General features: G+C 36.4%; 1 pseudogene; it reads right to left on the reverse strand.

The window, feature by feature from the left end:
• Positions 1–22,594: 22,594 nt before the first annotated feature.
• Positions 22,595–60,714, reverse strand: LOC103084243 (claudin domain-containing protein 1 pseudogene; annotated as a pseudogene).
• Positions 60,715–62,598: the final 1,884 nt, after the last annotated feature.

Genomic DNA, 62,598 nt, shown 5'->3' on the forward strand with positions numbered 1-62,598 from the left:
CACTCTCATTTTCTCTAGAATAGAAACAATTACTGTTCTCAATCTTATTCATCCACATCTTCCATATATGATCTGTCTCAATTTTTAAGAAAACAGTTATTTTATCTATTATTCACAATATGGTTTTCAACATCTACTATTCTCACTAACCATGGACAAATAGTTTTCTGTATTTCCAGATTTTAATAGGTAAATATTTTCTTCATGGAAAAAGTATCTATCTTTTAATCTGCTCTATAATTTATGGGCATACACTATTTTTTAAAAATATAAAACAAAACCAAACAAACCAAAACAGACATTCAGCAGGCTGGATGCTCAAAAGTTATCTAATTTATTCAAAGGCAACCTGTTGCATATTTCTTTAAAAACAAATATTAGCATTATTAAAGAAGTAATTATTTATAAGAAGTAATTAGATTGTAATAAGTCAAGGATGCTTGTTGTAATATTTAGGGAACCCAGAAAAAGAATGCATACCTAACAACTTAATAGAAAGTTTAAAAAATGGCATTTTTGATAATAGTAATATGTGATCAATCTAAAAGATGAACAAGAAGAGAGAAAAGAGAACATAAAATATAATAGGTCAAATAGAAAATATTATATCATTTAGATGATGGAGAGAAAAATGGCCAACTATTTGGGAAACTGTAAATATATATACAGTTTATACACACAAATATATAATTGAAATAAAAGTGAATTCTATAAAACCTATAATTTTCAATGAAGAAAGTAACTCATGAAATATGAAGAAATTATGAGTGGATATTTATATAACCTAAGAGGTAGGGATAACTTTTTTCATTTGTAAGATTAATGACTGAATCTCTAATGAGAAAGTGTTAGAATTGACCATGTGTTTAAAACATCTTCACACCAAATTGAAGTATATAAACAAACAAACATAAAATAGACAAATAGGAAAATGATGCAATATATACCAAAAGATTATATTTCTTGATACAAGAATGTTCTTAGACAATAATAAAAAACATTTATATAATGTTTCTTTGCAGTAACTGTAGCTTTGTACCATCAGATTTAGAAAATCATAGAGCTGAGAGAAATTAAATATAAATCTTCATTTTATAAAAACAAAACAAAACATGTGAGCACTCCAGTAGAAAAATGGGAAAGGTCATCAACAGGCAATTCAAATGAATACCATTAGATAAATTATAAAATATGTTACCTCAAGAGAAATCAAAGAAATATTACTTTAAAACTCATTTTAAATTATTATACTGGAAAATGTTAATGCAATAATGTATCGGAGAATGGACATTTTCATATGCAACTATCACACTGTAAGTTTGTATAACTCTAGAGGATATGATGGAGCCAAAAGTTTAATGCATTTCTTTATACTTCAAAATTCCATTTTTAGGAATATTCCCTCCTAGGCAAGTCACTCAATAAGTGTAAAAATTATAAGTATATAACAGCATGACTTTAACAATTTTGTAAGTAATAAGAAAAAAGATACTTTAAAAAAATTTTATTGCAGTATAGTTGATTTACGATGTTGTGTTACTTTCTGCTGTATAGCAAAGTGAATGAGTTACACATACACATATATCAACTCTTTTTTAGATTCTTTTCGCATATAGGTCATTACAGAGTATTGAGTAGAGTTCCCTGTGCTATACAGTAGGTCCTTATTAGTTATCTATTTTATCTATAGTAGTGTGTATATGTCAATCCAAATCTCCCAATTTATCCCCCCCTCCTTTCCCCCCCAGTAACCATAGATTGTTTTCTACACCTGTGACTCTATTTCTATTTTGCAGGTAAGTTCATTTGTACCGTAGAAAAAAGATACTTACAATAAAAAATTATTCTTAACTTTATTTCACCTCACGCAGTCATAGGTCTTCAAGAACATGTGAAAAGGTAGTCTTTGTACATGTACTTTCGATAATGGAAATTTCTTAGGGTCAAAAAATATCCTCAGATAATATTTTATTAATTTTTATTGGAGTATGGTTGCTTTACAATGTTGTGTTAGCCTCCACTGCACAACAAAATGAACCAGCCATACACATACAGATATCCCCTCCCTTTTGGACTGCCCTCCCATTTAGGTTACCACAGTGCATTAGGTACAGTTCCCTGTGGTATTCAGTATGTTCCCATCAGTTGTCCATTTTATACATAGTATCAATAATGTATATGTGTCAATCCCAGTCTCCCAATTCCTCCCACCCCACCCCTTTCTTCCTTGGTATCCATAAGTTTGTTCTCTATGTCTGTGTCTCTATTTTTGCTTTGCATATAAGATCATCTATACCATTTTTCTAGATGCCACATATATGCGTTATTATACGATATTTGCTTTTCTCTTTCTGACTTATTTCACTATGTATGACACTCTCTAGGTTCATCCACATTTCTACATATGACCCCATTTCATTCCTTTTTATGGCTGAGTAATATTCCATTGTATATATATACCACATCTTTTTTATCCATTCCTCTGTCAGTTGACATTTAGGTTGCTTCCATGTCCTGGCTATTGTAAATAGTGCTGCTATGAACATTGGGGTGTGTGTGTTCTTTTGAATTATAGTTTTCCCTGGGTATGTGCCTAGTAATGGGATTGTTGGATCATATGGTAGTTCTATTTTTAGTTTCTTAAGGAACCTTCATACTGTTTTCCATAGTGGCTGTATCAATTTATATCACCAAAAGTGTATGAGGGTTCTCTTTTCTCCACACTCTCTCCAGCATTTATTGTTTGTAGATTTTTTGATGATGGCCATTCTGACCAGTGTGAGGTGATACCTCATAGTAGTTTTGATTTACTTTTCTCTAATAATTAGTGATGTTGAGAATCTTTTCATGTGTTTGTTGGCCACTTGTTTGTCTTCACTGGAGAAATGTCTGTTTAGGTCTTCCGCCCATTTTTTGATTGAGTTGTTTGTTTTTTTGATATTGAGCTGCATGAGCTGCTTGTAAATTTTGGAGATTAATCTTTTGTCAGTTGCTTCGCTTGCAAATATTTTCTCCCATTCTGAGGGTTGTCTTTTTGTCTTGCTTATGGTTTCCTTTGCTGTGCACAAACTTTTAAGTTTCATTAGGTCCCATTTGTTTATTTTTGTTTCAATTTTCATTACTCTAGGAAGTGAGTCAAAAAAGATGGTGCTGTGATTTGTGTCAAAGAGTGCTCTGCCTATGTTTTCGTCTAAGTTTTATAGTGCCTATTCTTACATTTAGGTCTTTAATCTATTTTGAGTTTATTTTTGTGTATGGTATTAGGAAGTATTCTAATTTCATTCTTTTACATGTAGCTGTCCAGTTTTACAAGCACCACTTATTGAAGAGGCTTTCTTTTCTCCATTGTGTACTCTTGCCTCCTTTATCAAAGATAAGGTGACCATAGGTGCGTGGGTTTATCTCTGGGCTTTCTATCCTGTTCCATTGATCTATATTTCTGTTTTTGGACCAGTACCATATTGTCTTAATTACTGTGGCTTTGCAGTATATTCTGAAGTCAGGGAGCCTGGTTCCTCCAGCTCCATTTTCAGATAATTTTTTATCCGAATTTTTATGTACTCCTCTAGCCGCCAACATTCCCATATGGACTTGCTGTCAATAAACACTAAAAGGTACGAACAGTGCAATGTGAAAAGCCCCTGATGTAATTTCAAATATATGAACTTCATTAAATTGTTCTGGTTCTTTATTGAATTTTTCTTTCAGCCTAAGTGTCTGAGATTGATTTCAAGCAAATGCAGCAACAAATCAAATGTTCTTCCTTGGGAATAGATGAAAGTTTTGCTGCTTGTCAATCTCTGAGTTCCATTACCATTTCTTTCTCTTTGTGTGGAGTTTTGATTGTCTTCTTGTTTGTTTTAGACATTTTATGTCTATCATTTACAGTTCTGGTACCCTGAGTATTCCAAAATAATTTAATACTGAAGATGGACTCCGAATTTGGGGATGCCAGTTTCCCCACAATCAATAAGGCAGCATACCTGATTAGAAGCACCATCATATATCACAATCCTACCAGATAGTCTGATCTGCTACAAAGGTTGTCTGAGGTTGCTGGTGGTAGAACTTGGGATAAGTCACTTGAAGATTCTCCCTGTCTTATTGTAAGATGATGAATTTGATTGCAGTAGATGGCTTTTGTAAATAATCTCTTTCATTTCAAAATTAGTGCAGTGCTCTTAGTCCCATACCTCTATCTTGCCCCTTCCCCCTCCCTATCCCCACTGATAAACCACTAGTTTGTTTTCTATATCTGTAAGTCTGCTTCTGTTTTGCTATATACATTTGTTTTATATTTTAGATTCCACATATAATTGATATCATAACAGTATTTTGTTTGTCTATATTTGAGAAATGTCCTATTTTGTTATTCTTAGAATACTTCCCACCACAGAAGCTAGCTACTGGTTTTCCTCATCTCCCTTGCAGCTATGAATAGGCATGTGTACTGGATGTTGCTAATCACATCACGGAAGCTAGAGGCTTATAAAATAAAGGTCTATGTCGAATTTATTAGGTAAGGGTTATGGTAAAGGTAGAAGCTACATTTAATTTCCAGTGGTAATTAAGGAAGCTTCACTGTGACTTTCTGCAGCATTCCTGAATGTTTTATCTTCAAGAATTTTTTGATCCTTCCATGGATTATTTTATTTTTATTAAATAATCTTTTCCACTTAAATTAGCCAGCTTTTTCTACTGCTTACAACCAAGAACTTTCACTGAAACATTAGCACATAGTAGTAGTCTTCAAATGGTGGTGGTAGTAGTTAATAATAGTTATAGTAGAAACTGTCATATTATATTAAAATATGAATGGCTAAATGTTGATAATTGTTGGAGCTGGACGATGAGTATACAGAAGTTTATTACATTATTCTCTCTTCTTTTATGTATATTTGAAATTTTCTGTGATAACTTAAAAAACACTTAAAATATATGCATGACAGACACATGTGATGACAGTTGGAAATTGATTCTTAACAGATGCTTTACAGTTTATTTTTAAAGCAATATGAAAGATATCTGCAAGAATTGACAATTCCAAATATGAGGCTATATTCAGCTTTATTTTTTGTTTAATATTGTGAATATCTACTTGGCCCACCTGGAGGATGCAATCACAAATGATATGAGGGGTTGATGAGAGACTTGAATTCATTATCCCATCTTAATATATTAACCAGCGATAAGTATTGTGTTTCAAATTTTGATCATGCAGTTTCTTCAAAGAATTATATTTTATATTAAAATGTGGTGAAGCAGGGTGCAAAATAAAATTATAAGTAATTTTTTTAAAATTGTCTTAGTAATAGATACTGCTAATAAAATTATGTTCTTGTCAAATGATCTGCTTTGAAGTATAATACTATGTCAATCAATGTCTTTTTTAACTTTTAAAGGTTGCATTTAATTATTGTAAAATATTAAAATAACCAATGTCAGGGATATGCTTGGTAATTGACATTAGACATATATGCATATCTGGAGATATTATTAATACAAATAAGATGTTTTCTTTAACCCACTAAAATGCATAGCCAGAAAAAATAATATTTTTTCATGGTTAATTCTTTATTTTCTTTAAAAATTTTTATGCCATTGTACCTTATTATAATTACATTTCAATGTTACATTCTAAATTCTATCTCTTAGCACACTAACACGAGTATTTACTCAGAGTTATCAAAATCTTTGCAGTGACTGCCTCATAACTCTTGTGTCATCATAACCTAGTTCGATTAAGGATTCTTTCATGAGAAAAAATAATATTTTTTAATATTTCATGGTACAATTTGTCTATATAATCATGAAGTGGAAGAGAATAAATCTAAATCAATAACTGAATAGAAAAACAATTTTGTATTGCACTGTAAAGTGTTATTATATTTCATGAGTGTATTGTTCTAAAACAAGACTCCTTAAGCTCTTTGTAGATAGTAGCATAGCCAGAAGCTGAGGCCCAATATCAACATCTAATTAACAAATGGAAATCAACTGGGTGAGAGTTACTCTTTTTGCATACCCTAATAATACCTTAATCTTGGCAACAGATTCACCTGAATATATACATCTACAAATTTGTTGAGAACTGTGAAATCATAAAAATTTCTTCAAATTTATGATTATGAGCTTCAGTCTTTATATACATAGAGATTTGTAAATTTGTGTTATTCGGTATAAAATAACCTTTAATAGCCTCTAGAACCTTTAATATAAATTCTATCAAGAGAGTATCTTTGTTTAGGATTTTATTATTTTAACTATCCATACTAGTTTTGCTTCCTAAATGCAACTCGAATTCTGTCTCATATATATCTAGTGTTAATGTTTTAGTATAGGTTCTTATCTTTTTCCTTGACCAACACAGATTCCATGTAGCCAGTTTTCCTAATTATTATCTATCCTCTTTCAATTCCTCTTCAGTCACCATAGTTTATTGATTCTAAGTACACAATTTTTCATATTTAAATTTCTTTGAAATTAGAATACTTCTTACAATCACTGTCAGCCAGATGGCAGTCATGATGAGGTTATTAGTGTCTTCACCCAAACATCAAGTGTCCCAGTATCATAACCTGCATGAATGTCAGTGACTTAAAAACAAACAAACCTAGAATAATGGTAGAATAACATTCCTAAAGAGAAAGTCAAAAGTAGTCTAGCTTTATATGACTGCACACCTAACTTTCAAGCACTAATGGCTTTCAGTTCTTCATCCGTTCTTTAAGAAATGTTGTATTACCAACATTCTTGATGGAACAGAGGAAGATTTAGAATGTAAAATCACAGATATTGACCACTCTGAGTTGAAAATGACTCAGTATTTCATATGAATACATTCTTGTTATGAAGAAGTTTTGAAAATACCTTAACCATTTTATTTCCATTGTAATATCCTTTCTAAACATATGCACGAAAGTTATAACTAATAAAAATCAATGTTTAATTCTAAAAATAGCTCTTTCAGCAACTATAAAATAATAAAGTGATCAGTAAGCATTGTTTCATAGTTTAATTAGTGGGTTTTTGTTTTCAGTGTACCTTAAAACCTTTGGCATCTTTGTTCAGTAATTCAGTAATTACCTTGTGTCACCTTTCTAATTAAAAAAATAGCCTTGTTGATCAACATCTCCTTGTTGCCTATGAAATACAGTCACAACTCATTAGCATGATGGGGCCTGCTTTAGGTTGGGTTATCTAGAAGTAGAGACCAAATCAGAGTTCTTGCACAATTGATTTGCTGAAGCGATGCTTCCAGGTGAAACCTGTGATTGCCTGGGAAACAGAATGGGCAGAAGAAACATCAAGGTAAGAATGTGTGCTCAGCTGAAGTCTATGTGAGGTCTCTGTAAAAATATGTGTTCAGCTGACCCTATGAGGAGCGTGTGGTGGTGGTTCTGTGCTGTATCAACGTAGTTAAGTTGGAACTATATTCCTAGAATCTCTTTCTCATTATGGTTTTGGGTTTATGGTTGGCCACAAGAGAAATATGCATGAGATCTGTAGGGCAGAAGTGAAGCGATAGCCATTCTACTCTGAAGGTCGGTGAAGGGCACCGGGTGCTGGTGCAGATTGCTCCATGATGAGCTGGCTCTCCTGCTTGGCCGGAGGCAGTAGCTGGGGGTTCACAGCCGCTCCAGCTCCCATTTGATCTCCTATAGTTTCTCTAAGTCCTGGGCCAGTTGAATATGCAGCTCCATGGTGTGGGTCTCCAGCTTCACCTACAGGTCAGCTATACCATCATGGCTGGAGGCTGTGGGAAACAGACATGCATTTCAGTTTGTGCCTGTTGGTTCTAGTCTGCCTTCATGAGTTCTACTTTGCTCTTTTTCTGTTCCACTGTATGTCCATCTTTTCTTCCTAACTGCCCTTCTGACTTTTGGCAACTTCACCTATACCATGAGATGCAGAGGCCACAGTCTTCAACAGACTCTTTCACCATTGCTCATATTTGCATAGGTTTACACTGTCCTATAATTTATCATATATGTAATTTGTCTCCTCATTTCATACGGGCCCTGATTCTGACCATAGTTAGTCTTTTGTCTATTTTCCTAACAACCATCCCTTTCTTTTCAGGTTCTAAGTTTTGTTTGTTTCTTTGTTTTAATTTTATTGGAGGATAGGTGCTTTACAATGTTATGTTAAGTTCTTGCTGTATAGCAAAGTGAATCAGTCATATGTATACATATATCCCCTCTTTTTAAAATTTCCTTCTCATTTAGATCACTGCAGAACACTGAGTAGAGTTCCCTGTGCTAGGCAGTAGGTTCGCATTAGTTATCTATTTTACACATAGTAGTGTATATATGTCAGTCCCAATATCCCAATTCTTCCCACCTCCCCTTCCCCCCCTTGGTAATCATAAGTTTTGTGCTGTACATCAGTGATTCTATTTCTGCTTTGCAAATAGGTCCATCTGTACCATTTTTCTAGATTCCACATATAAGTGATATTTTACGATAGTTGTTTTTCTCTTTCTGACTTACTTCACTCTGTGACAGACTCTAGGTCCATCCACCTCACTACAAATAACTCAATTTCATTTCTTTTTATGGCTGAGTAATATTGCATTGCATGTATGTGCCACATCTTCTTTATCCATTCATCTGCTGATGGACACTTAGGTTGCTTCCATGCCCTGGCTATTGTATTATAAATAGTGCTGCAATGAACATTGGGGTGCATGCATCCTTTTGAATTATGGTTTTCTCCAGATATATGCCTAGGAGTGGGATTGCTGGGTTATATGCACAGCAAAGGAAACCATAAACAACATGAAAAGACAACCCTCAGAATGGGAGAAAATATTTGCAAACGAAGCAACTGACAAAGGATTAATTTCCAAAATTTACAAACAGCTCATGCAGTTCAATATCAAAAAAACAAACAACCCAATCAAAAAATGGGCAGAAGACCTAAATACACATTTCTCCACAGAAGACATACAGATGGCCAACAAAACACATGAAATCACTAGTTATTAGTGCAAATCAGAACTACAATGAGGTATCACCTCACACCAGTCAGAATGGCCATCATCAAAACTTCTACAAACAATAAATGCTGGAAAGAGTATGGAGAAAAGGGAATCCTCCTACAGTGTTGGTGGGAATATAAATTGATACAGCCACTATGGAGAACAGTATGGAGGTTCCTTAAAAACTAAAAATAGAACTACCATATGACCCAGCAATCCCACTCCTAGGCATATATCCAGAGAAAACCATTCCTTTTTATACTCCAGACCTAGACAGATATTCTTCTCTTTCTGTCTGGGAAGCTACTGTGCAACCCAATAGATTTTCCTCCAATGTGCCTTCCTCTGAGCTATCACATCACTCTGGACATGTCTTCAGTATAGCAACTATCAATATTTTATTTGCATTACAGCTACATCTTTGGTTTTTAGGTTATTTGGTAACTCGAGGTTTGCTGTTATTCAAAGCAGATGGAGTTTGGGACTTCCCTGGTGGTCCAGTGGGTAAGACTGTGTGCTCCCAATGCAGGGGGCTGGGGTTCTAACCCTGGTCAGGGAACGAGAACCCACATGCATGCCGCAACTAAAGATCACACATGCTGCAACTAAGCATTCCGCAACAACGATCCCGAGTGCTGCAACTAAGACCTGGCGCAGCCAAAATAAATAAATATATTTTTAAGAGTAGATGGAGTTATCACTGAAAGCTTAAATTGCTTTGTACTGTACCTTGGGTAATTGAAATTAGAATGCTAGCAGTATTACATTTTTAAATCTTAATATTTATAATGTATGTGTACATTAAGAGGATTCTAATTCAGCTTTGCATGAGTTACCATATTCTTAGGGACAAAGACAGGGCAAATGAGAATTAGGGACATGTGGACCAAAGTTCCTGTAAGATTTCTTTTTTGCTTTGTTTCTCAGTTTTTGTTTTTGTTTAATTTTTATCACCCCTCCAAATGAATAGCTCAACAGAAAAACCGCTTGAATTTATGTGTGCTCACAAAAGAAATCCATGTGAGGTTCATTTTCTCTCCTATATTCTTCTGACAAGCAGTTCTACTTTCACTACTATTTTCACATAGTGTATTATTAAAGCTACTAAAAGAAAGATAAGTAGAAAAAAAGTAAAAACATATTTTAAAACTAAAATTCTTCTGATAATTAGGAAGAGTTTGCAAATTTCAAGAAATTGTGAGAGTTTTAAGACCAGACTGGAATTACATGTACTATAATTTATAAAACCCGAATTTGGAACTGGGGAGATGCTTGGGATATGGAAGGCCTATGTAATTCAAACAGGACAGTGGTTAATGAACAAAACAGATTGAAGCACACATGTGTAGAACCTGAAGATTTTTCCCCAGAGAATATTGTTAGGAGAAAAAAAAAACAAACAATGAAAGATATGAACAAGGAAAGAACTGAAAAAATAACCCAAAGGAAGAAAAACCTCAGAAAGCTACACATAACATGCTGAAGATTAAAGAACTCAAATTTTAAGTTGTTCTCATTTGATAGAGATAGTGAATATTTTAAAGTAATTAATGCTAGCCGTTGTAACAAAAAATTCAAAATTACCATTGTTTAACACAGTACAGTTTTATTTCTTGCTCTCCTCACAGGCTAATCAGATGTTTGGCATGTGGTCCTCTTCATAATTCCTAGAACTCAGTCGAATAACTGAATTGCAAGGGAGGTTGGACTTGTAGGCTAGATGTGTGTCTGGAAAAGTAAGAACATTGGTTTAGGTAAGCAGCTAGCATTCTCTGCCACACCTACTTTAAAGTGTATCTCAGAGGACACCCCTTTTATAAAACCTTTCCTGATTCCCCTTAGTTCTACTGAATTTCCTTAAACAGATCTGTCACCTGTCTCATTTGACTTCAAGTCTGGGCTTCTGTTTATTTTGTACTGGGTTTGTCCTTCCCATTAGAATGGCTGTTAGCTCTTCTGAGGGCAAAAACTGAGTGTTAATCATCTTTGTGTCTCCTGTAGTGCCTTTTGCATTTAGAGACAATTGTATTTGAATTTGAATTTTATTTGGTTTAGTGGAAAGAAATAAATTCTCAAAAAAAATTAAACTCACTAAAATTACAAGTGGCAGCTTTATATAGTTATCTGTTTAGCTTTATTTGGGAGATTATTTTAAAGCTTAGCATATATTCTAATAAAGTCATACTTTAGAAAATGCATTTCAGGCAGGAAAGAGTGATGGCATGTGTGTTGCAGATGGAAAAGAACAAAAGATGCCACTTACACTTCCAACATACTGAAAATAATATAATGAAGGCTCTCATAAATGACTGCTTCTCTCATAATGAATTAAACAATTCACAAGAACAAAAGGACAATTTTAGAATAGAGTGGTAAATGTAATAGAGCTACTTAGTGAGGAAGGGAGTCATTATTGAGAGATGAAAGAGAAAGAAACAAATTGAAACAATGAGACTGTATTCCATGATTGTTTTCCCATTTTTACTTTAGGAAGGTAGATGAGTTACAGAACTCATCTTGATTCTGTTAAGTGTTTAAAGTAAAACCAGGAATAAAATTTTGTAAGTGTTCTTTAAAAAATGTGAATGCCAGTATTGACCGCAGCTGCACGCTAATTAAGGAATCTCTTAATAATGATAAGAAAGCTGGCTCATTCCCAATTCCAATTGATTATCACCAGGACAGACAGTGTAAGTGATGGCCACACAATACCATTAAGATATATATCAAAGGTTTTGAGAGGGAAACTTTAAGATCTACAGTAAGATTGTCAATCCATGGCAAAATATAGTCAGATCAGATCAATTTTCAATTTTTTTCTTTCGTAAATACAAGTGTAGAATGAATGATCAATTGATGGTATACCACAAATGAAAGAGTGGTTCAGTGACATTGTATACTCTGTTAAAAAATTAAGAGCCACCTAGCCAGAGCATTGGTCATGCTGATCCCATGTTCACATCTTAAAATGTGGATGTAATTCAGATGCATGAGATAAAACCTATACTCTTAAAGTACTGACTTTTATTTCAAATCCAACCATTGTACTGAGGGACTTAATTCAGTTGTATTGGGTTGGCCAAAGAGTTCTTTTGGGTTTTAAGTAAAAATATAAAAGACACATTTTTCAGTTTCACCAAGAACTTTATTGAACAACATATTCACCGTTTTGTTCCACTACATTCTGCCATTTTTCAGGCAACTTCATAATTCCATCTTACCAAAAATTTTTATGTTTTTGATCAAAGAATTGTTCCAGGTGCCTTTTACAGTCTTCCAGGGAATTGAAATTTTTTTCCATTAAGAGAATTTTGTAAAGACCAGGATAAATGGAAATCCAAAGGTGCAATGTCTGGAGAATATGGCGAATGAATCAGAACTTCCCTGCCAAGCTGTAACAGTTTTTGTCTGGTCATCAAAGAAACATGAGGTCTTGCGTTATCCTGATGAAAGATTATACATTTTCTGTTGACTAATTCCGGACGCTTTTCACTGACTGCTGCTTTCAGTTGGTCTAATCGGGAGCAGTACTTGTTGGAATTAATCGTTGAGTTTTCCAGAAGGAGCTCATAATAGAGGACTCCCTTCCAATCCCACCATATACACAACATCACCTTCTTTGGATGAAGACCAGCTTTTGGTATGGTTGGTGGTGGTTCATTTCACTTGCCCCATGATCTCTTGTATTCCACATTATTGTACAATATCCACTTTTCATTGCCCATCACAACTTGTTTTAAGAATTGAACATTTTCGTTACATTTAAGTAGAGAATCGCATGCAGAAATACGGTCAAGAAGGTTTTTTTCGCTTAACTTACGTGGAACCCAAACATCAAAGCGATTCACATAACCAAGCTGGTGCAAATAATTTTCAACACTTAATTTGGATATTCTGAGTATGTCAGCTATCTCCTGCATGGTATAACATTGATTGTACTCAGTTAGTGTCTATTTGATCACCATCAACTTCAACTGGTCTACCTAACTGTGGAGCATCATCCAGCAAGAAATCTCCAGTATGAAACTTCTCAAACCACTTTTGACATGTTTGATCAGTCACAGCACCTTCTCCATACACTGCAAAAAAAAATCTTTTTTTGCGTTTCAGTTGTGTTTTTACCTTTCTTGAAATAGTAAAGCATAATATGCCGATAATGTTGCTTTTTTTCTTCCATCTTCAATATTAAAATGGCCACGCAAAAATTCACCAATTTTGATGGTTTTTTTTTTTTTTTAGTGCACGCTGATATGACAGCTGTCACAATAGAATATAACAAAATTGTTTCAAATGAAGTTAAAGACAACTAAGCACTGCTAGAGTGAGCGTATGGAAAAATACGAACGAACTTTTTGGCCAACCATATTTAATAAGTACTTTTTTTTTTTTTTCGGTACGCGGGCATCTCACTGTTGCGGCCTCTCCCGTTGCGGAGCACAGGCTCCGGACGCGCAGGCTCAGCGGCCATGGCTCACTTTTGAAAGTTTCATGTGATAGCATTTGGCTGTAATGGAATTTGTTGTTCTGTTTTAAGAATAGAACATAATTTAAGTTTTAAGGATAGAATACTCACGTACATTGTCAAGCATATTATTACCTAGATTTGGATAAATTACAGATCAGAATATGTCTCTGCCTTACCCACTAACTCAGTTGTCTTATACCTGGTTTTGTCAGATCCCACAACAGTAGCATTCTAAATATTCTATCTTATTTGGTGTGAACACAAGGTCCGAGGACTGTTTGGGATTAAAGGTTAGTATTATTTCTGACAAAAGATCAGGTTTATTGTTTCTGGCAATAATTGATATAGTTGGGCGGACTCTGTCTCCACCCAGAAAATATGTATTTTACTTGCCAAGAGAATATTAAATTTTCAAATGAATCTAAGATTTAATTTAATAATATTTTGAGATGATAACAGAGTTTTAAATTTTCTTACAGAGATCAAAAATTTTCTCATTGTCCTGAGGCCATTTGCCCAGTGACTCAGTGGCATTTATTTATTCTGGGAAAGCGTTGACACAGAATAAAACAAAGGAGTCTATTGAATTTCTGAACACATTTTTAAAATATAGAAGTGTCTTGGGATAGAATTGAGTCTCTATTGCAAATACTAGAATTTTTGTAGACAAAAGGATTTGGGTTCTATTATGTTAAAAAACTAGTGAGCTCAGAACAGAAAGATTATACCTATACCACATCACAAATGAAATCTATGAATTATATAAGAGCGCATTTTCCTGCTATAGTAAATGGAGAAAACAGTAGAACTAATCAGATGGAGAGAGAGGGAGAGATTTAGAAAAGATATGGCTAGAGCTTTAGATGCTTTTTGAGTCCTTTGGAAAGGATCTAACATCTTCTGTAGGGCAGATTGCAAAAGGTGGGTGTGAGAGAAAGTTTAGTGGGGTCTAAGACAGACATGTCTCCCTTCCTAGGTGATAGTGTGAGATATTAGATTCTCTTAGAGTGATCCCATGTCCAGACTGAATCCTGAGTGGTTATCGTAGCAATGGACATGGGTGGAGCCAAAGGGAATGGGCTTAAAGTCAGATTTGTAGGGTCCTTGCATTCCATCACTATCTGGGAGTGTCTATGAAAGTTCCCTAGGTCCAGTTAGAGAGTATGGTTCTGGCTGAGAACAAGTGAGCCTAACCAAAGATATACATGGAAGCACAATGAGGCCTAGACCTGGATACCAGAGGTCGTGGGCCGATCATGGACATTATCGGTAGACGCCAGCATACAATGCCGCAGACCAAGAAGAATGAGTTACTCTCAGTGTAGGCAAAGCAGATGAAAAATAATGGTAGAAAAAATTCCCCATGATGCCAGGGCAATAAATAAGCCACCCTAACCCTGCTCATCAAACTTAGATCACTTCAAAGAGAAGGAAAAAAGAAAAGAGAAGACTACTGAGGAAGATCCATAATTGACTGACTAGTTATGTAAGTACCTAACATAAAAACTGAACTGATTACCTAAAAATAAGATGAGAGGTATTGAGCAAAATGAGAAGTTCTAAAATAAGCTGAGTTCAATTATACAGATAAAAGTCACCTAACCATAAGCCTACTGTGTAGCTAAATTCTTGTGCTTACTATCTAGCTATTATTATTTTACAAGTCATAATTTTAACATATTTAATTATATTTACCTAACAAAATGAAACACAAAATTAGAACTTTAACAAAAGCCATATTTTACTCAAAGTACTAGCTCTAAACTTTGGAAGATCAAACTCCAACTGACTAGTAGTTAAAGAAGAAATAGGAGGAGGTATAATTGGGAAAAACACACATATCTCCCTGGAACTCAAAACTGGAACTTTTCTTACCTTGGCAAATCTTCTCCAAAATTTAGTTGCATTTTGAAACCCCCCATTTCAAAGCCCCATCCAGTAAAAAGTACTTCTGATATGCTCAGTAAAAGAAACCTAATCCCATATTTGTCCTATGGTAGGGGATTTAAGCTCCATTTCACTTACAAAACACCCCCTTGTACTTATTCAGGTCTGCCCTGAGTTACTAAATATATCCTTTTAATATCTTTGCTTTGCTCCAGTATAAATAATAGGATAGATATAAATCACACTTTAAAGATGTTGTAAGAAATATTTAATAAGGCATGAAAATCAAACATTTCTGATTATTAGTACTTTAAGAGCTAATTAGAAAATAAGCTAATCTGTTTTCTCTTCCATAATTAATTTTAGGTACAAATAATGCTAAGGCATTTGTAATAAATAGCTGGGTATAAAATAGTCAGTAATTAGACCAGTAATTTTTATTGGTCATCCATTTTATCACAGTCGGAAACTAGAGAGGAGCAGTAGAAAGACCCCTGGATTATGGTACCAGATTACTGGGTCACATTGGGCACATCACTTATCTGAATCTTTGTTTACTTATAAAATGAGAGTGTAGACATTATTGCTAAAACTTCTTTTTGTTTTTTCATCATGTAGATCTTTTTATATTCTGAAAGAGGTAATGCCTGAGATGAATCTTTGAAAGATAAGTTAGGAAGAACAGCAAGGATTTTGGAGAAGGGCATGTGAGATTGAAAAAACAAAATGGCAGGCACAAAGATATAGGAAGAGAGTTCATGGAGTATACTGGGTACTGCGAACAGCTCAGTATGCCTAGGATATTAAGGGATAAGTTTGGAAAGGAAGAAAAGCCACATCATACAGGCTGGTGGGTGGCATTCTGAATAGACTGAGGTTTAGATATCAAGACACTTGAGATTTAGACCGACCTGCACTTAAGAAGCTTTGGGGAGCTGGGCCAGTAAATAAACTCCTGGTGTCTTTTAATCTATGAAAAAGGGGAGATTTAGAGTTGATAAATTTTATATCTTCCGTTCATATTTTTCCTTTACATTTTTGTGATTATACAACCTTATCAATCAAAAATAATTACTCCTCATGCTATATATCTACACATGTAAAGTTATTTTCATGTTTATTAGAAATAAAGAAAATATTAATCTTAATAAGGATAAAAACAACTAAATGCTATTTCAAAAATACTTTTAAATTTTATTGATTAAAGTAACAAAAGACCCCTATGTTTTTACTAAATAATACAATTAGCAGTGGAATACTTTTTAATAATTTTGAAAATTTTGGTTTAACATTTTGTGATGCAGCAATATGTTCCTTTATCTTAAAGGCACAAATTAAGTATGTTTTTAATAGATTCCTACCCATAGCTGCTTGCTATGGTAAAGGTTAAAAATATGAAATTTTCATCTTTTTGTAAAAGAAAAAAATTTATTTAATGCCTAAATTTAACAACTATTTTATGGTCTTTGCTGTGAGTTAGCTTATGAAAATTCATGAGCTACAGAATATTTTCATAATCACACTTGATAACATTACAAAGTTTTGTAAAGATTTTACTACTTAAAGGTCTTGTTTCTATAAAATTAACTACATTAGTGTTATCCCCATGTTTCCCTCAGAATTATGCATATATCATTGTGATGACCAAGTGGAGTGAGTGCCAATTTGTATATTAAGAATAAATTAAATATTTTTTAAAAATAAATAAGTAGAACGAGAAGCTCTATTGTTTTCATCCTACATCCCAGTACACCACTTTGGAACCCATTTCTTTATGTAATTAATTTAGAAAAAAAATTATATGAACAGGTTTTTAACTCAGTTCCATTGGTAATGCAACAAGATCTCTATTTAAGGACTTAATTTAACATTAAGATATTGTTTTTTTGAAAATATGAAATTCTAAAAGAAACTTGGTGCCAATGCCTTTTTTCCTTTGGACAATTATGAAGGTTCTTTTCTGTAAAGCATAATTTGAAGTTTTATCTTTTAGGCTATAGTTAATTAGCATAAGTTGCTTAGAGGATGTTTTGGGAAAGGAAAAGAAACAGGAAAGGCCACCTGCAGAGCGCAATAATCAGAAGTTCTTACATGGAGATTTTAGCATTAGCAGTTTTACAAAGAAAAGGCACATACTCTAGTGATTATTGATTGCCTCTTGGGGAAGGGCAGGAGGGGGTGCAAAAGAGAGCGGGGAGCTTGAGAGAATTTAAGGGTTTGAACATCTGATTAAGAAGCACAATTAAAGGATCCAGTAAAGGAAATACATTTGTGCAGATGGCTGTGAAAGAAAAATGATTGTCTTTGCTGTCATGGGTCATAAATTCACTCTTTTTCTCACAAAAGAGATAATTGATGCTTCAAACATTATGGACCAAAAGTACAGCAGTGAACCCACAGTTAGTATTGAGTTCATACTGTTTTTTCTTAAATGTTACTGGAAGAATGGCTTTTAGGACAAAACAAAATTCCATTACCAATGATAAAAAAAACTATTTCAAAAGAGGGAACCAGGGTGATTTCTTCCTCCTTATGAATTGATCTATTTTTTGCCTTCATGCAGTGTTAGTTTTCATCAAACCTTGTAGTCTTTTCAGAAAATGACAGGGATAAAATTAGAGAAAAAATGATCTGCTCTTTTAATTTATTTAAAAAAATTTTTTTTAATTTATTTTTTTAATAAAAAGAAGGAAGGAGAAGAAATACTAGAACAATAGCATGTATGAGGGTAATGCTGCGATTTCAGTTTCTCCCAAAAGGTCATTATTTCCTTCCCTGTGCTCGCTCTATGCTCTTCCACGTGCTCTCTTTATGCTCTTCCACATCCCATTCCTTGCTCAGCAAAGCACATTTTCCTTCTCTTGTTAAAGCAAAATCCTATCCTTCTAGTTTCCAGAGTTTCGTAGTTGAATGTTCTTTGTTATTATTATCTTTATGTGAGATTGAGCAATATAATCTCCCAGAGCTTCAATTATTTTTGTAAAATGGGAGTTAATAATTTGTCCTTTTCACTATAAATCCTTGAAAGGTTGAAATAGGTAGCTTATCTCTTTCTACTTGTGGTATATATCATGATACATCACACATAATGGTAGCTCAATAAATATTGTCCTTTTCTGAATAACAGACTGGCAGTTGTTCCCCCAAATGGTCATTATTTCTTGAGCTAATATGTGTGAAATGACAATATATAAATATATTTTTATAAATTAAATCACAAAGGAATTTAATTATTCCCATTTTATATAAATCATATCTAGACACAAAGAAGATTCAAGACAAAACTGTATAATAACCATCAAAGCAGGAATGACTCATATTATGGATGAGGCACTTTGACTCTTATGTATTTTAGCTCATTTATTCCTTACCACAAGGCTTCACCTTAAGTTTGTCCACATTGGACAACAGAACTTTAATTCCAATTACCATGTATGTACAACCCTTTTAGAACACCTACATACAACATATATAATAACAGGACATTTTAAATTCGTCTTTAATGCAAGTTTTCATGAAGTTGCCAAAAGAGTTTGTTGATACTGATGTCTAAATCTACACTTGTAAGAAAGATTAAAATCAGCTCACTCTACAGATACAAAAACTATTATGAGTTTACACATCATTCCCCAGATCTTTTCCACCAGGAACTGATGGTAACTCTCAGTGTAACTAAGGGGTGTAGCCCAGTTAGATCCAGTTCTGCAGGTTTTATATTGTTCTTGTCCCGTGCTGGGATGTCCACTTTTTGCTTGTAGATTTTTTTTTTTTTTGAGTTAATTTTCTGATTAACCTGGGAAGTTACCATGGAAAGTTTTTACTCTGACCTGAGTTGTTGCATCCAGTGTTCTTGTGAAATGGAAGAGGGGTCACAAAAAAATCATTCAAACATTTTTGTCAGCGAGACTCTCTTCTTGTTTGGATCTTGAATTCAAAATGGCTTCCCCATGGAATAAGAGGCATCAAAGCCATAACACATTCTTGTTCTGTACCATAAAATGACAGCCTGTCCTCAAGTCTTATGGGACAGATAATCAGTGAAATCATGCTGTTTTGACTGCTGAAGACCAGTTTCTGATGGCTGCCAATGCCATGAAATCCTGTGTTCTGTGTCTGAATTATTCTGCAATGGATCTTTCCAGAAATATCGTTCCCTCTTCTCAACTTTCCTACCACACTTATTCACTTGCCACTTATTCCCCTGCTATTCTTGCCTCAATATGCTCTCTTAGAGCATTATTAGATTTTATACACTTAGAACATTATTAAGTTAGTGTTTAATTATATTTTGTACCATGATCTTTCGTTTCAGATATACTAGAATATATACGCAAGCCATTTCATAAAGAGAATTCTTGCCTAAAGACTGCTAAGTATCAAAGCTCCAAGAGAAGAGGTCACTTAGAAAATGGTTGGGGCTTCCCTGGTGGCGCAGTGGTTGAGAGTCCGCCTGCCGATGCAGGGGACACGGGGTCGTGCCCCGGTCCGGGAGGATCCCACATGCTGCGGAGCGGCTGGGTCCGTGAGCCATGGCCGCTGGGCCTGCGCGTCCGGAGCCTGTGCTCTGCAATGGGAGAGGCCACAGCGGTGAGAGACCCGCGTACCGAAAAAAAAAAAAAAAAAAAGGTTGGCCATGTGTTTCTTTGCATTGCTGGCAAAATAAGTTCCCTTTGAAATATTATGAATAAGTCATCATCTAGGCTACAGGCCAGCTTTAATATTTCTGTTCTCTGAAATGCCCAAGTGGAATGTTATGCAAGCCCAGCAGATAGCAGGTGAGGCTTTCAGGGACAATGCCCCAAATAGCTTTCAGTGCTGCAGACTTCAACTTTGTTTCAAGTTGAACTGGCATCCTGCCCAAGAAAAGCAAAGAGTTCATGGTTTAGGGGAGCAGCCCTGACCCAGATACCTAATATCAGACAATGTCTTCGCTGAGACATGAGCTCAAAATATGCTTTTGACATTGAGTATGCCACAATGTCTCTTTTTCTTTGCATCTATAATATCTATCAGTTATAGGAATGACAATGATAAATGACAATGAAAAAAGAATGACTAAGCAGTTGAGTATATTAAACATTCATCTCCCGGAGCCACTAAGCTAATTATTTAGTCTCAGGTCATTCGTGTTAGGTTCACTCTCCCTCACAGCATACTTTCATCCCCAAGATATATTACTTCCTATTTGTCAAAATCAGTATAAGAAACAGTAGCATCAAGTTCCCAAGAATAATGTTCTTTAAAAAAAGGAAACCCACTATCCTTGCAAACTAATATATTATTCAGCCATCAATATATCTACCTATACGTCCATTCATTCACTTGTTCATTCACCCACTTATTTAACAGGAAGATTTTTTAACGCCAAATTAATTTCTAAGCACTCTGCTGCGTATTACGAGATATGGAGGTGAACAAACCAGAGCCCTTTTCTGAGGGAGGGATTACAATCTTTTGGCTTAATAAGATTAAAAAAATCAAAGAATTACAGTAGGCAGCCCTACGGTAGGATTTTGCTCAAGACTATTTTAACATAGCCGAAGAGCACCTGATTGAATTAAGAAAATCAGGAAGTTTTCTTGAGGAAGTAGCACTTGAATTATGTCTTGAAGGATAAAATGAATAATCCAAGTGGATAGAGGGAAGTAGCAGTGCTCTATGCATATGCAACGCCCTACGAGCATAAAGTGAACATGACATATTCTGAGCTACATATGAATAGGGAGGTGGTGGTGGGATGATGTGTAGGTTGCATAAGCCAACTGTTGTATGACATTTTAAGAAACTTCTATTTGATTCTGAAGCCAGTGTTTATTCACTGAAGTATTTTAAGCAGTAGGGTTATGGATTTATTAGGGTTTGGTATGGGGAATTGATTAGAAGATTTGGGACAGTAGACAAGGAAATGAATCAGGAGGGCTTGGCACTAATGACCCCTTTACCTAATTAAGTCCTCTTCTTCCTATTAACCTATTTACTTTCTTCTCATCATAAATGGTCTTATCTTTTGCTAATCTACCTGAGATATTTTAGAGTAAATTTGATTAAAATATTTATTTAAGATAATGTGTGCACAGCACTATGAGGAAGTAGAGGAATAAAAGATAAACATGGATATTTTCTCCTCTCGAGAAGTTTTTTTATTAAATTGGAAACATTCAGGACCCAAGTATCTATACAGATAGGATGGAAGAAGAATGTTTATGAGAGAGATTGAAAAGAAGGAGAGATAATATCTATCTGAGACAGAGGGGGATTGTGAAAGGCTTCAAGAGGAAAATTATCAGAAGAAAATGTTACCACAGACTTAGTATATTAAAACAACCTTTTTATTTGATTCATTTTTGGATCAGGAAATAGAGATGGGCTGAAGTAGGTGGTACTTACCGCACTGGGTTGTCCAAGGTAGGTTCTTCATTCACGACTGGTTCCTCAGTTGTTCTTGGTCTGACTGTCTCTCTGTCCACACGATGTGCCATCCTGTAGGACCTCTCCATATAACTTGTATTTCTTATGGCATGGTGATCTCAGGATAATCACATTTCTTACATTGTATATGGCTTCCAAGAGTCAGGAAAAGAAAGCTCCCTCGCCAGTCAAGGGCCACACCCAGGACCAGTGCTGCATCACTTCTCCTGTATTCATATCATCATGGTAGTCGCACAGTCAGCCTAGATACCAGGGGGTGGGGATGTAAATGTCACTTCTTAATTAGGGATTAGGAAGGTCACATTGCAGAAGAAAATTGTTTTAGCGATAATGTTGTTGTCATCTTTGGGACAATGTAATATTTCACATTCTGCTCTCTGGCCACAACAACCCACATCCCATTTACATGCAAAATACACTTACCCTCTCCCTGAAGATTTCATCCCATTATGGCACTGAGGTCACACTTTACTGGTAGGGGGCTGAATTTGATCCTTCTTTTGAGGCTGCTCCTTAAATTGAGGATCTTTTGTTATCTGAAGCTAGCCCTGGCTCCTTTATAGATCCTCAAAATCCATATTGAAAAGTGATCAATTCCCTCTTTATCTCAACTTTCTGTAGCCATATTTCATTATACATAACTAAAAAACCAGTTGGCATTTCCAACATTCTACTAAACATCTGCTAAACCAGATCCTCGAGTTCATAGGCACATTTTTACTTTATATTTCCTTCTATATTATTTATTGCTGTGTAAAATAAATACCCCAAAACTTAGCATCTTAAGACAATATGAAGCAAAATTAATATTCTCACACATTTTCTGAGTATCAGGAATCTGGAAGTGCTTTAGATGGATGGTTCTGGCCCAGGATCTCCCATAAGGCTGCAGTCAAGATGTCAGCAAAGGTTGCAACTGTCCGACACCATGGCTGGAGCTGGAGAATCAGCATTCAAGATAGCTCACTTAGAAGGTATTGGCAGAACACTTCAACTGACTGCTGGCAGAAGGCCTCAGCATCACAGGACAGCCTGGGAGTCTTCCCAGCATCACAGATGTTTCCTCAAGAGTAAATGCTCCAAAATAAAGAGCAAGAAAGAAGCTGCAGTTCTTTTTATGACCTAATTTCTGAAGTCATACATTTCCATTTCATTCCAGTAGAAGCAAATCACTAAGGTCAGACATACTCAAAGAGGGAAATTAAGCTTCACCTCTCAAAAGGGGGAGTATCTAAGAATTTGTGGACATATTCTATAAGTGCCACATCTACGTTACCTCAGTCAATAGGTTTGCTAAATTTTCTATTACTATGTAACACAATTTATCTTTTCTCCAGCCTTCAATAACACTTTTCTCGGTTTTGTTCCACTGCCACAAATCATCTACTTGAGGTCCTTCACACTGCCACGCAACATGTGGTCCTAAATCCAAAGCCATGTGTTTTACATTTCTGTTATAACAAAATAAACCTACTTCCAGCACCAAATTTAGGTTCTGGAATATATTTATGAATAACAAATCCTCCCAAACTATCAGTGGATTAAAACAGTAACCATTTACTATGTGTGGTCACCCTGTGGGTCAGGTGTTTTGTCAAGACGTAATGGTGGCGGGGGGGGAACCTTCAAGATGGCAGAGGAGTAAGATGTGGAGATCACCTTCTTCCCTACAAATACATCAAAAATACATCTACATGTGGAATAACTCCTACGGAACACCTACTGAATGCTAGCAGAAGACCTCAGACCTCCCAAAAGGCAAGAAAATCCCCATGTACCTGGGTAGGGCAAAAGAAAAAAGAAAAAACAGACAAAAGAATAGGGACGGGACCTGCACCTCTGAGGGGGAGCTGTGAAGGAGAAGAGGTTTCCACACACTAGGAAGCCCCCTCACTGGTGGAGATGGAGGGACGTGGGGGAAAAGCTTCAGAGTCACAGAGGAGAGCACAGCAACAGGGGTGCAGAGGGCAAAGTGGAGAGATTCCTGCACAAAGGATCGGTGCCAACCAGCACTCACCAGCCTGAGAGGCTTGTCTGCTCACCCACTGGGCCAGGTAGGGGCTGGGAGCTGAGGCTCAGGCTTCAGAGGTCAGATCCCAGGGAGAGGACTGGGGTTTGGCTGTGTGAACACAGCCTGAAAGGGGCCAGAGGTCCAGAGCTACATGGGAGGGAGTCCAGGAAAAAGTCTGGACCTGCCTGAAAGGCAAGAAACCATTGTTTTGGGGTGTGCAAGGAGACGGGATTCCTTCCCGGTCTGCCCACAGATGGCTGAGCACCCCCTAAATGAGCTCCAGAGATGGGTGCGAGCCACAGCTCTCAGCTCAGACCCCGGAGACGGGCATGAGACGCTAATGCTGCTGCTGCAGTCACCAAGAATCCTGTGTGCAAGCACAGGTCACTATCCATACCTCCCCTCCCGGGAGCCTGTGCTGCCCACCACTTCCAGGGTCCCGTGATCCAGGAACAAATTCCCCAAGAAAACACACGGTGCATCTCAGGCTGTTGCAATGTCATGCCAGCCTCTGCTGCTGCAGGCTCTCCCCACATTCCAATTATAAATACTGTACCCCTCCCTCCCCATGACATGAGTGAGCCAGAGCCCCCTAATCAGCCACTGTTTTAACCCTGTCCTGTCTGAGCGGGAACAGATGCCTGAGGACGACCTACATGCAGAGGCAGGGCCAAAATCAAAGCTGAATCCCAGGAGCTGTGGAACAAAGGAGAGAAAGGGAAATTTCTCCATGCAGCCTGTGAAAAGGAGACCCCCCCAACACAGTAAGTTAAACAAAATGAGAAGACAAGGAATTATGCAGCAGATGAAGGAGCAAGGTAAAAACCCACCAGACCAAACAAATGAAGAGGAAATAGGCAGTCTACCTGAAAAAGAATTCAGAGTAGTGATAGGAAATGTGATCCAAAATCTTGGCAATAAAATGGAGAAAATACAAGACACATTTAACAAGGACCTAGAAGAACTAAAGAGCAAACAGACAACCATGAACAACACAATAAATGAAATTAAAAATTCTCTAGAAGGGATCAATAGCAGAATATCTGAGGCAGAAGAACGGATAAGTGACCTGGAAGATAAAATAGTGGAAATAACTACTGCAGAACAGAATAAAGAAAAAAGAATGAAAAGAATTGAGGACAGTCTCAGAGACCTCTGGGACAACATGAAATGCACCAATATTTGAATTATAGGGATACCAGAAAAGAAGAGAAAAAGAAAGAGTCTGAGAAAATATTTGAAGAGATTATAGTTGAAAAATTCCTTAACATGGGAAAGGAAATAGTCAATCAAGTCCAGGAAGTTCAGAGAGTCCCATACAGGATAAATCCAAGGAGAAATACACCAAGAAACATATTAATCAAACTATCAAAAATTAAATACAAAGAAAAAATATTAAAAGCAGCAAGGGAAAAGCAACGAATAACATACAAGGGAATCCCATATGGTTAACAGCTGATCTTTCAGCAGAAACTCTGCAAGCCAGAAAGGAGTGGCAGGACATATTTAAAGTGATGAAAGGGAAAAACCTACAACCAAGATTACTATACCCAGCAGGTACCTCATTCAGATTTGACAGAGAAATTAAAACCTTTACAGACAAACAAAGGTTAAGAGAATTCAGCACCACCAAACCAGCTTTACAACAAATGCTAAAGGAAGTTCTCTAGGCAGGAAACACAAGAGAAGGAAAAGACCTACCAAAACAAACCCAAAACAATTAAGAAAATGGTAATAGGAATATACATATTGATAACTACCTTAAATGTAAATGGATTAAATGCTCCAACCAAAAGACATAGACTGGCTGAATGGATACAAAAGCAAGACCCGTACATATGCTGTCTACAAGACCCACTTCAGACCTAGGGACACATACAGACTGAAAGTGAGGGGATAAAATATGATATTCCATGCAAATGGAAATGAGAAGAAAGCTGGAGTAGCAATTCTCAGACAAAATTGACGAAAATAAAGACTATTACAAGAGACAAAGAAGGACACTACATAATGATCAAGGGATCAATCCAAGAAGAAGATAGAACAATTGTAAATATTTATGCACCCTACATAGGAGCACCTCAATACATAAGGCAAATGCTAATAGCCATAAAAGGGGAAATTGACAGTAATACAATCATAGTAGGGGACTTTTAACACCCCACTTTCACCAATGGACAGATCATCCAAATGAAAATAAATAAGGAAACACAAGCTTTAAATGACACATTAGACCAGATGGACTTAATTGATATTTATAGGACATTCCATCCAAAAACAACAGAACACACTTTCTTCTCAAGTGCTCATGGAGTATTCTCCAGGATAGATCATATCTTGGGTCACAAATCAAGCCTTGGTAGATTTAAGAAAATTGAAATCGTATCAAGTCTCTTTTCCAACCACAATGCTGTATCAATTATCAGATATCAATTACAGGAAAAAAAAACTGTAAAAAGTAGAAACATATGGAGGCTAAACAATATGCTACTAAATGACCAAGAGTTCATTGACGAAATAAAAAAAAATACCTGGAAACAAATGACAAAACACAACGACTAAAAACCTATGTGATGCAGCAAAAGCAGTTCTAAGAGGGAAGTTTATAGCAATACAATCCTACCTCAACAAACAAGAAAAATCTTGAATAAATGACCTAACCTTACACCTAAAGCAATTAGAGAAAGAAGAACAAAAAAACCCCCAACATCAGCAGAAGGAAAGAAATCATAAAGATCAAATCAGAAATAAATGAAAAAGAAATGAAGGAAACAATAGCAAAGATCAATAAAACTAAAAACTGGTTCTTTGAGAAGATAAACAAAATTGATAAACCATTAGCCAGACTTATTTATCAAGAAAAAAAGGGAGAAGACTCAAATCAACAGAATTACAAATGAAAAAGGAGAAGTAACAACTGACACTGCAGAAATGCAAAGGATCATGAGAGATTACTGCAAGCAACTCTATGCCAATAAAATGGACAACCTGGAAGAAATGGACAAATTCTTAGAAAAGCACAACCTTCTGAGACTGAACCAGGAAGAAATAGAATATATAAGCAGACCAATCACAAGCACTGTAATTGAGACTGTGATTAAAAATCTTCCAACAAACAAAAGCCCAGGACCAGATGGCTTCATAGACGAATTCTGTCAAACATTTAGAGAAGAGCTAACACTTATCCTTCTCAAACTCTTCCAAAATATAGCAAAGGGAAGAACACTCCGAAACTCATTCTATGAGGCCGCCATCACCCTGATACCAAAGCCAGACAAAGATGTCACAAAAAAAGAAAACTATAGGCCAGTATCACTGATGAACATACATGTGAACATCCTCAACAAAATACTAGCAAACAGAATCCAGCAGCACATTAAAAGGATCATACACCATGATCAAGTGGGGTTTATCCCAGGGATGCAAGGATTCTTCAATATATGCAACAAATAGTAGTAGGAACTATGCTGTAACTGTTGGTATATATCTGTAATAATTGCTTTCACAGAAATGAAAGCCAAATAATGAAGCTAGCAAAGATAAGGTAAAAAATACAAAAGAAGAGAAAAATGCCTTTATAATTATACTTTACCAAATTACTAGTGAACAGGAAGGAAAATGCACAATTCTAGTCAGACAATGATTATTCAAATGTACATTATATGGGTAATTTGTGAAAATGAGCTAAATCGCTTATTAATTATATATTCAATGGGCTAATTTTTAGATGAAAATGTATATTTAGTCTTTATGAAACCCTAAAAATTATTTATAGTCTTTAGTAATAACTTGAAAGTGAATCTTACTTTTATGGCTTTTTATTCAAGATTTTCATTCAAAATTTCGTCTTTGTTGACAGATCATATTGATCCAATGGATGGTCATTGGAATTTTTCCTATGCCATGAATGGAGGAAACATTTCAGTCTTAGAAGATGATGAAAGTTATCTTTGGAAGATATATGCAGAATAGAAATATTTATATATTCATATATATAAACTTCATTTATATATGTGGAAATACATATTTTACTTGATGACAACTTTCCAAGTTACAGAATTTTCTCTCCCTGAGCAAGGAGTGCTAGTTTACTGTGTGGAGGGATTAAAAGCAGTGCATTAAGAGGTGTTAGATTGTAGAGTATGCTGAGAGAAAAGACAGGCACAGATTATTTTGTTTTCTTTTAAGAGAGTTCCATCCACATTTCTCAAGTTTACCTTTGGCACAGCATATCTATGTTGATTCACCATGAGGAGGCAGGTGAAATGTTTGGAATAATTCCCTGCTGGATTTTTTTATTTGTGGTAAGAACATGGTTTAATTCCACTGTGAATCCCTTTATAGAGCCTCTATAAATTTTAGAAAGTATAGAATTGGCCCTAGAGTCAGTTTACAGATCTATTAGTGTACTCTCTGAGAAGAATGGGTGACTGAGCCTTTTCCCAGTCTGTAGCAGATGAAGCTGGTGTCTGCCGTATCCCGTCGGTACTCCCTGGAGCTCACCTTCAGCTTCAGTGGAAGGTCCCCATATAATACACCTATTGCTTCCACTTGAGCACTTGTGAGTCTACAAGGTCAGAGAGCTTAATCTCACCCCATGAGTGGAGCAGGACAAAAGTGCTGGGGAAGTAATGCCCCAGGAGCAAATCTTAACCAATGAGGGTTTGAGGCCTATGGATAGAACACCCAGCTTTGGGCCCTTGTGGGTCCTGGAGTTCTGAGGTGTGCTCGATTTGGTTTCTCAGAGCCCCCTTGAGACTCAGGCTCAGTTGCTCATAGTGGTAACCCTGTCGTTAAGGCACACTTTCTGGCTTTCCTCCCTCCCTTCTCTGATTTACTTCCCCACTCCCTCATTGTGCTTTCTGGGATCATCTCCCAAATAAATTCCTAGCACTTGTCTCAGGGTCTGCTTTTTTGTATGCCTCATGTAAATGTTTGCCTGGTCTTATTTTTTAAATGCCAACAGTGTCACTGTTCTGGAGGCACAAGATTGAGGAAAGAGGAAAGAGTCTGTGCTCCCTGATTGCATTTGTGAAGAGCTAAAACCATCTATTTGTCTCTGTTTTTACCATGGGGGCCATGGTCTGCTCTGGTGACTGCTTCTTTCTTTTACCTTTACATCTGCCATGATTTGAGGCCCTCTCTCCCAGCATGGGCACAAAGGAATATATGAATGAAAATCATTATTAACAAGAAGGAATGGCTTCACTGAGGTATGTATTCTGATGGATTTCAATACTTGCTTCCTGCTCACTGTACATTTCTTGAACGTTTTCTTTATGACTATTTAAAATAACTGCCTGAGGAAATGGGACTTAAATATTGAAGTTCTGTGGTCCACAAAGCCCGTTATCCTTTGCCCTTATTTTTCCTCTGCCCAGTCCACCCCAACATTCCAGCTTCCATGAAAGCAGGGGCTTTGTTTGTTTTGTTTATTGCTCTATCACTGATATAATAACAACGAAAGTGCCTGGAAAACAGTAAATTCTTCATGAATATTTGCTGAATGAATCAGTTGAATCAATTCAATTACTTGATAGCCTTATAAACTTGGGAAAATTGATTAACCTCTCTGTGCTTCACTTTTCTCATAAGTAAAATGGGGGGATGATGAAAGTCCCTTCCTTAAATGATTATTGTGAGGTTTGAATGAGATTTTGTATGTAATACACTCAATGTAATCCCTGACACATAATAAATGCTAAAAAAGCATAGTTTATATTATTATTATTACTGTTAATATATATTTATTGAGGGATGATTATATGACAGGTACTATTAGTTGTTGGGATTACAACAATGAAACATACATACAAGGTCACTATGCTCATGTAACTGTACTATAATGAGTGTGTTGTATGAAAAATAGACAATCCCTATATAAATATTTTAGCTTAAGGAAATTCAATTTTTTCCTGTAGATATTGAAGAACTACAAATTATAAATCAGGGGAATGACATTTTTAAAAAGCACATCTTAAAATATAAAGATAGATTAATTGGGGAAAACATTGAAGGCATGAATTCTTAAGAAATTATTGGATTGGCCAAAAAGTTCGTTCAGGGTTTTCTGTAACATCGTGAGGAAAACCCGAACGAACTTTTTGGCCAACCCAATACTTCAGTGTTTCAGGCAAAAGATAATAATAGTAGTAAAATGAATGCATCTGAGAGACTTTTCTGGATGAGCAAAGGTAGAGCTGGTGGATGGCCACTCAGTTAACTGACAGGAGAATTAAAAAAGAACAGGTAGAGAAAGAGATTTAAGATAACTGTGTGTTCCCTAAGATCCATTGGAGAAAAGCATTGCAAAGGAATTGGGAGCAAACAGGAGTTGGGGAAGATGAAATGGCTCTTAAAGCTTTGCAGAAAGTAGTAGGAGCACAAGATCTGTCCTGTTACTTGGAATGGTGAGTTGGGAAAATAGAGAAGTTGGGGGTGAGGATGAGAGGAAGAATGAGAGCTCGTGATGTATCTGGGGAGAGGGAGATTGCTCCTAGAAAAAGTGAAAGAAAAGAACAAGAACATTATCGAAGTATTTTCACAAGGTGCTGTCTCTTCTTGTTTCAAGGTTGTTTCTGTCATCACTTCTGTGTTCAGAGTGACTCAATTTCTAATTCAACCCAGAATGCTTCTCTCTAGCTCCCAAAGGGGAACCAAGAATCTTAGTGTCTCTACTTAGTTATAGAAACATTACCTTACTCTGAATAAGATATTCTCATTCCATCAAATCAAAGCATGCTTTCCAACCTTTCTGTTTTCTTTTTAATCTCTAAAAGATAAAGATTCTTTCCTTTAACATAAACATAATACTATCAACACCGGTAAAAATAATAATTCTTTAATGTCATCATACGTAGCCAGTTCAACTTTGTGTGTGTGTGTGTGTGTGCTTTTGTGACTCATCGATTCCTTATTTTGGCAATATATCAGCCCTAAATTTTTATTATTTCCAGACTTGGTTTTCTTCCTCCTGCCAAAGTTAAAAAACAAATAAAAAATTGGATTCTCATAAAGGTTCTCCCACTCCTTTGGGGATTTAAACAAAATACCACTAACTAAAATCATCTGAAACAACAGTTTCTAAGATCCTGAAAATGTAAACATGTCAGCAAAATCAACTGTGGCTCATATATATGTAGCTCAAAGGTATTAAGGCCTAAAGTAAACGCTGGAGTGTGCCTGCTTCCTAAGAGAAGAAAGGGCATTGCAAGTTCATGACTAAATGAAAGACTTCAGTAATTTGAATATATTTCCCAAGAGCCAGAGGGCTAAAAAAAGGTGACTACACAAGACTTGAGCAAGCCTCCAGATTATGAAAATTAAATATTTTAAAAGATAGAAGTGGTTGTCCTTCCACTAAGATAAAACATCCTATGAAAAATATCTAGTTTGTGGCAGTTGCTCAGTTAGGAATTTTCATATGTGAACCAATCCTCACAGAAATGCATAAAGTAGGGATTATCAAGCCCACACTACAGATCTGTAAAGCAAAGTTGTCTAATGTGCCCAAGATCACATAACTAGTATGTGGATTTGCTCCCAGGATTGTTAGACTTTAAAATGCGTGGTGTTTCCATGACTATAACAGGCTGCCTCCTCTGGGCTTCATGAAGGTATAATATTATCAGCTTAAGGTAAGGATGAGGAAAATCAAATTCAAGATATACTTATGTAAACACAATGCTGAACTGTCCTCTATGGAGAGAATCTGCCCTGTGCACCCCAATGGCCAATGAGGTGAAGCATGCAATCTTAGAGCAGCTTTAAGATTCTAAATTCTGCTTGCTGGAATTTGGTCATAGCTAACTTTCTTATGCATGTGCATGTAATTAACATTTTCTCTTTAAATTAACCCTCTGTATCAATCAGAGTTCAGTCAGGAAAACATAGCCACCATAAAAATTATATGAATAAAGGATTTACAATATTTATTAGAATAACTAATTATATTAATTAGACCTTACGCTAATGTGCAATAACCTGGGGAAGTGAAGATCTAAAAGTGGGAGTGATAGGCACCAATCATTCCATCAGACACACAGGTATGAGTATCCAGTCAGAACTATAGGATAAGGTTGTCAGATTTAGCAACTAAAAAATAATACGTAACACCCAGTTAAATTTGAATTTCAGATAAATAACATTTTTTAGTATTAGATGTCCCTTGCAATATACGAGATTGTATTTATGCTAAATTTTTTTCATTGTTTATCTTAAATGTAAATTTAACTGGGTGTCCTGTAATTTATCTGTCAACTTCATAGTGGGAATATTTGAGAAGCCAGATATGTTGGCCTCTGAAGTGGTACTGTGGAGAGAAAGTATGTGGAGACTCTGGAAATAGGTACCAGCTCTGTGGCTATACAACTAAGTGTGTGGTGGTGAGCCAGGGAGTGCTGTTGGCCAACAGGGTCAGTGGTCGAGGAGAGGAGCTGGATATGGAGCTGCAAGAGCAAGCCAGAATAACCTGGGACCTGCCGGGCACCTCTGTGCCCAGAATGATGACTTCACATCTGCCTTCCGAATTGCACAGGGACCTTTCTTGGCCACACAGGGAAGGAGGTTCTGGGAAAGGCAGTCTCTGGTGTTAGTCAAATCAGTGTAACTCAGTGTAATATATCTATCCTTTTTGCCCCAAATATACTTTCTCTCTCCCTCTCTCTCTTTGCTAAGTTAAAATGTATCTAAAAATGCATGGGGGGCTTCCCTGGTGGCGCAGTGGTTGAGAGTCCGCCTGCCGATGCAGGGGACACGGGTTCGTGCCCTGGTCCGGGAAGATCCCACATGCCGCGGAGCAGCTGGGCCCGTGAGCCATGGCCGCTGAGCCTGCGCGTCCGAAGCCTGTGCTCTGCAACGGGAGAGGCCACAACAGTGAGAGGCCCGCATACCACAAAAAAAAAAAAAAAAAAAAAAAAAAGCATGGATTTTAAATATAGCAGTTATATGAATTTTGACAAAGGTACACACCTGTTTAAGCACTACTACCAAATCAAGATGCAGAACATTTCTGTCTCTCTAGAAATTTCTCTCAAACCCCTTTCCAGTCAGTCCTCTCTCTCCAATAGGTAAACAAGATTGATTTTTTTATCATAATTTTGCCACGTGTGGAGTTTTCTATAAATGGAAGCATACAGTATTTTTCTTTTGGATCTCACTTCTTTCACACAATATCATGTGCTCATCAATGTTGCCACATGTATCAGTAGTTTACCTTTTTTTAATTACTGGATAGTAGTCCATTGTACAAGTATATCCATATTGAACATAAATTTATTGAAAAGGTAACTTTATTCCAACACTGGAACTTTGTCATATGTAGAAGATATGCATGCAAAAGTTTACCATAAAATGTAATTTAATACTAGTAAGTTGTACTTGTTCGTCAAGTGCTCTAAACCCCTCTCATTTCCTATTGTTATTTGGAGTCGTATCAAATACATATAGGCACTGACAAGAGACTTCTTTTTGAGTGATCGAAAGTATTGATGGATAAAAGAAGATAATTTATTTTGAGGCCCTGACTTCAAACAATCTAAAATTATTTTGCTCACAATCAGAGTTAACTGCCACCATCTCAACTCCCCACACACCTTCTGAGAAATATTACACTAGAACATGATGTAGGAATCCTTGGAAACCAGGGAATTGGGGTACCGTGGGGTTCCCAGTGTTGCATACTCCAAACACAACCCTGGAAGTCAACTCGTTCCAATACTCAGCCTGTTGCAAGCCTAGAAAAGATTTTAACAGAGCCTAGAATACTACTCTTGGTCATAAGCTAGAACCAATTTAATGAGCTGGAAAGGACTAGACTTGGACATGACTTTGGAAGAGCCAATGGGCATGAGGATGGTGGCAATTTTTATCAAACAAATGACACTCTAACTGGATGCTTAAAATTTTGTGTATACTTATCTGTACTGCTTTTAATGCCTGCTTCTGTGAGCTATCTCCTTGAGGATAGAAGCCATGTCTTTTAATCTGTGCATCTCCATTGCCTAAGAGGGTGCAAAACATTTGCATGACACTTGAATAAACAGCAGTGGCAGTAACAGGACACATCATAGAAATAGAGTGTCACACACAACCTGTGATGAAGTTGGTGGAGCAGAGTAATGGAATGGGGATGATGGAAACTCAGGCTCTCAGGTGAATTCTGGTTTGTGGTGAGACTGCTAGACTTCAAGATGCTCTGCTCTATTCCAGTTGTCTAGGAACAAATGTTTCCTAGGGTGAAGTTTTTCACACCTTGCTGGCATATTTCATCTACCAGTTAGCTGTACCTGAATGGAATTGTCAAAAAGAGAGTCAGTAGTGACAGGTGTCCTGGGAGAGGAGTTTATGATACCTGAAGAAGAAGAGCCTCTTATTTGGGGGATAGATGGAGAATATTGTTTCAAGACGATGCCCTCAGTAACTGGACCAATCACCTAGTTAAGAGACGCTAATATGACCTAACCATGGCCTGAAGGAGACAGGTCTTCTAACAGTAGATAGAGTTGTTTTATAAATTGGCTAAGGACTCAAAAAGACAATAATGAGCGTGGAATATAGAATCCTTGCTCCCAATTGGATGGATGGAGAGATAGAGCTAGGTGACAGATATTATATATTAAAATAATAATAATAAAAGCTTAAAACATAACTTTAAGTACATTTCATGGGACTGATGCAATGAAAAGGATTTTTTAAAAGTACTTGTTAGATACAAGAATAGTACCCTCTATGCTTTCTTTCCTGATTCCATGTTGAACAAGGAAAGTGAGAACTAATAACAAATTCAGAGACTATACCATATTCTGTTTGTGCTAATATTAGAACAATATTTTCAAAGATAGGAAAACATAAAGTATGTTGTGAAATAATCTATAAAAGCTCCCAGCACGATGTCTGGCTCAATAAGCAGTCGATAAGTATTAGTGTCTTTTCATCTATTAAAATCCCGAGATTAGGAACTCTTGTATAGCCTAGAAAATGGAATTGATAACTATCACTGATAAAATAGTTTTTAAAAATGCTTAAGATGAATAGAGAAGATTCTAAAACTTTTTTGAACTTTAACCTAGATTAGTTCTATAATAATGAATGAATAGCAGAAATGGTTTCAGTGTAAACAGTCCTGTTGTTGTGAATGAAAGCTGAATTTACCTCATAGGTTCTCCAGAGAAATCACTTTATTCATGCCATGTGTACCCAAAAGAAGTTTTTCAACCATATTTTGCTATTGGGCATGAAAATTGTTTTCTGACTCTCTATCTTTGTTTATAAAGCCTGCATGTTTTGATTTGCCTATAGCAGCGCCTAATAAATATTTACAGGATAAATGAAAGGAAAATTAGGCAACATGGGAAACTGAGTGGGCAGGGAGGGCTCTCTTTACATGAAGCCAGAATCACAACATCAGAAAGAAATTGTGCTGGAAATTTGTCCTCAATATATTGGGAGAAAGAAGTGCATAATACTTAGAAGAATCATTTTTACAACGTGTAAGACCACTTTCAGCAAAACTATGTTGTCACTGGGTTGCTTTCCTGAGCTTTAAGTGATCTTTCCCCTTCCTCCTGGGCCCCTTATCATTGTTGGTCCCATTCTTTCTGGTCTCAATCCTGTGCCCTGGTCAGTGTAATCTAAACAATGGCTGACGTGGACTAACCTGTCTGCCAGGCCACGCCCCTCTCCCTCAGGCTGCCTTTCTCACCAGATCAGGTCCCCAGGGCCTGGTGCACCTACAGTCTTTACTATACTAAATTGAACTTGGGTTTTTTTTCTCTCCATCCTGTGCTGGCTTCATGCTCAGAAAGCTTCTCTCTTTGCGATTAAGAGATGGTTACAGTAGGTGCAGCCTCACATTTTCTCAGGTTCAACATCAGTGAGAAATATATGTTTCCTTGTAGTTCATGTAACTCCCTCTGCTGAGTTGAGTGTTCAGCCCATCCCTGAACCAATCACTCTACTTCTGCCTAGGTAGTTAGATTAGGAAGTGGGGAGAGACAGAGACAGAGACAAAGAGACAGAGACAAAGGGAGAGAGAGAGAGAGAGGGGAAAGAAGGAATTTCCCTAAGGCAGATTGGTGTCTCTTATTCACCAATTTTTTCCAGTTTATTCCAAGAGTTTGGTACAATGCTAGGCCCATAGTACATATTCAATAATATAAATTGAACTGATGTTAAATTCAGTTCCCACATTATCGATTTTTCAGTTTATTATTTTGCTAGATTATTTTAATTCTGCCAAGACAATTTTAAAATTCCTCCAACTTTTACTTATCTAACTCTAATTTCATTTAATTCCTTTCCTTTGCATGTTGTTCTGTTATCTTTGAATCACAGCTTCTTATAGATTCATGCTTCTCTTTTAGAGTGACTACATCTGTTAGTATCACATGAAATATCTTAAGAAGGTTCCTAATTTGTTGTCTCGTTGAGACTAAAGGGGTGAGGGAGAGAGATAGTGGAGCAGGGGAAGAATGCATTGAGGGTTTATAATGGCTCCACATACTCCACATGTATTAGCACCTTCAATCCTAAGAGCAAATGCTTCAGGTAGAAAAATTATCCCCATTTTATGGGTGAGAAAACTGAGGTATAGAATAGTAAGTTACTTGCCCAAGTTTTCAAAGTAGAAGTAGATGAGCCAATTCAGGAAAAAATTCATATCAGTAAATTGTTGATTGGTTGGTTGGTTTTGAACTTGAAGGGATAATATACCCTGTCTTTCATGGTGTAGTTTTCCTTCAGAACTTCCATCTTATTCATTGGTGGTGTTTTGAACATTGACTTTTTCCTCTAATAAGGGAAAATATATTCAAACCTGTGTTTGCAAAGCAGACTTTGGAGGTGGATATTTGAGTTGTGGTTAAAGAGGGTGGGATAGGGAGGGTGGGAGGGAGATGCAAGAGGGAGGGGATATGGGGATATATGTATAGCTGACCCACTTTGTTATACAGCAGAAACAAACACACCATTGTAAAGCAAATATACTCCAATAAAGATGTTAAAAAAAAAAAAAAAAAAAAACCCTTCTCAAACAGACAGCTTGAGAACAGGTTAGTAGGTATGTTTCCTGACTGCATTTTTATACTTAGTAGCTATTTCATCTAGCAAGACTCATGTTTTGGTGGGATTTTTTTCCTTATCCTACTAGATATTCTTCTGACATGCTATATAGGGGAGTATATGAAAAATTATAATCACTGCCATTTGGCAGTAAATGACTGTGAAGTTTTCTGCTGGCTCCCTAAGCAAGAGGCTGTACATCAGTGGGAAGCATGCTATGGGTCCTCATGTTCTTTCAACTGGAGGATATCATGTTTCATGGAGCAAAACATGAAAGTAAAACCATTTCCCACCATTCATCTAGTCCCTTCTAACTTATATTTACTAGAAATTCCTCTTACATACCACTGATACATTATATGATCATCTTGATATTTAGGTCTTGTGAATTTACATCTTTGCATCATTACACAGATAATTCTATGGAAATTTATAAGCCTATTAGCCAGAAACCATTTTAAACCAGACAACTCATTCATTAGGTTCATTGATTTTTGTAATTTAACTATCAGAGGGTAATCTGTATTTCCTTTACTTACAAGTTATTGGTGGGGGAAATGAAACTCGTTTTTCTCTCTTGAGCTCTAACATTATTATTTTATAAACAACTCAACAACATAAAGATTAAGTAAGTAAGAGGAAAAGAAAGTTAAAAGAAAAGTAGCTAAGTACAAGCTATGATGTTTTTATTTAAAATCAACCAATGCCACTCACTACTTAAATTTAATATCATTTCTACTTAAACATTTATTTATATATTTATTTATGTAATGATTTACTTTGCTTCCAGAAATTGAAAAATGCAAGGGCCTTAAAGGAGTTGTTAAATTCATGAATTCAGCAAATGTAGGTACTGACTGAAAGACAGGTGTAGTGTTCTGGAATTCTGAGGTCAGAGTACTAAAGACTGAAGTCATAGTGTTCTATTGTGTTCCTCCTTATACTGTTTTCCTGCAAATAAATCACTTGTTTTGTTGAGCCTCAATTTTCTCTTCTTTAAAATGGGAATAATAAAATATATCTTGTAATAAGATCTGTAAGATTATATATAAGAGATTATAGATATTGATAAGATTATAGGTATAGATAAGATGTGAATCTTGTTGAATAATATTTAGGGAAATGATTTGAAGAAACAAATACTTCAAATGTAGGAAATATAGGAATTATCCTTAATAATTATGAAAACACTTATTTTGGGTTTTTTGCAAAGTATTTGTAATGATATTGTTTGGAGATAGCTCTGGTCCTCAATTAACAACTATTCTAAACGAAAATGTCACCCCTAGGTTTAAGAATGTCACTTACCTCATCTTATTTTTTGAAATTTCACATACAGCTTAAAAATAGAAATAGCTCAAAGTATGTCACTTTGTATCTCTTTTTCCATTTGAATAAAGTCAGGCTCTAACCTTGTTACTTTTGTTTTCCATTAAGAAATGTCTACTTACATGGCCAAATTACAAACTAATTTGAGCACTTTCATCTCTTCTTAATCAAAGACAAATATACACAAGCAAGTCTTGTTCATTTTTTCTCCATTTTTAAATAGGCTTTCTTTTAAAATGATGTTTTAAAAAAGATCTTAACCTATTTGAATAACCTAACACTCTATTACAAAAAATCTAAGATTTAAAATATTCTCTGGAGAACCTTGTCCATTTAACTCTCTCATCTCTCGTTAACGTCATCATCCTTGTCAGCCAGGATGGCTTGCTTGTAAACAAGCTTCATACATTCAAGCTTTTAAATCAGCCCACGTATCAGTTCTTACGTCCAAATGCTCTCTCTCCCCTTTCTCACCTAATCTTATTCCTCTGCTAAAGAACTGTCTACTCTATAAAGCTCTCCAAGCATGATGGCATCTGACTCCAGGCACCCCATAGTGCCATTTCTACCACCTTTTCCAAGGTGAATTTTATATTTCACTCCAATATTAACCATTACTTTTCCATACTGACACATATGCATAATTGGTCAAATATCAACTATATTTTTTTAAAGAAAACTAAGAGTTGGGGCTTCCCTGGTGGCGCAGTGGTTGAGAGTCCGCCTGCCGATGCAGGGGACACGGGTTTGTGCCCCGGTCCGGGAAGATCCCACATGCCGCGGAGCGGCTGGGCCCGTGAGCCATGGCCGCTGAGCCTGTGCATCCGGAGCCTGTGCTTTGCAACGGGAGAGGCCACAACAGTGAGAGGCCCGCGTACCGCAAAAAAAAAAAAAAAAAAAAAAACTAAGAGTAAATCACTGGTCTATTAATTTTACTAAGTCATCTTTTGCTTTGCCACCTTTGAGTCTATTTAATTTCATACATAGAACAGATACTTAGTAAATATTTGTCTTTTCTCCCATTACTCCCCCCGCCCCTTTCATAAGTGAAGGGATGAAGTTAATTCTTCATCCATTACAGCAATTTTAAAAATTCTTATTTTCCTTACTATATAGTCATGCTCTGATTTTACAAATGGCTGTTATGTTTATGTCCCCATCCAATGCCCACAAACAACTCTTTGATGAGGGTATTAGGCATCTTTTTAGAGATGTGGAAACAGAGCCTTAATTAGTTCATAGGACTTGACTGAAATCACACAACTAGTAAGTAGTGGAACCAGATATTTGACCTGGTTCTTGAACGATTGAGAGGCAGAATAGATTTATGATTTCAGAGCCTACTCTGAAATTAGGCTGTGCCTGGGTTAGACTTCTGGCTCCTACACGTACTAGCTGTATCACCTTGAACCGACTGGCTTATTTTTCCTCATCTCTGAAACGATGATCCTAATAGTGTTCACTTCCTAGGACTGTTGTTCTGATTCAATCTGTTTGTGTATGTAAAGCACTTAGAACACAGGGGTGGCCCTACTAAGTGCTCAGTAGGTATAAGCTGCTGATCTGAATAGAAGGGAAAGATAAGTGAAGACTGAAGGAATAAGTTCTTCACTCTAATTTGGCAGAGCTTGTCTCATTTAACACGAAAACTATTGAAAAATGGCAAGGAAGAAAATATAAAATACAGGAACCTACTAGCAAGCAGAAGAACAGTATTATAGGAGTAGGTTAAATTAGCCTACTCCTATTACATATATGATTCCCACTTGCATGTCACAAGGCATTAAAAATTATACAATGAATTGTGGGAGCAAGAGATGCCAACACAGCACCCTCTGAGGATAATATCATTGCCCTACTGGGAATGAGAAATGGCACATAACGATCTGATGGCCTATCTGAATAAGGGTAAAATAGGAAAGTCCAATTCAAGTCCTTTTAAGTACATTTCCTGAGACGTTGTCAAGCTCAACTGCACCGTGACACCTGCTAAGTTAAGAGTTGTTGACTCCTTCCTTGGGAATAAAGCAGCAACTAGCATGATCTGTAAAATTCATTGACAACTGAAATTTTGTGTACCACTGACCAGCTGAAGGGCTGGCTATTCTAAAGGACACAAGCAAAGAGAAGCAGAATCTCAGACCCTTCACAATGTGGTAAAAATCTGCTATATTGCCTGCCCACTTTACTGAAAATTCTTATCGTTTTTGTACAAAGAATTTTATTTTAATTAGAATCATACCAGATACCTAAAAAAAATTATATGACTGACAAAATACATATCATCATCTATTGGAACTCCTAAAATAAAACTGAAGGATTGGTGTATGATAAAAATCCTCCCCAAATTATTGAGAAAATATTTTCTCCAACAGAGAAGATACTTTAGCTGGCAAAACTTACATAGTGGCTTTATTTTCAAGAAAGCCTGGCATTGTACAAAAAATTTTTAAACATTTCATGGATTTAAATTTAATAGTTTTAAGTCACTATGTTATAAGCAGATAATTCTAGATTTCTATTGTAGGGAAGACTGTCATAATCATGTGGTGATAATAATTTATCCATATTTGGCAAGGTGCTCATCAATAATATATAAGAAATATTTACAAATTAAATATAAGATACTAGATAAATGCACTAGGGACTATTATCCATTCATTTCTCTTATTTTATTTTCCAAGTCCTATTCCTGTATCATTTTAGATAACCAGAAGATGTATCTAGACTTCCCTGGCTGAGCTAACAGTCCACTGTCCTTATACCTTTTCTTGGCTTTTAGTACGACGTAGTAAGAGTTAAAAGATGGACAAGTTTTAATCTTCTGAAAAAATAAGTCACATTTTCCTTAGTATATGTTGCAAGAAAACATGTCTATTCCATAGAACTTTGCATTTCTTTTTATCTTACAATGAGAAACATGTAAACCCCTATGGTTTCATTTTTGCTTTGATTCCCACCATGTTCAAAACAAAATTGAGTGTTCAAATATAGTAATCATTGCATCCAAATTCCTGGAAGAATTATCTCTCTCCTTTCCTGTCTACTTACCCTATATAATTATATAAGCACAGTGGCCTGAGTGCCATGATATTTAATAAAGGTTTGTTTTAAAAAGCAATAGAAAAATAAATGATAATTATATAATGTGATAAAGGTGTTAGCTAATGCTCTGGTGATAATCATATTGGAATATATAAATGTATCAAATCAACATGCTGTACATCTTAAACTTACACAATATTCTATGTCAATTATACCTCAATTAAAAAAATGAAAATCAATAAATATGTAAGTCACCTAAAGTCATTTGTGTAGTAGACATGGTGAAAATTCCACTCTCATCACTATTATTCCACATAGTATTGGAAGTCCTAGCCCCGGCAATCAGAGAAGAAAAAGAAATAAAAGGAATACAAATTGGAAAAGAAGACGTAAAACTGTAGCTGTTTGCAGATAACATGATACAATACATAGAAAATCCTAAAGATCCACCAGAAAACTACTAGAGCTAATCAATGAATTTGGTAAGGTGGCAGGATACAAAATTAATGCACAGAAATCTCTTGTTTTCTTATACACTAACACTGAAAGATCAGAAAGAGAAAGTGAGGAAACAATCCCATTTACCATTGCAACAAAAAGAATAGGAGTAAACCTACCTAAGGAGGCAAAAGACCTGTAGTTGGAAAACTATAAAACACTGATGAAAGAAATCAAACATAACACAAACAGATCGAGAGATATACCATGCTTCTGGATTGTAAGAATCAATATTGTGAAAATGACTATACTACCCAAAGCAATCTACAGACTCAGTGCAATCCCTATCAAATTACCAATGGCATATTTTTAAAGAATTAGAACAAAAAAGTTTACAGTTTTTATGGAAACGCAAAAGACCCCGAATAGCCAAAGCAACCTTGAGAAAGAAAAACAGAGCTGGAGGAATCAGGCTTCTGGACTTCAGACTATATGACAAAGCTACAGTAATCAAGACAGTATGGTACTGGCACAGAAAAAGAAATATAGATCAATAGAACAGGATAGAAAGCCCAGAGATAAACCCACACACCTATGGTCACCTAATCTATGAGAAAGGAGGCAAGACTATACAATGGAGAAAAGACAGCCTCTTCAATAAGTGGTTCTGAGAAAACTGGACAGCTACATGTAAAAGAATGAAATTAGAACACTCCCTAACACCATACACAAAAATAAACTCAAATGGATTAAAGACCTAAATGAAAGACCAGACACTATAAAACTCTTAGAGGAACACATAGGCATAACACTCTTTGACATGAATCACAGCAAGTTCTTTTATGACCCACCTCCTAGAGTAATGGATATAAAAACAAAAATAAGCAAATGGAAAAAAAAGAAAAAACAAACAAAAGTAAGCAAATGGGGCTTAATTAAAATTAAAAGCTTTTGCACAGCAAAGGAAACCATAAACAAGACAAAAAGACAACCCTCAGAATGGGAGAAAATATTTGCAAACAAAGAAATGGACAAAGGATTAATCTCCAAAATATACAAACAGCTCATGCAACTCAATATCAAAAAAACAAACCCAATCAAAAAATAGATGGAAGACCTAAGTAGACATTTCATCAGAGAAGATGTACAGATGGCCAAGAGGCACATGAAGAGATGCTCAACATCACTAATTATTAGAGAAATGCAAATCAAAACCACAATGAGGTATCACCTCACACAAGTCAGAATGGCCATCATCAAAATATCTACAAACAATAAATGCTGGAGAGGGTGCAGAGAAAAAGGAACACTCTTGCTTTGTTGGTGGGAATGTAAATTGGTACAGCCACTGTGGAGAACAGTATGAGGTTCCTTAAAAAACTAAAAATAGAACAACCACATGACCCAGCAATCCCACTGCTGGGCATATACCCTGAGAATACCATAACTCAAAAAAGTCACATGTACCCCAATGCTCATTGCAGCACTATTTACAATAGCCAGGGCATGGAAACAACCTAAATGTCCATCGACAGAGGAATGGATAAAGAAGATGTGGTACACATATATAATGGAATATTACTCAGCCATAAAAAGAAATGAAACTCGGTCACTTGTAGTGAGGTGGATGGACCTAGAGTCTGTCATACAGAGTGAAGTAAGTCAGAAAGAGAAAAACAAATACCGTGTGCTAACACATATATGTGGAATCTAAAAAATATATATATGTTCTAAAGGACCTAGGGGCAGGGCAGGAATAAAGACGCAGTCATAGAGAATGGACATGAGGACACGGGGAGGGGGAAGGGTAAGCTGGGACGGAGTGAGAGAATGGCATGGACTTTTATATACTACCAAATGTTAAATCAATAGCTAGTGGGAAGCAGCCGCATAGCACAGGGAGATCAGCTCCGTGCTTTGTGACCACCTAGAGGGGTGGGATAGAGAGGTTGGGAGGCAGATGCAAGAGGGAGGAGATATGGGGATATATGTATATGTATAGCTGATTCACTTTGTTATAAAGCAGAAACTAACACACCATTGTAAAGCAATTAAACTCAATAAAGATGTTTAAAAAAATAAATAGTGTTAAAAAATCTAATTCTAAGACCACAGGTCTCAAATACCAAAAAAAAACCCAAAAAACTAAAACCAGAGAATATACATGATCTATGATAAGTATAATTAGGAAAGCTGAATAAGAGTTGCCAAGCAAGGGATATTTAGAGTTTGAATGCAAATATAAGTGAACTAATAAGACAACTTTTCTGAAAAGTTAACTTTTCTATACATGGAAAATGTATAGAAATGGTTGTAATGCCATGATCGATTTTTATTTTCTCCAAACACATTTGTAGGTTTTCAGTACTTCCTGAATGATTTTCCCTCTCAAAATCTACACACAAAACTTGCCATGAAGAAGGACTAGGCAGTAAAAACAATTCTTTGCCCGAAAGATGCTTCTTAGTAAAGTGGAAGAGTAAACTTCTTACTAGACGGTTCCATTAATATATGTCTTGTGATGGCCTATGTTATCACAGCTTTAAAATCACTATTAATTTAGAGCATCCAAAATATATTACTGCTGTTTTTTATGGAACCAAATTATAGCTATACCCAACTTTTGTAATGTTAATAACCCAGTCTAATGCACCTTCACACTTATAAAGTCACATTGTGTTCAACTTCAAAATAATAAATCACATCAGAATATGAATATCATTTACTCCTTACAAATGAAAATATGTGATTTATATTGCCATGCTTTGAATATATGGGCAGGAAACTTCTATCAATCATCAATAAGCTATATTATTTAAGAGGTTTTTTTTGTTTTTTGTTCTTTGTTTTTTTTTTTTTTTGCAGTACGCGGGCCTCTCACCATTGTGGCCTCTCCCGTTGTGGAGCACAGGCACCGGACGCACAGGCCCAGCGGCCATGGCTCACGGGCCCAGCCGCTCCGCAGCACGTGGGATTCTCCCAGACCAGGGCACGAACTCGCGTCCCCTGCATCGGCAGGCGGACTCTCAACCACTGCGCCACCAGGGAAGCCACTTTAAGAGCTTTTTTATGGCAAATAATCTGAAAACGATTTGCTATTTTGGTTTTCCTATACAATGAAGACTTTGTATAGGAAATACAACCTATATTACACCAATATATCCATATTCTGGTATAACAGCCTTTATCTGTTGATTGCTTGATATTTGGAGTATATATGCCTCATAATAATTATCATTTCAATAGTATACCGAAAACTTCAGAAAAAGTAAAATAGAAGACTAGTGAACCTAGGAATAAATCATACTAACTGGTTAAGTTCTTTATAAGCTTCCCAGGCTTTCACATGCTTGGTCATTTGTCCATTTACATTTGGAAACAGTGAACTATATGGCTTCTGGGCCAAATCTGTTGCATCACCTGTTTTTGTAAATAAAGTTTTGTTGGAACATCGCCGTGCCCATTTGGTGACATTCTTATGTATGGCTGCTTTCTCACTACAATGGTAGAGTTGAGTAGTTGTGACAGAGACATATGGCCTTCAGAGTCTAAACTATTTACTCTCCACCCTTTTATAGAAAGTATTTGCTGACTCCCTATATAAAGGTTCTTGGGAATAGAGTCTACATTTTTTTCAGTGATAATTTTTTTAGGAATTTTTTTCTTAATTCCGGGAACAGAAGAAAGCTGTCATTGCCTTTCTATTTAATAAACATATTTTGGACAAGAAGACATTATTCCTGTCCTAGATAGTAGGGTGATAACTGGTTCTTTACCAGTTTTTATTATGTATCTGACATTATACCAAGATATTTACATGGATTAATTCTCACATTTTTGATTAGATATTGATATTATTAGGTAAAATTATTGTATTGATGGACCCAAGTATTGCCTCCTTTTCTGCTTTAACTTTGTAGTTTCCATCTATTTTGACTCTGGGCTAACCATGTGAATTGCTTTAGCAAAGTAACATTTGGCTAATTATGTCCTCATGCTCTTAAAACCCTGCCATTAGCATGAGGACTAATCCAGGCTGAGAGACCATGTGCAGCAGAGCTGAATAACCCAACTAACGCTCTCCTAGATCAGCCAATCCTCAGCTAACCTGCCAGCTGAGAATACATCCTGAATAAGTCATGTTGAGATCAGTCAAGTCCAGCACAGAACATCAGACCAGCCCAGACAACACACAGAGTCATGAGAAATAATAAATGATTATTGTTTTATGCTGCTAAGTTTTGGGGAGAGTTGTTACACAGCAAGAACTAACTGATGTGGTATTGTTTTATATCCCACTTTCCAGACAACTAAACTGAGGCAGCATTAGGTTACCTAATTTGATTAAGAATGTACAGATAGTTAGTGGAGAAGGCAGGATTAGTAACCAGTAATCAAATTCCAGAGCCTTTAAGAACCATTAAGATCCAGGTAAGCAGGGCTATATCTGAAATGGCCAGGTGTGAGGACTCCTTCCTATTTCTTACTGGCAAAATGTGATTGGAGAAGATTAGACAGCATCCTATTACCCCCTCATCTGTGAGAGTCAGTAGTGCAGGGACTAGACAAGTAATAGCATTGTCTGACGGAGAGGCTGACTGACAAAGCAGTATGTTCCATGCTTGCAGTAGTAATAAACTTCCTGAAACAGTCCGTAAAGCTCAGTAGCCAAAGGGGACAAGTAGATGAGCCACATGGAGATGCAGCAGATGTCCAAGAGAGGTGCTGGAGCTAATAAATCAAAAGTAGACACTTGGTGCTGAGAAACTTACACAGATAGTTTTCTGAACAGAAACTCACCAACAGATTTCACAAATATTTCGAGTAAAAACACGTACCTTAATACATGCAATATGAAATAATAGGCAGGAGACAGAGTACAGAAAGATTTCCTTACTATTTTCTTTATGATTGCCAGGGCATGTTTTCATTGCCTATGTGAAGTAAAGTTTTCTTTGTGTTTTTGTTTTTGTTTTTGGTATATTGGAAATTCTGTGGAAAGTGGGTACAATGGTGGGGAATGAGAAGAGAGGTTCAAACTGCAGAAACAGAGGGGAGAAAACAATAAACAAAGCTAAAGAGACATCCGTGGCCTACTTCCTAAGTAGAATCAAACAATGAACCTTGCACAGTGTAGTTACTTCTTTGTGGATCTAACAGGAAGTTAAAACCTAGATTTTGTTTACATTTAACAATATCTGCTGAAAATAACTAATTTATTTTTTTTAATATTTATTTATTTAATTTATTTATTCAGCTGTGCCGGGTCTTAGATGCAGCACGCAGGATCTTTTAGTTGTGGTATGCGGGATCTAGTTCCCTGACCAGGGATTGAACCCAGGCATCCTGCATTGGGAGTGTGGAGTCTTAGCCACTAGACCACCAGGGAAGTCCCAGAACTAATTTATTTTTAGTAGTGAAAAAAAAAAAAAAAAAAAAAATGGAGGCACTTCAAATGTCCACTGACTAAAAATTGAATAAATAAAAAAGTGTGATATTTGTACAATGGAATAATATTCAGCAGTGAAAATAAAGTTAACTCTATCATCTAGATGAATGTCACAAGTTATATTAAGTAAACAAAGTAGACAGCAAAATGAATGAATTTATAAAATTCATTTATAAAAAAGTTAATAAACACATAAAATTAAATTTTGTTGATTAGGGATACAGACATAGGTGATAAAGCTATCAAAAAAAAAAAAAAAGAGGAATGGGCTACCTCTGGATGTGGAATAAAGGAGTTGCTATTTGGGAGAGGCACTTGGTGGCTTTCAAATGCAGTGATCATTAGTTTCTATTGGGGAAAAAATGTACCCATGTTTATGTTTAAGTACTATGTATACCTTACATGTAAGCTACGTATAGTGTAGAATCCACATATAATAACTCTAAGATAGTGTTCCCTCAACAGATTGATTAGTACATTTATTTCCATAATAAACTGAAATTTTCCTTAGTTCATATAAAATGGTGTCATTGCCCTTCTTATGTGAGTGACAATGGAAGTAGGACACTTCATACATTTTAAGAAATTACCTATAAAAACAATCTTTGGTCCACAAATACTAAACTGAAGGTACATTAGGATATAAGTCCATTTTGATTCTTGCATATCAAGCACATCATAGTAATTTAGTTTTCTTTGAGACATCTTGAAAATGAAAGTGACAGAATATTGAATTAAGAAGAGCAAAGAACATGAGACAGTCCATTAGCAGGTTCAGTATGCATAAAAAAAATGGAAATGCTTCCAGTAAAATAGCTGGGTTTTACATCCTAATAAACTTATGACAAGGGTCCTTCATTGCCTTCAAAAACTGCAAAACTCTGTCTCCCTGGGCAGTGGAGAGTCCAGCTCTGAGGGTCACTGGGAGGTGACAGAAATAGCTGCACAAATAACGGAGTTTGTACTTGCTCCCAAACTGCTAAAAACACTGGATATGGATTAAATTTTCATGATAAATTTTCCTCCCCTTTTTTCCTGTGTCTTTTTGGTCTTTACTGTTCTTCTTTCAAAAGCATAAAGAAAAGACCACATATACATACTCCCACAGTCCCACATGTGAGGAGACTGTGCAAAAGTACTGGCGCATTCAGAGATGAGCACAGGTCTTGTCAGGCCCTGGAAGTTGAACCAGACCGCTTGACAAATCTGATAGAAACGCGTCCTTGCCCGCAATGCAATTTCTATGGAATTTGTGACTGCTTTCTGGAAAAGTCCAGTGTCTTTTGAGAGGAGAGGAGATGTCTCTAATAAGAAAGATTTAGTTGGGATAGGCTGAGGACCAAAAGGCTGGGGCCAGGATTCTGAGAGCCCCAAGCATTCCCACACTATCTTAAAATTCCTTCCAGCTTCAATTTTGAAATCAGAAGGTGGAGGAGGAAAGGGTACTTTGGAGGGCAGAAGGGTAGTTTATGATGTTTCTCTTCTGATGGATTGCCTGTTCTCCGCTACAGCAACTGAGAGAGACAGCAAGGTTACAAGGAACATAAAGCAAAGGAGAGCACTGGCATTTCCTGAATTCTACACAGGTCCTGCAACTTTGATACATGACTGCCCTGCCGGCACAAGGCCATCAGTTCTCTATGCAGCACCATGGGGAGTGGACTATGCAATTTGTATCATTATAGTTATCGTTATTACATCAAGCTGAACAACATTTTCAGCTCTGTGAACTAGAGGGAGGAGAAACACCAGAGGGGTTGGATTCAGACTGACGAAGGAGTGGAGAGGGAGAGGTTGGGAAATTCCTTTTATTCTCTTTTCTGCTGGTTTCCAGTTCTTGACAATGGAGTGCATATCTGGGCCGTAATCTAATAGATTCTGATTCAGTGTCAAGAGGGCCAAGGAATCTATTTTTTATAAGCACCCCCAGGTAATGCTGAGGACATTTTTTAAATGGTACAAGACTGGATATATCATGAGATTAAATCCCCCCAAAACATCTATCTGTTTACTCTGAGAAGCCTGATGTATATTGGTTAAACCTTCGGATTTTGTGAGATGACTGGTTATACGCTCCTTGAGTGACAGGACTTTGCTTGGTTCCCCTGCCCCTAGAAGAGTGTTTAACATAAGGTAGGCATCAATCAATAAACATAAGATTTACTGAATGAGGGTATGCATACTCTGAGTCAACATTATGGTTACACTTTAGATGCTCTTGGACATTAGCTTCTCCATGTGGCACCTATTTGGGAAGCTGGAGGAACAATGTATTCCTGTAATGTCATGATAAATGTTTAAAGGAGGCTTAAGCCTTAACCTAAATTTCTCACTCATTTGCTCGATGGTCTTAGATTGTGATTTAAGAAAACATATATTTAACGTTGCATTTCCTAGTAGTAAAATAAAGCCCCTGCTTCTCTCTTTAGAGCACAGATCCTATTGACAGTGGCTTTATGACATATCTTCCCCAGTAACTGGGGCTAAATTTTAGTTTAGGACATGAGTTTTAGATCAAAACCATCTGTCTTCTGTGCATTGCTGAGTTTTCCTGTTCTATAAAAAGAATGAATATTATTAGTAAAATGGAGATTGCAGTTAAATTTTGGAAAATAAAAATCTCTGAATTGGTAAAAGACAAACTATAATATAAAAGACAAACTATAAAGAACACTATAAATATTTAAACTTTTGGACTTGGGCTGAGTCAGTTTAAGCTGACTACCCTCAATATGGGAACAGTCTTTCCTAAGCCACTGACTTGCATGTCAGCATGTCATGTCTTTTTTTGTTTTTCCCAGTAACATTTTAAGCAGTCCTATTGAGGACTCCAGAGGGAGTATTAAGATATATGTATAATGGGGAATTTCAACAACAACAAAAATATGTCATTTGAAAACATCTGCCATATGATTTTGAAAATTCAAATGAAACAAACCTCTAAAAACATTATAACCTTAGGTAACTTGAAAATACATAATTTGAACTTGTTTTGCTGGATAAATGAATGGAGATGAATTAATTTCAAAATTGAATTTTCTTATTTAGGTAGATGAATTCAAAGGACAAAATTTAACTAGAATATTGACATTATGGAAATGCTAATGATATGTGCTACAAGCTTAGAAGAACATCCAAACAGTCATAGCACAGTCAATTAGGTAAAAGTTGAAAGCTGCAGCCACAGTGCCAGAAGAGATTTAATGTAAATTTTATTTAAAAAAATTTTTGTACATTTTATATACATATATATATATATATAAATAATATCAAATTGTAATTGATTCATGGATAATAATTCAAAGAAAGGATGTAGAGCCTTGAGCTTCTTACAAAGGGAAATTTTAATTGCTAATAACATAGAGGCATTAGGGAGGGTAAATATAGTTTTGCTCCACTTATAACTGTAGTTGAATGAAATGCTAGAGGAAATTCACTGACATTTTTAATTGTTTGGTTTTTGCCTTTTGATGTTTTGTTGATTTGTTTGTTTTCTTTGTCTACTTCCTAGAAAATTGCTAAAGCTGGTATTTGTTCTTGTATGGGGAGACCAGGCTTCTCCCAGTTGGGACAATCTGAAATGTGTGTTCTTTGTGAATAATCAAGCCTAACATTGTGCTGAATAGTCAGTGAGTCTTTGATGGTGCTTTGCTCAGTCTGTTTCTTAGCAAAAACTGAAATTGTTTCAATCCATGGAATGAAATGTTAATTTAAATTGTTTCCCAGGAAATGAAAATAACTTCTTCCTATATAGTTTGTAACAGTGGTTGTCCTTTGATGGATGGAATTGTAGCTACATTGTTTTCCTTCCTTTACATTTTTCCACACATATGTACACATGCACATACATATTTCTCTGTAATTAATATATATTTCCCTTTTAAAAAGAAATAGCTTTTTAATTTTTATTGGAGTAGAGTTGATTTATAATGTTGTGTTAGTTTCAGGTGTACAGCAAAGTGAATCATATATATATATATTTATATATTCTTTATTAGATTCTTTTTCCATATAGATTATTACAGGATATTGAGTATAGTTCCCTGTGCTATACAGTAGGTCCTTGCAGTTTATCTATTTTATATATAGTAGTGCATATATATTAATCCCAATCTCCTAATTTATCACCTCCCCCACCACGTTTCCCCTTTGGTAACTATAAGTTTTTTTTCGAGACCTGTGAGTCTGTTTCTGTTTTGTAAATAAATTCATTTGTATCATTTTTTGTATTAGATTCCACATATAAGTGGTATCGTATGATATTTGTCTTTGACTTACTTCACTTAGTATGATAATCTCTAAGTCCATCCATGTTGCTGCAAATGGCATTATTTCATTCTTTTTTATGACTGAATAATATTCCATTGTATATATGTACCACATCTTCTTTATCCATTCCTCTGTTGATAAATATTTAGATTGTTTCCAAGGAAATAACTTTTTTTTAAAAGCAAAAGAATGAGAAATAATCTCATTATACAGAATTATATGATAAAATGGCTTTCATTAAAACAGTATTCTATCTAGATATGTTGTGAATATTCTTGGCAACTTTTATTGAAATAAAAGTTTATTCATGTATTTAAGAAATACTTATTTAGCTTCTATCAAGTGCCAGGTACTGGTTCGAAGTGCTGGGATATAAGCAATGAACAAAGGGAAGTTCCTGACATCATGGAGCTCATGTTGTCATGGATGATAGACAATAAATTATGTAATATGTTCAGGGATGACAAATGCTATGAAAAAAATCTAAGAAAATAGGGTGAGGAGATGGAGAGTGATATAGAAGGTGCTATTTTGTATAGGTTGGGCAGGAAGTAATGAAAGTATCTGAATAGATACAGGGACATTTCAGCAGAAACCTACTTAAAGTGGGTGAGCTAAGGAAATATCTCTGAGAAGAACTTCATAGGCAGAGGACGTGTAAGTCCAGAGGCACTGAGTGAAAGCATGCTTGGCATTTTTAACATCAAAGAGGCCAAGGTGGATGGGGTGGACTTTGAGAAGGAAAGTAGCACAGAATATAAAGTCAAACAGGGTGGTAGAAGGTCAGATTATATGGAGGTCTGATGGCCATCGGGTTCTGAGTGAGATGAAAAGTTGTTGGAGGTTTTGAGCAGACATGATGTTCTATTTCATAATTAACAGGATCATGCTGGCTACTGTGTGGACAGTAGGTGATAGCAGGAAAGAAGTGGAAGCCAAGAAGCCAGTAGGGAGCCAATGAGCAGTTCAAGTGAGGGATGATCTTGCTTTCTGGGTTTCTGGCTGAGTAGTTCTTGGGTACATAGAAGTCCTCAGCTTTTCTGAATGTTTTGTGTCTCATGAGATTTCTTCTGTGGCCTGAATTAAAGTCTCATTTGGTTACTATCCAAAGCAGCTATGAACAAAGCTGCCTACCCTGGCTTGAAATTATCTCCAACTTATTGCCTATGATGGGAAAAACCATTATAAAATTTGACAAAAAATAATTTTTCAATTTTATTTCCATCATTTTGCATATAATTCAGGCTTATCAAAGAATCATTTAGAGAGAAAGAATATTAGCATTTAAATGATTTATGTTAAAGTGTATTATACCTATTTAGGTCTAAGATTGATTTTTATTCTTATGATGTGGGAGAGAAGAGAACAAAAGGTCTTAGATTATGAATTTGGAATTTTTGAATCTTTTCTGTGCAGGAGGCAGTGTTACTTATATGCAAGGGTCAAGTGAGTCCAGAAAACTAATGCAGAAAGAAGGACTTAGCCTCCAGGAAAATTTATATCTAATTTTGAATCTCTCATGGCAGCATTAAAAAAGAGAAATGAAAACAAAGAGTGGAAAAGGGGAGATTAGATAGCAGAGTAGATTGTTTACTTTCCTTTGCCTCCTGGATTTTCATTTTTTCTTTTATCTCTGCAGCCTTGAGGATTTATTGGCACCCATTTCATTTGTCTTTCTCCAGGTTTAAAATTGAGGTGATGAGATGGAATATTACCTGTGTGCTTCGGAACATCCATGAGTGACATGTGATAGTTGCCTGGGAAACTAGAGATGAAATTTTATAGGCCTTTGAAATGCTTTACATTTGAGAATTAAGCTCAGCTGAAGTTTAAACAGCATACTGACGGTGAGTATTGATCTCTCACATTATCTGTTAGGATATTTGAGGTGCAGATAACAGAAAAACCCCAACTCCAAGGGGTTTAACCAACAAAGAAATGTATTATCTAATATAACTGGAAGTACAGAGGTAGAATGAGCTCCAAGTGTGTTGTAATGAGAAGCCTAATTTAATCGAGGATCCAGCTCCTTTTCGTCTTTCTCCTCTGTTGTACTCAGCTACCTCCTAGGGCTGGTTGTCCTTATGGTTTCAAGATGGCTGCCAGTGACATCCTGAGCAACATTAATTCTTATTAACTGCCAGCAGGAGAGGAAAGGGGAGCTTTCTCCCTTAAACCTAGAAAATATTCCTTTTCTTCAATCTGATTGGGAAAACTTAATTCACATGTCTACCTCTAGAGTAAGGAAGGCCATGATCTAACTGGCACAAACAAATCAAAATCCTCCTTGAGGACTAGATATATTGTGAATCTCTGGGTTAAAAGGGCTTCTACTAGGAAGAAAAAAGGGGGAACTGGGAATTAGGCATTGTATATATCATACAATGGAGAGGCAAGAGTTAACAACAGATTCTACACTGGAAAAACCGTTCAAGGAATGGAATCTGCCCCAAATTTTGTTATTCTGTCCCTTGTCATCAACGCCGTGGACATGTATCTCCCTCACTATGGATGAAAAGAGAAGGGGAGGGAGTTCTGGTGAGTCCAGAGTTTCTCCTTTCTACAGTATTTTGAAGCACTTCATTAAAGAACTTAGTTATTTTAAAACATAAGTGATTCTAAGGCCTTTGTTCAGTATCCAAAGCTTAAAATCAATGAATACTTGGGATGCTATAATAGTGGTTTGTTGCTTACAATTTCCTGTATTCTGAATTCTTTATTTAAGATACCGGTAATAATTTATTTCAGCATCTTTATTAGCTGTATCTATAGATATGAATATTAGTAAGCAATTAAACAAGGCTTTTGAGACATTTTCCCTTTTATTTTGGAATCATGAAATTTTCTTTGTTAAAAATAATTTTAGCATATTAGAACCCAACCATGCAGCAGCAGATATATGACAAACTTGCTTTTTTGCAATTTATTTATAAATAATTTATTTATGTGTTAATTTTCTATTGCTGTGTAAAAATTACTGTGAGCTTAGTGGCTTAAAGAAATGCAAATTTATTATCTTACAGTTCCTGTATGTCAAAAGTCTGGGCACGGTGTAGCTAAGGTTCTCTGCTCAGGGTTTCACACGGTTATAATCAAGGCTGCCACCAAGGGTTGGTCACACTGTCATTCTCGTCTGAGGCTCCATGTCCTCTTTCACACTCATTAAGCTTGTTGGCAGAATTCAGTTCCTTGTAGTTGTAGGAATGTCCCCATTTTTAAATAATGTTGCCAGGGATCCCTCTTGGCTCTTAGAGGTCACTCACAGTTCTTTACTAGTGTTTCCTTTTTTCCAGACCAACAGGAGCATGTCCGACTTTGAGTCTCTGATTTCCTATGTCTCTAGACACAGATCTAAGGGTGCATGTGATTAGGTCAGGCCCGCCTGATAATCTATCTTAAAGTCAGTTGACGGGGGATTGTAATTTGATGTGAAGAATCCCTTCACAGTAGCACCTAGAATTGACGACCTGGGAGAAAGTATGTGCACACCAGGGAGCTTCCAAACGTAAAGGCTGGGCTTCCACCCCTCAGTGGAAGATCCAAATATTGTTTGCTCGGGTCTCATGTGTTGGACACTAAATACTTCAGAAGAACTATTCTTCTCTCCCTCTCCTCTCCTTTCCCTCTAGCTAGATACAAATCAGTTGAATTTCTCCCCTACAGGAAAAAATATATAAAGAATTACCTCTGTAGGTTGCAAGGGCAGGATGAGAAGGAAGATGAAGATAATGAAAAAATAGTATTATGTCTGAAGAAAATAGGGAAAAATATAATTGAGGAGAAGATGTAAGAAGGAACAAAGAACAACCCAAAAAGCAGGCATCCATGAGAGAGAGTTGGTGTCAGGGTTCTATGGGTTTGAGATAAAGTTAGAACAAAAGAAATCATTATATGAGTATGAAAAGATGGAAAAAACAAGGCAGAGACATTAGAGTGCAAAGTAATAATAATGATGGCATTTGTGGCCATGGATTTGCTTTGAACAAGGCACTCTGCTTCTTTTTCCTAAATAATTTCCTGTGGTGAAGGAAGGCTGATGGCAGCAAATATTTGTGTATATATCTTGATCTTGTTAACAGTATTTCTCAACACTCACTTTGTTATGGTCTGGCTGCTGCTTTGAGGAGCCAGACAAAGCAGATACTATTACACTTAATAAACACATATGAAGGCCAAAAACATAGCTACAAATGAAAGAAGTTTAAAATAACCCAAGGTGGTCTTGTAGTCTCCTTGCAACAAACTGTTTGGACAAGAAAATGAGAATATATATAACCCAGTGTGTTTCTTTCTCCTTTTTCTTTTTCAAAATACTAACAAGGATGAATATAATTTGAAAACAACTTCATAAATCCATTTTCCCTAGAGCACCGTAAAGAAATATTCCATGTGAGTACCAACTGGTTCCTAGTTACTAAATCAGAAGTGATCAAATAAAGTTAATGATAGAGGGTTGGCTAAGCTGAGACTTTCAGTAGCATGTGTGTGTGTGTGTGTGTGTGTGTGTGTGGGTGGGTGTGTGTAAAATCCAGTACAGATGTATTGCAAATATCTATCCTTTAAACATGCCATATGCATCTCTTTTAAAATAAATCGTGAACTATTGCAGAATTAGTTTCATTTTAGGAAGGAGCATATATCACAAATGCAGGAGACTTTGTTTTGGCTTCTGACTTTTTGATGCTCCTGAATCTTCAGGTTCTTAGCTCCATAAAAGAAGGGCCTAGGCAGACGTTGAGAGTTCCTATGACACCATCAGTCAGTAGCAAACAAGTGAGTATGCCAGGCTGCTCCTAATGTCCTCTATGAAGATTCACCTTTCTCTTTGACTGGACCTTGTTGCCATGGGGTTATGCAGTTGACTCATTTTCATTTTGTTGGGGGAATTGTGAGAGTGCTATAAAGAAGGGAGATGAATTGGAAGAAACAGCTCTCTCTTTCCTTCTCTGCCAACAAGCTTTAGAGCATAGCAGAGGGATGATTCAGAATCCAACATTCTTGTGACTCTGATGCCCATTCTAATTAGATGACTACTTGTTTGGGCTTTGTAAGACATCTCTCACAAGAATGAAGAGGAGTTTTTCTGAGAATAAAGGCAGAGATATATTTGCAGGATTGTTAATAACAGCTGCCAAAGACAGCAATGATGCCAAGATTATTAGCCTAAAAGGAAGACACAATTTAGCCTAATTTTTTGGAATTAATTTACTAACTAAATCACCAACATTGACCTCAGGTATGTGCACCTACTTTTACCCCTGGCTTCTAGATCTGACTCCTTGTGTATGAGTTACCGTTCATGGACTACCAGGCATCATTTTTCTCATCAAGTCCTCAGATAAAAGAAATGCCAGTGTTCCATTCCCCATATTTTTCAGGTTTAAGTGTTTGTTACTAAAGTACCAGAAAGCAATGACACTTTGTGGCTTTTGGGATACATATGGCTTTTCAAAACGCAGTTTATGAAGGCTTCCCTGGTGGCGCAGTGGTTGAGAGTCCGCCTGCGGATGTAGCAGACACGGGTTCGTGCCCCGGTCTGGGAGGATCTCGCGTGCCGCGGAGCGGCTGGGCCCGTGAGCCATGGCCGCTGGGCCGGCGCTTCCGGAGCCTGTGCTCCGCACCCGGAGAGGCCACAACAGTGAGAGGCCCGCATACCGAAAAAAAAAAAAAAAAAATGTAGTTCATGAAAACTTCCAATTTCTGAAGTAGTGATATTTTTCATCACAGGGGATCAGTAGTCCTATGATTCTTTGGTTCAGGAAAGCTTGCCATATCATTTTGCAAATTATGACTACAAAATACTGAAGGCAATCTTGTCAAGAGGATGTGTTCTTTCTGTTACTTGAACTTTATTTTGGTTGGGTCTTAGCTCTAATGAAGACTGGCCTGGGTGATTCTGGTTTGAAAAGGTCACAGGTATACCAAAGTCTGTATAAGTATTTTCATCTTATTATGTCTCTACCACACAGCTGCTATTGAATTTTCCTGGGAGAATGTACTAGGAGGGCCAAGATCCTTGTACCAGATTATTGATAGCAGTTCTTAATATATATAGCTCTTGGGGAAAGAAAGTGATTTAATTCATAGTAGTATTCACTAATGCATAAGTAGAATCAAAATTAGCTGCTTATAATTTGTTAAGAAATCAGAATTTCACTTGGGAGTAAAAATTACTTCAAATATAAAATAATAATGCTATCATTATGCATCCTTTTTTGAAAATTTGTGAACATTAATGACAATGATGTTTCTGGAGAAAGTTCTTATGAGTGACATTTTTGCTTGTTGCTTTATCTTCATTTGATAAACCAAGTTGCTAAGTCCATATTAATGGGTTAAACTGATTTTTTAAATTACATTTGGAATGCAAGAGTAAATTAAGAATTTATTAAATTAATTGGGTTATTTTATTCAAATGCTTCCAGGGTGATTATCATGATACCTAAGTAATCAGACTCAATCTAAATAAATTAATTCAATAAAATATTAGCCTAGTTTGTGCCTTAATGGAATCATTTCATTAATACTGTCAGGAATGAGGAGAAAAGTTTCCAGGCATTTTAAAGAGCACCAGCAGCATAAATGTGGTCAATGCATTATAGCTGGCAGTGGAATCGACCAAGTTAAGGAAACTATGTTACTGATTAGAAAAGGCCTGATGATATTACTCCTCCATTTTACTGAGAAATTTAAGGCTCCCCATAAGCCTCCCCACAAGGCTCCCCATACTCATCATCCAACTTTTTCAATTCTAAAACCACTCTATAGCTTCTCCCTCTTTTCCATTTTACAATCTCTGAGAAAGAAAGAATCTTTTTTAACCAAGGCCGATCCTTCTGCTTGTGCTCTAATCCTACTCATTGTTCTGTCTTCTCTAGAGCTTTGATTTATCAAATATGTCCTATAAAATTACTTATCTATCTACATATATTTCTTTAATTTTTCATTTCCAACTACTTTCTTTCCCTCTGCCTGAAAATATACTTGGGATAAGCAACAAACAACCCCCTGAGAAAAAGAAACAAAAATACAAACACACTTCTCTGATTATTGCTGCCCCCAAACTTCTTACTGTTTTGTCACTTTCTTTCCATTTCCTTTTAGCAATCTTAGAAAATGAATTTACCCTTGGTGCCTTATCTTCCATATAGCTGACTTATTTTGTATACTTAGGATTCTGTACCTAATGAAACTGGGGTCTCAAAGATCACTAAACAATTCTAACTAACATATTTATTTCATTCCTCTTCTATTCTGATTTCCAAGGTTGAAGTTTTTCTTGAAATATTTTCCTGGCCAGTGTTCATCATTTGCCTCCTAAATTTCTTTTTTTTTTTTTTTTTTCTCTTCTCATTTTTTATTTTTTAAGAAAGATTTAGGATTTTGTAAGAAATTACTGTTACATTTTTTAAAAATCTGTCAAGTACTGCAGTAATGGAATAAATAAATAAGATTTTTAAAGTTCAGTGTTTATAGACATATGTATAAAATAATGACTGAGTTAGAAGACATTAAACAATGTTGATACACACCAGAAAGGGATTAGGCAAGGAAAGGCACATCATTTCATCACAAGAAATAAAGACCATAGTTGGAAGTTAATGACCAGCCAAAGCTTTAGGTCTTGTGGTTGTTTTCATAGCTCCAGGGGGTCATTATGGTGGAACCTTCTTTATGGTACTTAGCTGAAATAAATAGATGGCAGTTGGAGAATTTTACTCTGGGACCCCAATGTAGTGTTAAAAAGAAAGCACTGTTTTAATAAGCCTGGTGTATGAGGAGGGAAGGAACAAAAGTCCAAAATGGTTTGGTGATACTGAAAATCCTATTGACATATTAAGGAGAGTTAAAAAAAAAAAAAAAAGTAAAATAAGGTTAATCCTCTTGTCTAACTGAACTGGAATTCATGCAGTTACAAAGTTAAAATTCCATGTAAACACTTCCTTTCTTGTAAACAGACACAGTATAGGTAAACAACTACTATATTTCACCTCAGATGAAGCTATATGCCAATATTTTGGGAAAAAGATCTTAGGTAATTTCCTTTTTAGATAGCCTAAGTCCTTGAAAATAGTACTAATACCTCTGGCTGACTGGCTATCTACAAGAGCAAAGTGAATAGAAGTTTTGACGATGATAAGAGGTTTCCCAAAGAAACTAGAGTTTCCAGTTAAACACATACAGTTACTATACTGAGAAGTCCAACAGACATCAGAAGAACTTGCTTTGGGTCAATCCCTCACTACCAATTTTCTTTGACAAATTTGTGCCAAGAGTCTACCCATTTTTTTCTGTCTGGACTCTGAACCTAGATTAGTTTGTCTGATAAATGGACTCACTCAGGTTCCATATACATTTTAGCAGTATTAAGAAACCATCTGTGTGAATAAATAAAATGAATTTTCAGGATGAAATGGTATACACACACACACACACACACACACACACACACACACACACACAACACACACACACACACACACCACAAAGTTAAAAACAATTGCGGGGGGAGATAAGGGAAAATATTAATGTAAAAAAATCATAAAAGTGACAATTGTAAAGCAAGCAGATTCCCACTCGTGCCACACAATATGCCTTCATTAAGGTGTACGCTTTCCGGTTGGTATGAGGGGCCCAGACGAAGAGAGCAGAAGCCATGATCTGTAAGGGAGCTGAAACGCAAGCCAGGCAAAAGGACCATCCGAATTCGCCAGACACATTCTCAGGCAGCTCTAATTTCAGGTGGAGTAGTTCAGTTCCAGGAACGTAGAAACTCACTGAGCCCAGGATACACAGACCCACAAGGAGATGGAGAATGCCTGTGGCAATGGTGGGGGTACAAGCTTCGGCAGATACAAGCACAAAGTCCAGTCAAAGCCTCAGGGCACATCAAACCTAGACTAACAAAAGATGGAAGGAACTGGCAACGCCAAATATAGGTCCAAAGAAGATCAATGCCACCGTTCTAGTTTCCAGGATCAACAAATTTCTCCATGAACTGCTCATTTAGCATGAAACTCATGCATTTTGTGACCATATCAAATGACTCTGTCCTTTCAGGTGGGCTGTACTAGTATGTATTTTGGGGTATAGTGATACACCGTCTCCACAATCCCACTGTGCCATTATATCGGAAAAGTGCATCATTATGTCTTTTCATCTGCCTCATCACTAGCAAAGTCATTTCAGATGCTTTTGTTCAAATCACTGGAATTTTCTTGAACCGGACTTCGATATTCATACCAGAAGTCTGTGCCAATTGCGGCTGTCACGTAGATGGTAGAAGTGAGACTAAGCACACAAGCAATTACAAATGCCGTAGCAAAACGGTTATCCATTCTGGCATTCAGACTGCTGGCCCATCCTCCTGCTTCACCAACTTCACCCTCAAGCTCAAACCGCAGCACCCTGCTCTCCCCGTGCCCCCTCTGGCACACTTCCCTGCAGAGCCCACCCCCTGCACTCCAGTGCCTCTGCCTTGGCCCTCACCCTGGCTGGGCCTGGCCCAGGTCTGCCTCCTAAATTTCTTTTTTATTTTATTTTATTTTATTTTATTCTATTCTATTCTGTTCTGTTTTTTTAAAACATCTTTATTGATGTAAAATTGCTTTACAATGTTGTGTTAGTTTCTGCTGTATAACAAAGTGAATCAGTTATACATATACATATGTCCCCATATCTCTTCCCTCTTGCGACTCCCTCCCTCCCACTCTCCCTATCCCACCCCTCTAGGTGGTCGCAAAGCACTGAGCTGCCTCCCTGCACGATGCAGCTGCTTCCCACTAGCTATCTATTTTACATTTGGTAGTGTATATATGTCCATGCCACTCTCTCACTTCATCCCAGCTTACCCTTCCCCCTCCCCATGCCCTCAAGTCCATTCTCTACGTTTGTATCTTTATTCCTGTCCTGCCCCTAGGTTCATCAGAACCTTTTTTTTTTTTTTCAGATTCCATATATATGTGTTAGCATACAGTATTTAAATGTTGGAGAGGGTGTGGAGAAAAGGAAACCCTTTTGCACTGTTGGTGGGAATGTAATTGACACAGGCACTATGGAGAATAGTATGGAGGTTCCTTGAAAAACTAAAAATAGAACTACCATACGACCCAGCAATCCCACTACTGGGCATATACCCTGCGAAAACCATAATTCAAAGAGACATGTACCGCAATTTTCATTGCAGCACTATCTACTATTCCAGGACATGGAAACAACCTAGGTGTCCATCGACAGATGAATGGATAAAGATGTGGCACATATATACAATGGAACATTACTCAGCCATAAAAAGAAACAAAATTGACCTCCTAAATTTCTGAATTCACTATTTCTTCCCTCTTACTTTCCACTCACTTTTACTAACTTTCAAAGCCCTGGCTTTACCTGCTAGCCAAACTCAGGAATTAAATGAAAGTCCTGACTTTGTTTCGCTTCACTATTCTCTACGTTTATTTTCTTGGTGACCATATGTGTTTTCTTAATCACAAGATCATTTATATTCTATTGAGTCCCAAGTCTATTTACTGATGATCTAACTTATTCCTAGGATGCTAACCTTCATTTTTAGATAGGAATAACTGGCTAACACCACAATTTCAAAAATCTAAAATTTAAATCTATTGACAATATCTAAACTTAAACGTTTTAATTTTTGGTTTTTTTTTGCAGTACTCGGGCCTCTCACTGCTGTGGCCTCTCCTGTTGCGGAGCACAGGCTCCGGACATGCAGGCTCAGCAGCCACGGCTCACGGGCCCAGCCGCTCCGCGGCATGTGGGTTCCTCCCGGACCGAGGTATGAGCCCGTGTCCCCTGCATCGGCAGGCGGACTCTCAACCACTGCGCCACCAGGGAAGCCCAAACTTTTAAATTTTTTTAAACCTTTTTTTTTTTTTTTTTAACCCCCAATCAACATTCCCAAGATACAAACTTGAAATTTTGGTGACAAAGTTTGCTTCTTCTTTCCTCTAACCTTACACATCTACTTAGATATCCTGTCCACAGATGAATTCTCCTAAGTGTTTCATTTATATTGTCCTTTCTTTCCATGATTATAGCCAACATTTGAGTTCAGGATTTTATTACCTCCTAATATATTGACTTATTTAATATGACAGTTTTCCAATAGGGTACCCTCATTCAATGTCTTGTTTACAAGATTGGTATATACTAATAGCCTCTCCTTCCCACTGCTTTATCTCTAAATCCCATGAGATGATGGTGCCTTTCCCTAA

The sequence above is a fragment of the Lipotes vexillifer genome, unplaced genomic scaffold, assembly GCF_000442215.2.
Source record: "Lipotes vexillifer unplaced genomic scaffold, Lipotes_vexillifer_v1.1 scaffold1164, whole genome shotgun sequence".
NCBI classification, from domain to species: Eukaryota; Metazoa; Chordata; class Mammalia; order Artiodactyla; family Lipotidae; genus Lipotes; species Lipotes vexillifer.